At 33.1% G+C, this 72,089-nt stretch overlaps 3 protein-coding genes and 1 pseudogene across 6 annotated transcripts; all 4 read left to right on the forward strand.

Moving 5' to 3' along the window:
- The first annotated feature begins 2,190 nt into the window (after positions 1-2,190).
- Positions 2,191-9,575, forward strand: LOC118039454 (sucrose nonfermenting 4-like protein). 3 transcript variants are annotated; one of them, XM_035046154.2, is made up of 14 exons: positions 2,195-2,453; positions 2,575-2,786; positions 2,887-2,974; positions 3,484-3,651; positions 3,971-4,105; positions 4,218-4,277; positions 5,601-5,690; positions 6,163-6,297; positions 6,553-6,697; positions 6,769-6,942; positions 7,514-7,577; positions 7,657-7,726; positions 8,415-8,529; positions 9,018-9,575. In XM_035046154.2, exons 2-14 carry the CDS (start codon positions 2,680-2,682, stop codon positions 9,107-9,109), a joined length of 1,443 nt encoding a protein of 480 aa, XP_034902045.1. In that variant the 5' UTR covers positions 2,195-2,453; positions 2,575-2,679; the 3' UTR covers positions 9,110-9,575. The 3 variants fall into 3 exon arrangements, with proteins under 3 accessions (XP_034902049.1, XP_034902048.1, XP_034902045.1); XM_035046158.2 differs by lacking the exon at positions 8,415-8,529 and having other exon boundaries at positions 2,191-2,453; XM_035046157.2 differs by lacking the exon at positions 5,601-5,690 and having other exon boundaries at positions 2,194-2,453.
- A 480-nt stretch (positions 9,576-10,055) lies between these two features.
- LOC118039455 (uncharacterized) lies at positions 10,056-13,108 on the forward strand. 2 transcript variants are annotated; one of them, XR_012170500.1, is made up of 6 exons: positions 10,056-10,313; positions 10,389-10,543; positions 11,405-11,463; positions 11,557-11,649; positions 11,733-12,018; positions 12,601-13,108. XR_012170500.1 is itself a non-coding variant. In XM_035046159.1 (5 exons), the coding sequence occupies exons 1-5, from the start codon at positions 10,222-10,224 to the stop codon at positions 11,790-11,792; spliced, it is 459 nt and encodes a 152-aa protein (XP_034902050.1). In that variant the 5' UTR covers positions 10,056-10,221; the 3' UTR covers positions 11,793-12,312. The 2 variants fall into 2 exon arrangements, 1 of the variants encoding a protein (XP_034902050.1); XM_035046159.1 differs by lacking the exon at positions 12,601-13,108 and having other exon boundaries at positions 11,733-12,312.
- Positions 13,109-28,173: 15,065 nt separating this feature from the next.
- Positions 28,174-39,795, forward strand: LOC118039456 (protein ALWAYS EARLY 3). The gene is made up of 19 exons (XM_035046160.2): positions 28,174-28,616; positions 28,816-28,914; positions 29,215-29,277; positions 29,511-29,588; positions 30,197-30,371; positions 30,684-30,943; positions 31,021-31,354; positions 32,636-32,713; positions 33,838-34,058; positions 34,170-34,226; positions 35,148-35,471; positions 35,559-35,737; positions 35,845-36,127; positions 36,955-37,194; positions 37,791-37,949; positions 38,294-38,437; positions 38,530-38,748; positions 38,973-39,272; positions 39,383-39,795. The coding sequence occupies exons 1-19, from the start codon at positions 28,512-28,514 to the stop codon at positions 39,545-39,547; spliced, it is 3,483 nt and encodes a 1,160-aa protein (XP_034902051.1). The 5' UTR covers positions 28,174-28,511; the 3' UTR covers positions 39,548-39,795.
- Positions 39,796-45,308: 5,513 nt separating this feature from the next.
- LOC118039436 (carbamoyl phosphate synthase arginine-specific large chain, chloroplastic-like) lies at positions 45,309-50,490 on the forward strand (annotated as a pseudogene).
- Positions 50,491-72,089: the final 21,599 nt, after the last annotated feature.

Genomic DNA, 72,089 nt, shown 5'->3' on the forward strand with positions numbered 1-72,089 from the left:
TTATAAATTAGAATTGACATAATCTATTTTAGAAATAACATTTTAACATGACTGAAGGCCTTAAAAGGTGTTTGGTGGCAAAGTATCACTGATTGCCTGTTCATCTTTGGATATTAAGGGTGATCATTTTTAGTTTGGTTTAATTTTCACCTAAAAAAATAATCAAACCAATTTATTTATTTATTTTTAAATCAAAACCGAAACCGGTTTAAACCGACCAGTTTCGTTTTGGTTCGATTAATTGAAAGGAAAAACCAGAAAAAACCAATTTCATCTTGGCCAGGCATATTGAGCAAGTTTTTCTGAAATAATTCTCACAACATCCATGACAGTAGTCACAAAATGAGCATACTATGACAAACTAGCAACGTTGTAAATGAATATTAAAAATGAATATATAATACATCTACAGAAATCAAAAGAAAAATTAGTAATTGCTTTGAGCAATCTGATAAGTCTCTCTCTTGTTAAGATGAATATCTAAGAACACAGGCATCTAACTGTGAGTGACTATTTATGTCAGTTTGATTTAAAAAAAGGGACAAAAAGATTAAGAGATTAAGATTGAAGAGAAGGGAGGCTCCAGAGCTACTGTTTGATTATTTAATCCATGGGATCTGTTGGTTGTGCTTAAATAAAGGAACAAAAAGATTGAGAGATGAGAAATGAGGATTGAATAAGTGCAACTTCTCTGTTTGGTTTGTTCACCAGATCTACTTTGGGGGGGTATGCTTAAGCCTTAAAGAAAGGGATCTCTCCATATTAAGAGATGAGAGATGAAAATGGAGGGGCGGGGGGAAAAGGATCTCTCCAGATTAAGAGTTTAGAAAAGGGACGGGGAAAGCCAGAAAAGTAGGTATTTATAGTACCACTGATTTTTTTTTTATTTGAACCCGTTCGGTTTATTTGGGGTTTCAACATTTTAAAACCAAAACCGAACCAACTTGTTTTTTAATTTTTTTAATCGGTTTTATTTTTTTCATGATTTGGTTTTTTCGATTGTTTTTTTTTTTATTTTCTCGGTTTAATTGGTTTTTTTTAAGTTTGTGGATTTCTTCTTCTTCTTTTTCTTCTTTTTTTGTTTTTTATTTTCATTCGAAATTCATGTGTAGGATTTTGAGACTTCATGCAATCTCTGAAATGCATCTCTTTATTATAAGAAATTTGCACACAAGCCTAAAGTTTAAGCCAATATTTTGGTTTGAAAAGATAGCTTACGTGCATGTTTAACAAATCATTAACTCTAAATTACAATAGGAGGCTGATTGACCAGGATCTGAATTGGTGAAGGATCTAATTGACATAATCAATAATTTATAGGTAAAATGGTACCTTGGAGAACAATTTTCTTTTCTTTTATTTTTGAAAAAAAGACTAGCATCTAGCAAATGAATTATCCATTGCACTCATAATGTTTTAGACCCGGCCTGGAATTTGAGTTTTGATCGGATCATCGGGTCACACAGATCAATTTTTTTTTTTAAAATTAAAATGATTTTGTTTTAGTAAAAAAAAAAATTAACAAATTGTATCTAGGTTTTTAACTGGATCTTGTTAGGTCAACTGAGTTATGAGATTAACCTGAGTTTTTTTTTTTTTTTTTTCAACGCAATATTAGCTGGATTCTATATTGACATAAGATTAGATTTTAAAATTATGATTGCACCCTTTGTATGGCTCGTCCCACCAAAAACAAATGATATATAAAGGGTAAAGTTATTTTGCTACGGCACCCCCCCATTGCCAATAGCCATCAAATGGCATCAGCCGCACGTGCAAAGGATCAAAGGAAGTTGATTCATGCTCTCTGGTCAACTTAGAATTTGAGCTAGTTCGGATAAAAAAATAAAAAATAAAAAACTTGATCGACTTAAGTAATTTGGTGATTCATGATCAAAATCTCGTGACATATGATATAGTTCTTATCATGAATCGAGTTTTATATGGATTTTTTTTTATACTTCTGTTGAAATTAAATTACATTTTATGTAGTTTTTTCTTAGAAATTTAAATAATATAAACCCATTATTTTTCACAAATTCAAATAGAAATAAACTTTTTTTCTCTTTTTTATTTATTTATCATGTTTTCCACCATGTAATAATAATAACAATTATAATTTATAACACAAAATCGACATTAATAATAACAAAGTAAACATAAATCTCTATTAAAGTTGCCGTCTTTTTTTTTTTTTTTTTAATAAAAAAAACCTTCTTTTCTTTATGCATTTTATTCTAAATTACTTACCTAGGGTTTCAAAAAATTAGATTAGATCATATCGTTTCTTTCTCGATCCCCCTCCCTCTCAAAATCTCGTCTTTTTTTGGAATTTTATTGCTATCCGTTGATCTACCTCTCTAGGGTTTCTGTTAATTTGCCCCAATTTCCACTCCCATTGTGCATAGATTTCAAAATCCCTAATTCAAAGCTCCTTTATAGCTTCATTCTTGGTGACTCTCTCCTCATTAATTTTCACAATTAGGGTTATTTTCCGTACAATTGAGTTTGTTTAGATAGGTACTGAACCGGGTTGTTGCTAATTTTGTGGTGTAATTTGTTTTTGCTTTGCAGTGAATAAACTCAAGTTGGTTAAGTTGCAAATTTTGTACCTTTCATGTTTTTTTGGTGAATCTTGGTATTTATTGAAGTGGGTTGGGATTATTTTGTGATTTGAGAATGGAATCTGTGAGAGAAGCTGGTGGTGGAGTTACTGGTACAGTGTTAATGAGGTTTGTCTGGACTCATGGAGGTCGAAATGTATTTCTCAGTGGTTCTTTTAATAGGTGATTATACTCAATTTTAGACTTTATTTGTCTGAGGTTAATTGTTTTAGGGGGAACCCAATTTTTTAGACAGTGTACTGATTGCTTGGCTTTTGTGAAGATGGAGTGAACTTATACCTATGTCGCCAGTTGAAGGTTGCCCTAACGTATTTCAGGCGATTTATGATATTACACCTGGTAATCATCAGGTGCGTTGGTTTTGTTGTGGTTTGATCAATTTGAATTGTTGTACGTGTAGCTCAATTTGATCTATTTTAAGAAATGTTAAGCAATTATTGTAGGATGCCATAGTGTGGTCAAAGATATGTTCATACTTGTGACGTGCTTCTTGAGTTATTACACTCAGAGTGAGATTGCTGAAAAAAGAAAAGAAGAAAGAATAAGTCTTGGATAGCACATGACTTCTTTCGAATTTCATTAGCACCGAAATCCCCTTGAATGCTATTTAGACAGGAGGTATTTGCTGTATACAATAACTATGATTAGCTTATTTTGAAATGGAAAAAGGTCTTTTTTTTCAAAGTTTGCTTGTGGAAGTACTCTGGAATAGGTTGGATTCAAGTGATGATAGAAAGATTAAAACTTGGCTAAACAATGCTAGTATGAATATCTTCTGTGTCCTCGAACGGCTCTATGTCTGCACGGATGTATATATATAAATGGATATTGCACTTCATGTGTTTATATTTACATGCAGTACAAGTTTTGTGTTGATGGAGAATGGCGACATGATGAACTCCAACCTCACTCAACAACCGAATATGGGATAGTAAATATTGTCCAGTTTAACATGGAAGCCAATTTTAATCCAGAGATGATTCCAGGATCTAGTATGGAATTGGATAACGAGGCCTTTACCCGTTTGGTGAGATACATTCTACTTCAGTCATCATGACTGCTGGAAATTGTTTTCTGTTTCATGAATGTTATTTTGGTGATTCAGAAATTAAGATTTGTTCTCACTGACTGCCAATTATATGCACTCTAAAGATAATGGATCTGAGGCCTTTTGTGCATCATTTGAAAAATTCCAGTGTCCTTGTATGTAACAGTTGGTTTGTGTTGCTTATATTTACTTAGCAGTGTCATCGCGTCTCACCGTTCTGTAAAAAATTCTAGTTTTCACCAATATATCAACCTTTTACAAGTTAGGGAATGTAATGAGGTTTTCATTTACAATCCAGGTCAGCGTATCAGATGGCATATTGACTGGTGGAGTGCCAAGCATATCAGAGGCAGACTTACAGGTCTCTCGTCACCGGATTTCTGTATTTCTGACTACACACACTGCTTATGAGTTACTTCCCCAGTCAGGCAAGGTTTGGATCCTTAACCAATGGTCTTCATTGTCGCACTCATATTTTTTTATGTTTACTTGGATTTGAAGTGAGCAAATTTGTGTTCGCCTAATTTAGAATATGTAACTTACAGGTAGTTGCCTTGGATGTTGATTTACCAGTAAAGCAAGCCTTTCACATTTTGTTTGAACAGGTATCTAATCTGTTTTTTTATGCATTTACTTGTTGCCGGTATCTTGGACAGCTGAACTTCTAGTTACATATTCTTCTTTTTTTTGGTTATGCAACATTTAAAAGATTCTAGATAGATGATTGAAGAAAAACTGTATTCTTTGCTTTTCAGTGAATGTCTCTTTTGATTTTTGGAGAAGAGTTAAGCATGTGTTTAAAGAAAACTTGAATACTTATCAATTGCATGCCTTAGTGATGGAAGGCATAATTGACATGTTTCAGTTGTTGCTTTGATGATTCAGTTCATTCTGTAATATACCTTTTGGTTTTGAGTGTGACCATTGCTTCATCTTTTGAACTGGGTACATAATTTTTCTTGGTAGTTCCATCGAGACTTGTTTTGATAGGATATCTAACTAGATCATCATTACAATGACTTGGATCCATGAGCAGATCGATAAGGTTTTGACTATAGCACACCTTCCATGCTTATGAGTTGCGTGATAAAACCTTGCTCTTACTTATTTTACTACATCACAGAAGCCTAAAGAACCTAGCCTCAGACTCGCTCACTCCCCCCATGAGAATGATGTCATCTGCTTACTATCCGTGGTTGATTGCTTGAACATTTGGGGCTTTTTCACACTTGTTGATTGCCCTAGTCTTAGACCACAGATACTTGCTTACTTCACCACCCACAGTCCTCTCTGTCCAGTAGCATAGATATATATGTTCTCAAGCAATAGAGATCCCATTATTTATGATATTTCTAAAGGGATTTATCAACCGGAAATAACAATAGCCAAAGTTACTTGGTTTCTTTCATGTTCTCCTTGTCAAGTGGAAAGTCAGCCATATCTGGTATTGTACCCAGATTGCTGGCTTCAGAGTGTTGACTCCTGTGGTCTTCTTATGATTCCTCTTCTATAAAAACCAATTTCCCTAATTAGATCCTTCTTTGTGGGTAAGATATTGAGCACTGGAGCAGGAAAAAGACACAGCTTACTCAGCAAGATACAAATGTCAACAATTACACAAAAGTAGTGTGATTACTTCAGTTCCATAAATGAGAACTGTAAGAAGGTGTTAATTTCATACTTGTGCTGTTTTGTAATGCAATGAACTTACCAGTCGAAAAGGACAAAAGTAAATATAAAGTGGTGCTGCACAGGTACCAAAGTGAATAGTCAGTTTCAAGCTGGCTTAAGTCCTGACTGCAGGTTTAGTCTGTTCCGTGATCTGAGCTTTGTCCACTTATTATTTACAATCGCTGGTCATCATGCATATTTGCTTGTTGATGATCAAGAGCTTGGATATGTATGCCTTCTAAGTTAGCTGTTTCCAGGGAATCTCTATGGCTCCTCTTTGGGACTTCTCTAGGGGCCAGTTTGTTGGAATGCTTAGTGCCTTGGACTTCATATTGATATTGAGAGAGGTAAGCACATGTAAAAAATCAAGTCTTCTTTCAACAGTGAGTCTTCTAAACACATATATTTTTATGTCCATTGATTTTAGTGTTCAAATTTATATGCATTGGAGATGGATTAAGTTAAAAGATGCAACGACACAAGGTTCTTTTTCTTTAAGGGAAAAGTAAATAAATTGTATCCAGCTTTGTTTCCAATGTGGCATGATATCCACCTGTTTTCTTTGAAGATTAACCCCTGACATTCTGAGTTAGGTTTTGATTCGGGGGAAAGAACCCAAATGCAATTTATGGATTTTGGGATATTCATGGATATTGGGATATTCATGGATATTGGGAGAAATTTTACGTACTTTCTATGACAGGCGACAGGCTTGAAAAATTTGTGTGGATAATATACCCTTCTTGATAAGAAGTCTTTGTTGACAGAAATATACTGTTTGTATGTCTCTATAATGCTGCTGATTACTTCTACTTGCAGCTTGGAAATAATGGGTCAAATTTGACAGAGGAAGAACTTGATACACACACCATATCTGCTTGGAAAGAAGGGAAAGCATATCTGGAAAGACAAATAGATGGACATGTGTGGCCTCTACCTAGACATCTCATACATGTAAGTGATATCTCATGCATGTTTATATCTGTAGCACATATATGAACCACTAATTTGTTTTTCATCATTCATGCATGAAGTGCAAGTGTAATTATTCCCGGTGCTTCATTTTTTGGTCTGCATTTGTGTTGTACTGCTTGAAGAAAGCATTTAAGTGGTATCTTGATTTACAACCCCCCTGTCTCTCTCTCTCTCTATATATATGTGTGTGTGTGTGGCTCCTGTCCATTGATCTGGATTTTGGCTAATGTGCAGGCTGGGCCATATGACAACTTGAAAGAGGTTGCTTTGAGAATATTGCAGTATAAGGTGGCTACAGTTCCTGTTATCCACTCATCATCAGAAGACAGTTCATTTCCTCAGCTACTGCACCTTGCCTCGCTTTCTGGAATACTGAAATGTAAGGCTCTTTGGTTAGCTTGCTAAGCAGCCACACATACTTTATTACTAACCATGGATGTTAATTTCCAGGTATTTGCAGGTACTTTAGACATTGTTCTGGCACCTTGCCTATACTCCAACTACCAATTGGTGCAATACCAGTGGGTTCATGGGTTCCGAGTATTGGAGAACCTAGTGGGTGCCCCTTGGTGATGTTGAGACCAAGTGCTTCTCTTAGTTCAGCTTTAAACTTGTTAATTCAAGGTACGTTTGTAATTTCCATAAATTGCAGAAAGTTGGAAAAGAAATTATCAACAGAAATGAATCTGTGTATGTTTTGGAAGTAGAAGTTCTAATTTTGTGGCAAATATTTCTAGCAAACTACTTGAATTTTCTTTACATGTATTACACTTAAAATTTGCATGGAACTTTCGAATCATATTGATTGGATGAGGTGCATATGAGTGCCATTTGATAAAATTCTTGAATTACCAAAAAATGAAATAAAAATTGATAAGGATCTTTTATCAACTATTCATATTTCATGTTTCCTATTTTATGACTCACCTGAAATGGATCTAATCACAGGGCCCTGTGAATGGGCCACTTACTTAACCCTTATCATTGGCATGCCTAAGATTTAATTTCATATTGTTTTCACAACTGCCTAAGGTAGTTGTTATGTGGGGGCTAGTTTAAATGTTTGTACGAAACACATTGTTGCCTTTTGAGATAGTTTTCTATGGTCTCAACTACTCAAGAATATACTTCAGTTATGCATCTTGGTCTTCATGTAGTTTTAATCACTCGTATCTTTTCATCACCTCCTGTACAGCTCAAGTAAGTTCAATACCACTAGTAGATGAGAATGACTCGTTAGTAGACATATATTGTCGGAGGTAACTTGTTCTTCTTAGTTTGATGTTTTTATTTGTTCTTCTTTGATTTTGAGGTTAATTATCTGTTATCATCTAACAGTGACATAACAGCTTTGGCGAAGGACAAAATTTATACTCATATTAATCTTAATGAAATGACTATTAATCAGGTAGCTGCTCTTTCTGTCCCTCCATCTCTTCATTTCCCTTGAGCATGTTGCGTTAAGCAACTTTGTAATGGCATTAGTTTGTAGATATATATAATAGGAAAGCATTGTTGTCTATATTTTTTTCATTATTTATTTTATATAATTATGTCTATGAAAACTTCATGTTATTGTGGACACGAGGAGTCTAGGATGATATTAATACTTTTGTTTTAAGAATATTTGACACATATTTAAGGGTTTGATGATTAATTGGATCCATGGAGGCATATCATTTGGTTTCAACTTTAAAGGATAAGGAAGACAGGAGGCAGGGGTGCTGGGTCTTTCCAAAATGCTTTCTTCTTGAGATTTAAAAAACTAACTGAAAATGGATGTAATGATGGTAGTGTAAACTCCTTGATTGTTTCATTGAGGTAATATTTGGTGTGGAAATGACTACTGGCGTCAGTCTTAAAGAATACATTTAGTGGTTATCTGGTTTCACTTGGACTAAGTGAATCCTTTTTTCTTGAAGTTGCATGCTCTGGCAGGCTGGATAAAATTTATTTGAAGTTGTTTTAAATTCTTTTTTTATAGTTTTTATGTTACCCCATTGTGTCAAAATATAGTTTATGATATAGAAATCATGCTTGACATTTGCTGATCATGGTTTCCCCTTGCTACTTTTATTTATTTCAAATTTGATAAGGCTTTGCAACTGGGGCAAGATGCCTATTCTTCTCATGAGCTGAGAAGTCAAAGATGTCAGATGTGTTTGCGATCTGATACATTGCATAAAGTGATGGAGCGATTGGCAAACCCTGGTAATCTGAACCTTATCTTTTATTTAGAATGAAGATCCTGTTGAATATCTCCCAATATGACTTTGAAGTGTCTGGGTTTGTTAATTAGGTTATAAAAATGTTTTTTTTCCCCGGTATGTTAGGCATTAGGAGATCAGTTCTTTTGATTTTACTTTCCCTGTAATTACTCAAACTACAGTTCCTCTTCTTTGTCGTTGTTTCTTTCAAGCAAACCTGAGCTGCTATCCTTCATCTTTTGTTGAATAATCTATTCATCAAGTTATAGTGCTTGAAGGACTTTTATAGAACCATCAAAGCCCTTGCCAATTACACACATACAGACATGTACACACTTTGGTTACAAATGGCCGTGTTAGATATGATTGTGGGTAAAACTTTTGCTGAAACAAGGTCTCTATTATTGTTGTTTACTCTTCTAAAAGTTCATACGGCATCTTTTTGTGATATCTGTGCACCTAGTTAATGATCCTCAATCTCTGGGTTTTCAGGTGTCAGGCGTCTTGTCATTGTAGAGGCTGGCAGTAAACGTGTGGAAGGCATTGTTACATTGAGTGACATTTTCAGATTTCTACTTGGCTAGTTTGAAGCTACGGGCATTAATTGAAAGGGATTTATGGAGTGGTTTTGGACAACTCCAGACATGTTATTGCAGCATCAACAGCTCTATTGTTCCAATATTACTCCAGCACTTTCCATGGTCATATGACCCAATTATTTGAAATCTACGTTGGATTATTTGAAATTCCAGCCTCTTTGCTTCGCCGCCGTTCTAGGATTTTAGGCCAAAAAAGAAAGGGAGAGGCATGCAATTTGATAGTTTGATTCTCTCCTAATTCCCAAATTTATTCATCTCCCCCCTTCCATGTATTATGAATTACTTAGATCTGTCATTGTAGATTCCATGTATGTGAGGAGCATAGTACCTCTTATGTACTACGCTGGGAGATGGGGAGGAGTTAAATGCTTATTGTCTGCTATTGCTTCATGTAGCTCTGATTCCTGAGAAGAAAATCTGATAAAGATGGTTTTTGGTTCGTTTTGTTTCATTATTGTAGTTAAATACTGGGAAAATTAATGCAAGTCAAATGGCATTCTTGTACACAAGTAAGCTTATGGAGAACCCTTGATTGGGAATGACCTTGCCGATGCCAATCTGATAATTTTGAGATTTTCGTTCTCTTTGTGGCCTCGTACAGGCAAAATAAAATTAACACTAACAAGAATGGGTTTCTTCTAATGTGAAATGAGGCATGTTTCTCAACTTCTTTGGCTGCTTTCAATTTCATCCATGTTTTTAATGAAGATAAAGTTGAGAAATTTAAATGTAAAATTAATAAAATATAGTCATTAAATATGTAGTTTTCTCTGATATTTTTCTTTCGTTAAATTGTGAATCTCCTGGTCTCTCCTACGTTGGACTTTCCTCGTAGCTACAAATAAAGGGCACAGCTGCTTGAGAGTGAACAAGACAAGATGCTGTTGTGTTGTTAAAATGATTTTGTTTTTTCTTTTTTTGTTTTTTTTAAATAAAAATAAAAAATAAAAAACAAAAAACCGGATCAACATTTCAGATCACTAAGTTAATATGCAGGTCGGGTTAATAACTTTGACCGTGCCTTCCAAAAATTTAAAGACTCCAAAAGGGTTGAAGCTTGGAAAGAGGCAAAAGGGTTGAAGCTTGGAAAGAGGCTGATGGAAGGATTGAGTGAAGACGAAAGAAAAGCACTAAGAGGAAGCAAATTCGCACCTCTCCCTCCTCCTTCCTTTCGTTCCCAACAACCCAGGTATTCTTTTTTCTTTTTTCTATTTATTAGTATATCTAGAGTTTTGTTTATTGATTATGTATCTTATACCGTTAGGTTAGCGCATCCTGGCGGACCATTAAGGACTAATAAAGCTGCAGCCTTGGCTAAATTTCTTGAAAGAAAACTTCAAGACCCAAATGGGTTGGCTTCCATTGATCCTGATATCCTTGAATTGGCTGTCAAGAATGCCAAAGACACTGTCATGACTAGTAATAATTATTTCAACCCCCCCCCCTTTTCTGTTCTTTTAATAATTTTGTTTGTGTTGTATTCGATGAGTAGCAATGATGAAATTGTAGGTTTAGAATTATTGGGGCTAGTTGGGAAAGAACAAATTGAGATCGTGATATGGGTTTTTGTTGTTTGTATTGGATTTGATGAAATTGGGACTGACGAGATTTCAGAGATAGTTGAAATTGGGTCAGTTGGACTATTTGTGGATTTCGATATGATATGAATCTGAGGAGTCAAATGCATTTTGATCGAGATCTTAAGCTTGCCAAATATTCATGATTGAATGATTTGTCACGTAGCCGATTTATGTAGTGTAATGGGATGCTTTTGAATTGTTAGATTGTGTTATTTTTGTGCCTTTTTTTTTAAATGTATTTTTCCATATCTGAATCTTTGATTCTACGATGCTGTGGTTGGAGTTTTTCTTGAACTTTTAAAAGACTGGTTGTTATGTTGTCATGAGATGTTCTTAACATGGAAAGGAATATTTTATGGTCTGGTTGAAGTATATTCGATCTATTTCAAGTATTTTTTCCAGGAGTGCCTTGTGGTCTTAAATTCTGGAGGCCATGTAGTGGAGTGGAGAAGTTTTCCATGCTATTATCTTGTTAGTTTTTCCTTTTACACAATAATAGAAAGAGAAGGCTGGGTATTTTGTTACTTGTGGGAAAAACTTATTTTTCACTCTGCTTTCTTTAGATACGGAGGGTTATAATGTTTGCTCTTGAAATCCAGTTTAGCAGTCTGTTTTGCTTGTCTATTTGCACTCGAGATTTTATTTTCTAACACAAGACATTATTATGTGGAAGCATGGCTTATTTTCTTTGATATATCAGGTGGCACTTCAAAGTCTGGAACAATTATTCATCATGTGACTGACTTTGGCAACTCTGAGGTGCTTGGATATAGTATCCCTGTTAATTGATGTTTTGAAAGCTGCGAGTAAGCTTTTGTCAAGCACTTTCTAATTAGTTTGCAAATGTTGCAGGCGTCTTTTGAAGAAGACAAAGTAGAAAAATCTTCACCAAAGAAACGAAAGGGAAAGAACAAGAAAAAGGGGAAGAAGAACAAAAAACAGAAGGTTTGCCTTTGTTGGTTATTATCATTCACTGTTTCAATTTTTGAGTTGCAACTCTTGATTGTTGAAATTGCTTTCTCTTCTAGATAGTAGATGATAGTGAATGTGCAAATTTGAAAAAGCGCAAAAAGAAGTTGAAATTGTGATAACCATTGGGGATTTAATGCCTTGGTTGTTGGAAGAATTCAGTAGATGCTTTGAGAAGTACTCATCATGGCTGCAATATGTGTGTGTGATCAAATGACAAAAATCTTGGTTGCTGCAAATTAGGATAAGTTGCAGATCTCCCTGAATGTGCAAAGCAAGGGCTTGTTGCTACTATTTCTCATAGCAACAGTAGAGGAAAGATCTGTTACCAATTTTCGCAGTCAAGTTAGTATCTTCCTCTTTATATTCTCTTTCATTGATGTAAAAGAACTCCCTACTTGTTATTTTTTGTACCGAGCAGATCAATCTGGTGACTGTTCAAGTGTGGGACTTCGATGGTTTCCCCTCAGAGTAGCAAATTGTAAAATCTGGTCGAGGGATCTTATTTGCTTTTTACAATATTTATAGTTGCCATGGGAAAACTTTTAGTTTGGGCTACCAGTAAGCCAAGCTGAGCTAAAATTTGACATGCTTAAGCTTTGGTTCTTCTTCTTCTTTCATTTTTTCGGGTTCAATTAATTTTAGGAGCTCAAGCTCGTTTTGTGTTTGCAAAGAAGTCTGGGACATGGAACTCAATCGAGTTCAGCTCATTTAAATTTTGGTAGAGATGAACTTGGCTTAAAGTGAAAAGAGAAACTTGTCAACTATGTATCACCTATATATAGATTATAGTTTATACAGTCAAAGACCATATCTGCTAGGGTCTCAGAAACATACGAGGCATGGAGTCTTGTACTATTGCTTTGTGTTTTATATCTCAAATATGTGAACGGGAACCATAAATCTCTTCATCGACTCTTGTTCAAGGGCCATTCGTACGTTAATCTCTTCCTCCTACTCCAAACTCCACGCTCTCTCCATCAGATACCAAGGAAGATGGTGTAACCGCAGCTGCCCACGCATTCCCAAACAATCACGCGTCCATGGACCCCCTAGCTCATTGAGAGGCTGTCTCAACTCCGCATGGCTTCTTTTTTAATTCAATGTTAAGGGTATTTTTAATTTAGTTTATGTATCAATGGAGATTAAATTCTTTAATATATTATATTTAAAATAATTTAATAAATTCTTGATCGTGATATTGAATTAAAAAACAAAAGTATATTTTTAATCATAGTTATTAAACCTGGCCCTGAGGTTGATCCGGTCAAAGGGTCGGGTTCCGGGTTTCATGGGTCAACTCGGGTCAATCCGGAAAATTAAAAAAAATAATAAGTTTTAATATTTTATATGAAAAAATTAAAAAAAATTCATGTAAATATAAGTTGTATATATTGTAAATAATGAAGTTTAAAAGAATATTTTAAAAAGTTTTTAATCCTACATTAAAAAGATATTATATTAAGTTTTTAAGTCGAAGTATTTAAACTAAATTTTTTTTATTCCATATTGGAAAAAACATAATTTTTTTAGGAACAGAGTATATATACTAATGGTTTCAAATTTCACATTAAAAAAATATAGTTTTTTTTTTCTTGGGAACATAGAGTATATATACTAATGGGTTTTAAATCTCACATTCAAAAAACATAGTTTTTTTCTTGTGAACATAGAATATATATATTAATGGGTTTCAAATTTTGCATTAAAAAAATACTATGTTATCATTTTAAGTTTAAGTATTTAAACCAAAATGTTTTTTTTATCCCATATTGAAAAAACATAACTTTTTTCTTGGGAACATAGAGTATATATAATAATGGATTTCAAATCCCACATTTAAAGAAAAAAACACCGGGTTGCTCGGGTCACAGGTTGACCCGATGGGTCAACCGGGTTGGCTGGGTCGTTGCACCGGTTGGTCTTTTGATAAACCCAGATTGGCCCAGCCCTCGGGTCGACCTGTCGGGCCAGTCCGAGCTTAATAACTATGCCTTTAACCTTCACTTAGCTAGGGCATGGAAATTGAAACTACCAAGTTGAAAAACATTTATCAATGGAGTACCAGAGTCTGCGGTTTGGCCCAACGATCTGCTTTCGAGACTTGATAAGCCACAACGATCAGCAAGGCCCCTTATAAATGTGATTACCAGCGGGAATTCGAGTGCTTGGGCAACCGAATATGCGGCTAGACACAGAAAGCTCTTGTGGGAACATTTATGGGTGGATTAAAAACTGACATTTCAGATGGAAATTGAATGTTTAAGCCTCAGACCTTGAAGGAAGCCATTGGCTTAGCCCAAATGAAAGATCAATTTAACAGACAAAGGAGGTTTCTTAGACCTACACCATCAATGCGAGCTCCCCTAGCCTTTCCCACTGTTAATCGAGTCGTACCACTAGCCCCTACCAATCTTGTTCGGTGTCTCACCTTGGAGGAAATGTAATAGAGGAGAGCTTAGAACTTATGTTTTGACTATAATATCATTTTACTATAGAGCATAAATGTCAAGGGCCACGAATACTTATGTTGGAGGGTTATAATGGCAACAACACTCTTTTATGTGACAATGTCATCGAAGAGCAACCGGTCCAAGAGAATTATGAGGAAAACACTGAACTAGAAATCATGTTGCATGCGTTAACGAGATGGACCGTGCCCAAGACCATGCAAATAGTTGCTATAATCGGTTCCCACAACGTCATCGTACTCATCAACAATGGGTCAACTCACAACTTCATTAGTAAGAGGTTGGCTAACGGGCTACTAGTGGTGCCAACCAAAGCTTTCACCATGCAGATAGCTAATAGCGAGAACTTAAAGTGTCTAATGCGTTTAAAAGAGGTACGAGTGGACCTGCAAGACACTCATTCCTTTTTATTTTGTTCCTCTTATAGGGTTGGATCTAGTCTTGGGAATCTAATGGCTCGAAATGCTGGGTTCTGTGGTTTGCAACTGGAAGCAATTAATCATGGAATTTCTTTAAAAGAACCAGATCAAGTGATTGCAAAAGACTGACGATGAAGCCATTTAAGTTGCATCAGTCAAGGAACTATAAAAAAAGGCTCACCATGACCATGTCATTTTTGCAATATGCCTATAGGTAAGTGCTGCGGAGCCACATGAAAAAATGAATCCTGACATGAAGAAAATCTTGCAAGAGTTCTCATAATTATTAAAGGAGCCTATCTAGCCTTCTCAGAGAAGTTGATCACTATATTTCCCTCAAAAAAATGAACCAAACCAATCAATGTTCGTCCATGCTGTTATGCGTACTATCAAAAGGAGGAGATCGAGAAATAAGTCCACAATATGTTAAACTTCGGCCTCATTCGACCCAGTATAAACCCTTTTTCATCACCAGTACTATTAATGAAGAAGAAGGATGGAAGTTAGCATTTTTGCATGAATTATCATGCACTCAGCGCTGCCACCGTGAAGGATCGCTTTCCCATTCCCATGATTGATGATATGTTAGATGAGCTCTATGGTGCTTTATATTTCACCAAGAGATCTTATAGCTTGATACTATTAGGTACAAGTTAATTCGAGGTTGGCGAGTAAATGCTTCTAAAACTACATCTTTATTGCCAGCAAATAGTTTTCAAAGTAATACACCATAAATTAACCAACCGTTTCTATGGGCCCTACAAAATTCTAGAGAAAATCAGCTTGATTATATACAAACTCCATTTACGATCAAAGTCACATGTTCATCCCATATTTCATATATCCCTACTCAAACAGTATAACACTAACATGGAGAATGAGGTGGCGCACAACACGGAGTTGCCACCATTCACTGATGATGGGGTAGTCATAATCACACCGTGAGTTATTCTTGATCATCGCTGGATCAAACAAGGAGCCCAAATTATCGAAGAGAGTTTGGTCCATTGGAAAAATCTACCGGCAGAAAAGGTGACATGGGAACCCACCAAACAACTGATGGAGATGTTCCCAGGCGTGGACTTTGAGGACAAGGATCCACATAATAAGGGAGGTATTGATAAGCCATGACAATCAGCAAGGCCCCTTAGGCCAAATCCCAAATACCTGATATAAAGTTAGACATGAAAGATGTTCTCGCGTTGCTCATCACTAACGTCAATTTGTGCATTCAGAACCCATTGAACAACCAACAAATCTCCCTTCACTAGTTCAAAATCCTCTTCTTGTTCAGCCATTTGTACCTCATCTTCGTCTTCAGTTTCAACCTCATCTCCACTAATCAGCTCTCCATGATCCCTATGCAAAATCATCACCTTTTTATTTGGACATTCCGAAGCAATATGCCCATGTCCCAAGCATTTGAAGCACTTGATGTCCCGAGACCTCCTAGGGTGTTGAGGTTCTGTCACCTTCTCCTTTCCTTTCAAAGAATCAGAACTGGTATTCCCCTTGCTAAACTTCACTTTCCCATCTCGTTTAGGTGTGCTCCATGTTCGTGTAGGTGTAGAAACAGCCCTTCTCGCGCTTGACGTAGTTACACTAGTTCGGACACCTCCTCGTCTCTGCTGCCTCTCTACTTGGGTTGCAAGCTTTATAACTTCCTCAAGGAAGATGTACGGTTGTAACTCAACAACATTAGCTATATCCTTCCTTAACCCTCTAATAAATCTAGCTATAGTTTGCTCTTGAGGTTCCATCAATTCACATCGAATCAGTAGCAGCTCAAACTCTTTCACATACTCTTCCACACTCAAAGATCCTTGTCGTAAAGTCTGAAGTCTGATGTATAGCTCTTGTTTATAGTAATCAGGAACAAATCTCTTCTTCATCACTCTTTTCATAGTTGCCCATGTTGTAATCTCCTCCTCTCCATCCTTCTCCTCTGAATCTTTATGTTTTCCCACCATAAAAGAGCATAATCTGTAAACTCAAGTGCTGCCACCTTGCACTTCTTTTCTTCAAAATATTCATACCATTCAAACACCTTTTCAACCTTCTGAATCCACTCCAAGTATTCATCAGATGAACTACTTCCTCTAAACAATGGAATCTTAAGTTTGAGATCATTAGGAGAATTATAATTTTGCCTTCTTGGTCTGACCCTATCATCAGCCTTATCATCCCCATTTGGATCTTCATCAGCTTCTATAATATCATTTCGTGGAACCCTAAGTGCTTGCCTCGGTTGGGGTTGCAAATTATTTCTTTGCATCTTTTGCATAAGGGTATTCAACTGTTCACGAATTCTAGTCATCTCATCCCGAATCTCAGCATGAGATTGTTGTAAGCCCATAACCTGTGCTTGTTTCAAACTTAACCCTCTTGGCAAATCTTCTTTATCTCCAGCCATAGTTTAAGTCTATCAACCTCAATTCCAGCAAACCCTTTCTTTCTTGTTGTTGTTGTTGTTTTTGGCTCCTGTTTTAGATCGCAATTGATGCTCTGATACCAGATGATGTGTCGTGAATGATTTGAAAATCGGCAACAATGATTCTAACGAAAATGGATGAAGGATGGGTCTGGTTGTGTTGTCTTTCTTCTGGTATTTAGGCTGGATTGTAGTGATTTAAGGTAAATAAGATGGAGGATAGACTAGAATGATACTTTGATAAATCGATCTGGACGCCACAAAGATCAATCTAGGATTTCGACGCCACACTCTTTGTGATTGAAGAGTGATAAGTCAGGTAGGGTTCTTCACAAAACGAATTTGGAAGAACAACACTTAATTCTCTGAATTAAGTTTTTCAATCTTGGCCAAAAGTGTTTATTACATATTTTATTACTGATACATATTTATCTTTGGAACATCCCTCCAAAGTTAGGGTGAATTCAACATGACAGAAGTCAAGCCTAAAAACTAGACTTTTAATAAAGTAAGTAGACAAATTTAACTAACACATGTTTTGTTTTTACATTTCTAAAACATAAGCAGACCAAATTTAAAACAACCATAACTTTTGACACAAAAGTCCAATGCAATCATGGTTAGACAATCTATAAAGATCACGTTCTGAACTTGAATTTTACCTACATAAATCTTGCTTTCACATGCATTGGATGACTTCAAATTCAGGTTCAAATCCGTCTACTATTCTGACCATAAACAACATCAATTCCTTTACTTGCATTATCAATCCAAATACAAGTAGCTCAGCATGAAAAGAACCATTAAGGGCTTTTCCCATCTCCAAGTTCCAATTATAGGCAAATAAGCACCCTTGAACCAATTTCAAATTGATTGCTAATTTTTAACTCCGACGCAGCTTCAATCATTGCAATTTGATTCATCATGGCCCATTATAGTTGTTTTGCTCTCGCTCTTGTCATTGGATCATCTGCACCCTCTTGCATATTAGATTCAGCTTTAAGAGATGGATTATAATTCCCATGATGCACATCAGATGCATCAGGAGGGAAAACTATACATGAGGGTGCACTTGTTCTTGTGGGATTCATGTGGTCTCTAAGTGTTCTAACACGATTATTCTCATTATTCTCATTATGAAGTGATTGGTTATCTTCATCGGCCATATTTTCTGAAAATAATGAAGATACCCTACAAAGTCTACCACTTAATGTATGTGACCAAACACTCATGCACGTGCAAAAAAAGAATAAAAGGAAGAAGAAAACAAAACAAAAGGAAACAAAATAAAAGAAACAAAGTTAGATACAAGAAAAGTGAAAAGAGAATAAAATAAATACTATAATTTGTACAAGATTTTATCTCCCCGGCAACGGCGCTAAAAACTTGTCACGACCAAAAGATTGATGTCTTCTCTCAAGTGTAAGAGTGTCGAAGTAATAAATAACCCGACAAGATCAGGGTCGAACCACATGGAGGTTAATTGTATAAATTATAGACATCAATAATACAATAACAACAGTAGTAGTAGTAGAGGTTAATTGTATAAATTATAGACATCAATAAAATACAATAAAGTAGTAGTAAGTAGTATGTAGAACTTTGAGATGGAAGATTAATGTAATGATTAAACAATGATAAAAACAAATGTCAAGGTTAGAGAATTCACTAATGGTATTTTAAACAAGTATAGTATAAACTCTTATTATTCAATTGGAAATCACACAAAAAGAAGGTTCCAATCAGATGATTTGTCATTAATAACTCATTATAAATTGTTAACATGATCATATTAATTATCTTATTTAAGTAACACCAAACTTTTAAATATTGTTAGGAATTCATAATGCTAACTTATGTTAACAACAAATCAAGTTCCTTTCATAGCACAGGTGTAGGTTATACTATACGATTGGGCTATGAGAGCGCCAAGCATTTGTTGTATCAAGTGTTATACAACATAAATCTAGATTAACCATTTAACAAGCAAGGTATTAAGAATTAGTAAGATAAAAAGATAAGACATGTTAATATTAAACATTAAGGTCCATGTAGTGTTTACACTATACTTATTCTTACACTATTAGTGTAACCTTTTCACCTTGACATAATAAACTTAGCTAAACATAATGAAGAAGAGAAATATAAATAAACAAGATAAGAACATAAATAAGATACAAGTTAATTGAGTAAAGGAAATGAAATGAAAAGCATAAACAAGATATTAATGAAAGCAAAACTTAAGAATTACAAAAAATATAAAGAGAGAGAGCAAGAGCAAGTTCTTGATCTGAACAACCAAGCTCCTAAATCCATGGCAAATTCCTCCTTTTATAGGCCAAAATTTGAAACTATTGATTTGATGACTAATTGTTAAGTGGGTGACCAACTCTTGACTTGGTGAAAATCCTTATCTTCTTATATGAACAAAACATCATTGCTAACATTAGAATTGGAACTAACTATACTCATGAAAGTTATAGGAAATTGTTTTATCTTTCCAGGAAAAAAAATTGAGGTCATTTGGACTTCTAGACCTCGATATATGGGTTGAACACTGAACAATGTCTAGGTTGCAGGACATATTCAGACTTCTCCATTATTGCTATTATTTGGACTTGAAAACGGTCTTTTTAAATCTTAAACTCCACATGAAAGTTGTAGGCCTATGTCTTATCGAATCTGCCCAAAAAATTGAGGTCATTTGGACATCTAGAACTCGAGATATGACCTAATTACCGAACAGTGTTCAAGTTTGGACTGCACCAACATCTTTTTTCTAAGTTTGGATCTCTCTTTGTCCTTTCAATTTCAGTACTTAAACTCATCAATCAATCATTTCATTTATGTGATAGTCCTACATTTAAGATGAACATTTATCATAAATTAAAGGTATCTTATATTATTAGGTATGTTATTATAAAACATGCTTTAGTTAAGGAGTTATTGATACTTCAAGTGCAACATGATAATATAAAACCTTGATAAAAATGCGCTTTTAAGTACTAATCAGCTGCCAATTCAGAAATCGGTAGCAAAAACTATATCGATGTTGATTCAAAAATTAGTAGCCAAAAACTATGTCACTATCGATTCTAAAATCGGCAATGAAAAACTATGTCACTGTTGATTCAGAAATCAACAGCGATGGTGGAGTCATTTATGGCTTTACTGTTTTTTTATTGGATGTTTACATTCTCCCTTCCTAATATAAATTTTTTCCTTGAAATTAGAGGCACTCTTATTGATAGTGCCTCTAGATTCTCATAGCAAATATCACAGTAACCGACTCCAAGTTGTGTATTTGGTAATTCTCTATATAAGTCTTTAACTATCTTGACACATACGCAATCACTTCCTTATGTTACATCAATCACTCCCAAGTCATATGGAAACCACCTACCTGTTCCTCCTGTGGGGTGTCCTTACCTGGTCAAAGGTCTAATCTCGGTCGCATCGCCTAACACATCAATGGTCATAAATCAACACATCTACATTCTGAAATCACATGACTCATTACCATACATATTTCAAGAGTCCACATGTTCACATTTAAGTGTTCCACATATACATAATCACACATTGCAATCATTTTAGTCATTAGACAAATTCAGATACGTAAATCTATTACAGAAATTAGTTAGCAAAAACTGGTTTGCTAGTGACGCAGATTCACCAGCGAAATGATTCGTTGATGTGCTGGAATGTAGAATTGGTAGCAAAACGAGTACGTTGGGGACACAGATTCATCAATGAAATGATTCGTTGGAACATAGAATCATCAGCGAAACTGGTTCGTTGGTGACGCATATTTGTTTGCGAATTGATTCTTTGGAACACAGTCAGTGAAACTGGTTTGCTGGTGATGCCATAATTCAGCATCGAAAACTGAGTCGCTGCTAACACCACAATTCGACAATGAAAACTGATTCACTGCAAACAACATAATTTGGCAGCAAAACCAATTCAATGTAGACACCCCAATTTGGCAGCAAAAATTGATTCGTTGCTGACAACACAATTTGACAGTGAAACTGATTCGCTGTAGACAACACAATTCGACAGCAAAAACTGATTCGCTGCAGACAACACAATTCGGCATGAAAATCCACATGTGTTTTGGTTACAGCACACAATTTGTTATTAGAATCCAGCAGAATCACGCAATTTCAAACATGGACATTTACATGCATTTCAGTTACAACACACAGTTTGTTATTTGGATCTAGGAAAATCACACAATTTCAAGCATGAACATCCACATGCATTTTATCACACAATACATTTTGTCCACCCTTCAACTATGGTCGTCACTTTACCAAGTTTTATCCATTCAATTAATATTTCATAATCAATTTTGTCCCTTTAGCTATGGTCAACCCTTTAGAAAACTTTACAACCATAGATAAGTTGGTAGGAGAAAACACCACTTGACAAAAGAATGGGTAAGAAACAAGTGTAAAAATTGGGAAGAAAAGAGAATGGAGGGGGGCAAGCTGCATACAAGAGAAAAAATGGCTGAAATTTTTCAATCAATTGAGGAGCGAAATTCAAATTATCATCAAGTAAGGAGTCCTAAACAAAATCTTATGAATTAATCTTAAATTTGGTTTGAACTATACAAATTTCTTGAATTCAAAATTAGGGTTCTTGAACACAATTTGGGGAAAATGCAAATTTTTTTAGAATTGGATCAATTAAAGTGTTATAGGTTACCTTCAATGTGAAATGACGCAAGAACAACAAAGAAAAATCAATGGGTTAAAGATACAAGGTGGTCGACCATTATGTAAATAAATGAGAAGGGTAAAACTTATGATTTTCTTTGTCAAATTACTTGAGATGTGTTGTTATGAGGTGAAAAATAACTAGGAAAAAGAAATTATCACATGGAGAGGAGAAGGAACACTTAGTTTCCTTTGGGCCAAGTTTGGCCAAGACAAGTTTAGAAAGGGAAGGAGGAGTTTTCAAAATTTTCATATAATGATAATGAATGAGTTAGGTGTAATGAAAAGTTCACTAACAAAGAGACCAAGTAATTTTATGATATGAGAACATGTAAATCGGTTTCGTAAGTTAGGTAGGGTGAAAAGGAGTTCTTAGATCATATGTATGTCCTAAGGCGTGTTTGAGGGACAATTACAAGATGAAGGAAATCATGGAAGTATAATAACGTGCATATTCTTGAAGCGATCCTGGATCACCTTATAAAAAATTATTAAATTAGCGTAAACGGCCTTAGGAGATCATAATGAGAAAGGTTACCTTGTATATGGCATGGGTAGGGTTGTAACGAAGGAGCAAAGGGGGACTGGAGATAATTGCAGATACATTTCACCCATTGAAGAAAACTAGATAGATTCATCATCTTGATTCTTGAAAGGATTCGAGCCTGAAGACGATAGAATTCGAGAAAGGCTTCTTCTTAGAAGTTGTAGTCTGAGATGTTATCTTTCCAACAAGTCTAACCTCGTTTAATTTGGAGCTCTAGAGCTCAAGATATATGTAAAAATCTAAAAGGAGGTTGACATGACCAAAATATTGATGTTTTCTTCCAAGTGCAGGAGTGTCGAAGTAATAAATAACTTGACAAGACCAAGTTCGAACCACAAAGAGATTAACTATAGAAATTATAAATAATATATATATATATATATATAATAAAATAAAGAGTTTATGAGAATTTTATGGGATATCGATGTAAGGATTAAACAATGATAAAACAATTGTCAAGGTTAGAGGATTCACTAATAGTATTAGAAATAAGTATAGTATAAACTCTTTTTATTAATCAATTAGAAACCACACACAAAGAAGGTTCCAATTGGATGATTTATCATTAATAGTTCATTATAATTTTTTAACATGATCATATTAATTATCTTATTTAAATAACATCATACTTTTAAATATTGTCAGGAATTCATAATGCTAACTTATGTTAACAACAAATCAAGTTCCTTTCTAGCACATGTGTAAATTATACCATACGGTTAGCTATGAAAGTGTCAAGCATTTCTTGTACCAAGTGTTATACAACACAAATCTAAATTAATCATTTAACAAGCAAGGTATTAAGAATTAGTAAGATAAAAAGATAAGACATGTTAATAACAAACTTTCTTGGATATAAACATTGAAGTCCATGTTGAGTTTATATTATACCTATTCTAACATTATTAGTGAAACCTTTTCATCTTCACATAATAAACTTAGCTAAACATTATGAAGAAGAGAAACATAAATAAACAACATAAGAACATAAGTATAGTAAAGAAAATGAAAAGCATAAACAAGAGATTAAGAAAAATATAACATGAAATAAAACTTAAACATTACAAAAATATAAAGAAAGAAATAAAGAGCATGATCTTGATCTAAACAACCAAGATGCTTAAATGCATGGCAAATGCCTCCTTTTATAGGCTAAAATTTGGAACTATTGATTTGATTAATAATTGTTGAGTGGGTGGCCACATCTTAACTTGGTGACAATACTTATCTTCTTGTCTGAATAAAATGTCATTACTAACATCAGAATTTGAACCAACTTTACTCATGAAAGTTCTAGGAAATTATCTTAGCTTTCTAAAAAAAAAATATTGAGGTCATTTGGACTTCTAGAACTTGAGATATGGGCTGAACACTGAACAGTGTCTGGGCTTTAGGACAGATTCGGACTTCTCTATTGTTGCTATAATTTGGACTTGAAAATGGCCTTTTTAAATCTTGGACTCCACATGAAAGTTTTAGACCTATGCCTTATCTTTCCATCCATATAAAGCAAACCTAAATCCGAGATCTACAGCTCCAGATATGACCCAATTACCAAATAGTGTTCCAGTTTGGACTGAACTAACATCTCTTTTCTAAGTTTGGCCCTCTCTTTATCCTTTTAATTTCAGTACTTAAACTCATCAATCAATCATTTTATTTATATGATAGGCCTGTATTTAAGATGAATATTTACCGTAAATTAAAGGTATCTTATATTATTAGATATGTTATTATAAAACATGCTTTAGTTAAGGAGTTATTGATACTTCAAATGCAAAATAATGATATAAAACCTTGATAAAAATATACTTTTAAGTACTAATCAAAGTTCAAGCTGCCACCCCTGCTGGCAAATTTAGCAAAATTGACAAAATAGGGAAATTCACCCATATCAAGGGCAGTAACTAGTTTCCTTTCTTTCAGAAATTTATAACGTCATACCTTAACATTCGTAAGGAAATAAACCATACTCGGAATGCAATCTTGTGATTGTCCATTAAGATTTGATAATGAACTGTAATCTTAAGTGGTGTATTGAGAACGTAAACATAAGAGAAACAATTTTAAAAGAAGAGTAAACGTTGTCGTTAGTGTTATTTTGCAAAATGTGATTTGAATATGGGGTAAACGGTTGTACTTGTGGATTCAGGAGAAACTGCAAGAGGAGTACAATAACAACAAGGGAGCGTTAATTGAGCTTCTGGCAAGTAGGTATTCTATACTAATACCATCTCTAAATAATGGTGATTTTAGTAGTTTGTTTTAGGTTGTGTTTGTTTCCCAGAACGTGGTTTCTGGAAAATCACTTTCCAAACTTTCCTGTATTTGTTTGTCATTAGAAAAGTTGGTCAACGGAAAACACTTTCCGGTCAACAAAAAACACTATCTAGTGAAAGAAAAATTTGGCTTGGTTTTCAGAAAAATGTTTTCCTTTTATTTTGGGCGAAAAACACTTTCCGGAAGTTGTGAAAAATTTAGAAATGTCATATTATTTGTTGATTATATCAAATTTGATCCTCAAACTTTTGATTACTATACATATATTTTGTTTTGAATATTTGTTTTTCAATTTCATCCCTTAGAATTTAATTTTTATATTAACTTTGGTCCTCATTTTTATAATTGCTATTTGATTTTCCCTTATCATTTTTTAATTAAAGTTTTTTATCTATCAAATTTGGTCAACATTCTTTTGATTGCTACTTATTTTATTTGAAATACTTTATGAAATGTTAATTATTATTATTTTAATTTCTTCATCTTCCAATTTTTTTATTTTTTAGATTTGATCTCTATTATTTTGATTATTATTTATTTTATTTGAGATAATTTATGAAATTATATTTTTTACAATTTTATTCTCATTCAACTTTTTAATTTGTAAGATTTGTTCCTCGTTATTTTAATAAATTTGAAAAAAAATAAAATATTAATAAGTTATTTTCTAGCTCATTTTCCATGACATAACCAAACACTGGAAAGTGTTTTCCAACTTATTTTCCATTACACTACCAAACATCGAAAAATACTTTCTCGGAATTCACTTTTCCCGGAATTCACTTTTTAAAAGGAAACTACTTTCCAGCAAACAAACGGAGCCTTAAATTTTGCATCTTTTGCCTATAAAAGAGATTGATGAGAGAAAAAATAAAATAGAATGAATGAGAAATGAAAAACAAATTTGAGTTATGAATCTAATCGGGGATGATGAATGGTGGTAATGAATTTCACGAATAACCACTACTTGGATTTGATTAGCCAGTCCCAGATATGGGAGGCTAATAATGTTAGTAAGGTTTGCCAACATCTGCATGACCATTACACAGGATGAGAAATTTTGAACTTTATTAACTGTTTGGATTGAGAATAGTTAATGATATCGACGAGTGACGTTGATATTGGAAAATTCATGAAACTTGATTAGCTTTCATGAGGTGAAAGCTAATAATGTCAAGGATCCTTGACATCGGTATTTCCGAGGATACTCCAAGGTGGTATGGAACATTGATTGACTATTTTGGTTTAGAAATAGTGAATGACATCACCATGTTACTTTGATGTCGACATTCTCAAGGATTTGATTTAGTCGACCTGAGAATGGACGACTAAAGGCATTGATGAGTGTCATTAGTGTCGGCAATAACCTTCCTAGGTTTGGGAAAAAGCAGTATTGTTGGTATCCTTTATGAAAAGGAAAAGGGGAGATACATTTGTGAATATTTATAAAATGAAGATGTTGAATGCTTTCGGGAATGATGATTAGGGATGTATTGATGGAAAGTTAAATGAGAATTTTCAAAGAAGTATGATGACATACTGTTGAATATATGTTTAATTATATGTGCATGTATTATATGATTTTTCCTTCTCAACTATATTTACCCTTACTATATTATTTTAAAAACTATGAAATTACAGGTCCTTTCCACCCACACCAGGAGTGGCATTTAGTTCCTTTAGTTCCCTTTTATATGGATCAAGAATCTAAGAAAACATCCATGTATTTTTTTTAGTAATCATGTAACTTAGATTGTAATAGTATTCTCTTTATATTAGATGTTGTACTATTTTATGTGTTAAAATCATGATGTTTGCATGTCCTCTTTACTTGTTAAATTATGCATGTTTAAATATGAAAGAAAATGAGTAGATGGGATGCTATATATATATTCATGAATGAATCGTTGAATTGAACATCAATGTGATTGTGATGCATTTGAGAAATGAGTATAAGATGAATACAAGATGATTTATCGATAACTTGGGATCTTCTAATATGAGAAAAACTGCTAAAATTTCATTAGAAATTTCAGATATTCCTATATAAGTTTGAGAAAAAAAATTATCCCATGTTTCTTTTTTTTCCTTTACATGAATGATATAATAATTTCACTGAGATTTTACATTATCAATATTTAGCTTTCAATTACACAAAATATGAATATGCGCTCTTGATTTACTTTAATAATCATAAAATATATTTTTCTTTAAATAAAAATAATAATTTCAATTAAAAATATTATGGGGACTAAGATAAATAAGAGATATATTTATAAATAAAATTTATCTTGATAAAAAAATAGAACAACTGTATTTTTAGTTTTAGTGACAATGCAGCATAATGTGACTATACAAATTAGTTTTATGATTATTATTATTATTATTATTATTCTAAAGTGCAATACAAAGTTACAAACAACATTACTTTGAAGAAATGTTGGTATCCATAAATATATGAAAATTTTAAATGGAATCTTACAATTGAGCTTTTAAATCTTTAAAAACAATTAATTGAGAATTTACACATAATTGAGTAGGGATCAAAAGGTAGATTCATTTTATAAATTTTTCCTAACTTTTATATCCAACTATATTTATTTCAAATTCAGTTTTTCTCAATCTTTTATATTCGTTTTCATCAAAGGCATACCTTTATTGAAAATATAAATGATATGTTTTATAATCAATTTTTATTAATTCTAGTATATTAATCATGAAAAAAAAAAAATTTCACATTTATTAAACAAAATCAATCAAAATAAACTTAGAAAAAAAATCAAAAAGATTATTTAACATATACATATACATATTATTAATAAATATAATAAAAAAAATTGTATATAAATTCAGATATAATGTTTAATTGGATCACATGATATTATCTTCATTCTTGTATTCAAATATATCATGTATTTTTTATTAGTCTTTATTTTTGTTATATTTTTTTTAATTAACCTGGATGTTTGGGTTAGTTTGCGTATATCTCGACTAATTTCACTTGTCTTGTAGTTAAAAACCATATAAGTTTCTAGTAGCATTGAGATTTGTGGGACTCGAACTTGTAATCTATAAAAAGTAAATTTAGAGTTTGACCAGTTAAATTACACTCCTCAAGGTCTTTATACTTTATTTTTATAATGTGATATAATGTGAGTTAATACACACCATAATTTTATATCAATCATATTAAAAACTTTATTTTGATAAAGTTATAATTTATAGTTTTTTTTAAATATATTTTTTCGACCCACAACTATAAAAACAAAAAAAAAAATAACATTATATATATATATATATATATTTTTTTAAAAAAAAAAAAAAAAAAATTACTATTTTAACAAACTACGAACTACCCTGTAGGTAGGATTGTTATTTTTAAACTTAATATTTTATTATATGCCCCAAATAAATTAAACTGTTGTTGATCCAAAACAATAACATACTTAACATTTTCTATTGTCGTTTTAAATAACATTTTATACATATAATATGTATAATATATAGTTTTTATTACCAATTATTAAAAGTGAAAAATAAAAAAAAATAACACAAAGCAAAAATCTAAAAAAATTATTAGTAAAAACTAAAAAGAGTATGTTTATTTTTTAAAGTTTCGCGGTTATAACCCCCGATTTCTCCATCTCCCAATTATCACCTCCACCACCACAATACCATTGAAAAATCTCCGTCGTCTCCAAATCGCTTCTTGGCTGCCGCCTGATCGATCGATTTCCGCTCTTCGTTCTCTCTCTTCACTGAGTGAACAATCACATTACGATGAACTCACCATCGAATCTGCCAGTTCATCAAATTTCAGTCTCTCCTTCACTTAATTTCGCCAAATTTCAACCTCTCTCTCTAAATTCTCCTCCGCAATTTCTCTAAAATCGGAAGCGAAATTGAGAATCGCGAGTCGGACTCTCTGTTTTTAGGTAATTGAAGGAACTGTAGGAGTCACTGATGGCCCCGTCCAGAAAGAGAAGTGTAAATAAGCGGTATTCAAACGTTAATGAAGTCACATCTACCAAAAATGCAGCAGTTATTATTAACAAAAGCAAGCCGCGGGTCAGTTTCTCGAATTTTCATTTTCTTTTTGTTTGAATTTTAGAGGATTTGAATTATTGCCGTTATTATGGTGTTTTTGTTAGTGGATTATCTTGTTAATAGATTAGTTAATTAAGTGATGTTATAAATTAACGTGCTTGATTTGGATTACTGAGCATAGAGTTATTTATTTATTTAATTTAATTTAATTTACGTGCAGAAGAGGAAGTTATCTGAAATGTTAGGGCCACAATGGGGTAAGGAAGAGCTAGAAAGGTTCTATAAGGCGTATCGGAAACATGGAAAGGATTGGGAGAAGGTTAGTTAGTACATAGCAGTACCTTCCTGTCAACTGTTCCTCAACTTTGTTTCGCTTTTTGTTCTTTTTACTAGATTTAGGTTGCAAGAGTTAAATATGGTGGTGTTAATTAAGATTTTTTCTTTGTTTGGTCTGTATGATATGGAAAGAAATTTACTCGAGGTTTTAAGTAAGTTTTATGGGAACAGGTGATTTGATGTATTGCAATTGGGAACAAGGCGACTTTTGTTGATATTGATCATTGCATTATCACCTTACCATGTTCTTTTTTTCTTTTTTCTCTTTTTCATGTGGTTATAGGTAGCAGCTGCGGTGCGGAACCGATCTGTGGAAATGGTAGAAGCCCTTTATACTATGAATAAGGTAAGTGTTGAATTAAATACCGGACAATTATTTGATCTTGATTTGAAAACCTTCTACCTTTTTACAATAGGAGATTTGTCTGTTGAATTTCATCTTGTTACATTGATGTGATACTTTTTTAACCTTTTTATAAAATAATTTTCTGCATATTATGTGACTGAATGGAGAGGTAGTTATATTATGCATGACTTTTGTTTGTTGAAGTTGGTCATATATATGTTCTGTTTTTTCAGGCTTACTTATCTCTTCCAAAGGGCTTTGCTTCTGCTGCTGGGCTAATTGCAATGATGACTGATCACTACTCTAATCTGGTAAGATTGGGAAGGTTTTTGTAGAACTCCCCATGGATATTAATTCTATAATGTTTTTTAGAATTACTCAAAATTGGTTGGTGATTCTACCCTAAGTTCTGGGAGAGCTAAACTGGTGATTGGAAGCCTGTCTAGGTTGTTGCAATTCATGAGCTTTATAACACGACGGTGATTCTGCTCCTCCTCTATCTAGCTTGTTGCAACTCATGAGCTTTATAACACGACAGTGATTCTGCTTCTCCTCTATCTAGCTTGTTGCAATTCATGAGCTTTATAACATGACAGTGATTCTGCTCCTCCTCTATCTGTTTCTTTAAATGTTCTGATTCTTCTCACTGGTCCATTGCTTGGCCAAAATAAGCTAGTACCACTAGTTAAGTGAGGCAAATTATTGATGGTTAGACAATAAATGTAAAATAATGAGTTTAATAGAGGTCAAAGTAGTAAGGGAGGATTTATTTAGTCTCAACCATATAATTTAGCTGATTCATACTAAGAATGCTTTTAATTTTTTCCTTTGGGTATTGGTGACTGTTCAATGAGGTAAATTTTTTTCTACTTGTGCTATTTTTATCTATCATGATTTGAACTCTGATGCTCATGGACAGGGAGAGAGTGACAGTGAGATAGAAAGCAATGGGGGCACAGGAACCTCTCGAAAATCTCAGAAGCGTGCACGGGTAACCAAAGGATCTGATGCACCACCAGTTCCAGATCTTCTACAATCCCAGCCAGCTGCATCAAATTATGGCTGCTTGTCATTGTTAAAGAAGAGACGGACTGGTACAAAAAAATCCTCCCTGCAGGCCTCATGTCTTTGCATGCATGCATGCATATAGTAGTAGATTACCATATATGTATACACTGCTCTTTCTTTTCTTTTTCTGGGGTGATACTTATGAAATTGTATTTTTATTTTCATGCTTGAAATTGGTGCATATTTTACGTGTTTCTTTTCTATGCATTTTGGTTTATTCTCTTGTGTGCCTGCTCATGCACTACTTCTTCCCGAGACACACATGCAAGGACAAAAACCTTCCATTATGAAAATGTTATTTAGGATTCTTTTTGTCCATTTCTTTGGATTTCTTTTAGGAAGCAAGCCTTGGGCTGTTGGGAAGAGGACTCCTCGTGTCCCTGTTACATATTCCTTTGATAAATTCAGTGAGGAGAAGTATGTTTCCCCAATTCGGCAAGGTTTGAAAGTAAAGGCTGATGCTGTTGATGATGATGTTGCTCATGAGATAGCATTGGTCTTGACTGAGGCTTCACAAAGAGGCGGTTCTCCCCAAGTGTCCCAAACTCCAAAAAGAAAAACAAAGATGCCCTCACATGCTCAGCATGATGAACAAATGGTATTTCATTTATTTGGTGGCCTCTATTATTTCTTCTGATTGGTATAAAATTTGTTTATTAATCAATTGTGGTTCAGCATGCTGAATCAAAGATGATGAGTGCCAAGCTTCATGGTGGTGAAATGGAAGAGGTGGGTTGTGAATTAAGCTTAGGCAGCACAGAAGCTGATGTTGTGGATTATGTAAAAGATGAAAGCTTTTGGAAGGCGAAGAGATATTATGGAAGGAGGCCACCAGCAGAAGATTTAGACGATAATTTGGATGATGTGAGAGAAGCTTGCAGTGGGACAGAGGAAGGGCAGAAACTGGATGCTGTCGAAGAATTATTTGAAATGGAGGTTGCAGATACAAAACTTGTGAGGTCCTCCAAGGGTTCAAGAAAAAGAAGTAAGAAGGTTCTGTTTGGAGAAGGTATGGCAGTGATTTCATCTAAACCAAGTTCCCCTGTCCTCTATCTGTTCTTCTGTCACTCTTTCATGTCTAGGAATCCTTTAATTTGCTTGAAAGTGGCATTTCTGGCAGTTTTCAGTCTTTCCTTTCTTTGATATCTCATGGTTGTGCAAATTAGCTGTTTATTCATTAGTTTCCATTAACATCAGTTGCATTACTTTTTGTAGTCTTTTGCTAATATTATTTGGAAGATTTTAATCTGCAATAACATATTCTCGTCATTGCTTGTAATCGCATTTTTTCTGAAGTATAGTTTTAATATTCTGGAAGCTATTGGAAATGTATCTAAGCACTCCTTTTGGCTGTAATATGATATGGATTCAAGCTAGAGATGGTACCAAAGAAAGATGGAACTTGCTAAATTTATCATTTTGTGTTCTCTCTTATTGAAAGCAATATCTTGTCTTAAGCTGATAATGAATCTCAAGGCATCCAGTCTCAAATCTTGCATGCTTTAAGAAACTTTTGACCATCTGCTTAAAGAAGCTAGTATGATTCTATTTCAATCATGGAATTTTCTGGTTTACTTTAGCAGATATCTGTAGAAGATTGTGATTGCTTCTAACTATAACTGTCTTTGGCCAACCAAGTTTTGCATCCATTACTACTGGAAAAAAAAAAAGTGATTGTTGCATCCATCCACTGCAGAAAAATAGGGGAAAGAAAAAATCTCAGGCTTTAATTGCTTTTCTATAGAAGTCAATGAGATGTTCTGCAGTTCCATTTCATTTTTCCTTGTTACTTGTATAATACCCCACTCTAATTGGATTTGATACCGACTTAATGGGGCCATTACTATTTTTCTGCGGATTATAGAAAAAGTTTCATCAATTTTTTAAGCTGAGTTGTTATGCTTGGCATGAGATTTCCATCCTGTACTGGGGCAGACTTAATGTTTAACTGGGAATGCAAAACTGAATCATGGCCATTAAATTGAATTCGTATAAAACTTGTCATTTCAGTCTTTTGCATATAATAAATGACTTCTTAATGAGGATTGGAACACCTAAAATTCTGAGTGGTATCATATGTTCAGAATAATAGGAAACCCTGAAGGAAATATAAATATTAAACAGTGGAAATCCTTGCGTTGGTCAACCTGTCTCTATTCTAGGCCATTGCTTAAATTTGTGATGATTTGTTTTTCTTTTTCTACTTTGATTGAGCTTCAATGTTGAATTACCACTCTCTCTGTTGAATCTTGTTATATCTGACATCATTTTTCTTGTTTTTTCTGTGTAGTTGAAGATGCTGACTTCGATGCCTTAGAAGCACTGGCTGATTTGTCCTTGAGGTTGCCAGAAACACCTGTTGACACTGGTAGGATACAATTATGTTTTGCATAAACTATTTTAGTGAGCCTGACTGTGAAACAGTTGCCCCCTCTTCTTCCTGGGCTGCTCCTTTTATTTTCTAATTTTTTTTAAGGTGCATATTCTTCATTACACATTAAACTTGGATGCATTTTGAAGTTAGTTTGACGTTGATTTGTGAAATTATTACATACTGACGTATTGAAGGATAGCTAATGCTATTTTGTTGAAGTTATAATGAACAAGGACAAGGAATTTAATTGGATGATCTTATCCCTATTGTTGAGTTACAACTTTAATAGCCGAGAATAACTTATCCCTATTGTTGAGTTACAACTTTAATAGCCCAGAATGATATTAGTTTTCAGATTTCTGTGAAAATTTATGGGTGATGTTTTCGTATAATCTCAAAACAATAGTCACAACACTTTCACAAACAACATTGATTTATCATCTAATGTCGGGATAAATTACTGGCTTAGTCCTGCATTAGATACCCAATTTGGACCTATAATAAAGCCAGTATTTCCACTGATATGTAAGCTTGTATGCTGACACAGCAGCTAATGGCACAATCAGAAACTAAACATGTTTGCCATTGATTTCTACGTTTTTATTCAAATGTACAAATGTCTTTTAGGGGTACTTTTTTTATGATTTATGATGTTTAATTCATCAGAAACAAATGAACAATCTTCAGACAACTTTTTGGTGATTTTAACAATGTTATTTCGCTTAGATATTTAATTTTCTATGGATTTCATTTTTCCTTTCTTCCTTGCTGGAATTAGTAAATGCAAGGCTGGCAACCATATGAACATGGTTTTCATGATCATGGATTAAATCTTTTACTCATTAGAAGTCAACCATTCAAACTTGCCACTTTCTTCTCTCGCATTCATGTGGGATCCTCTTGTAGTAACTCATTTAGCTCCTCATGAATGTGAGAGGGGGAGTGTTATACCACATGTAATGAAAATCTCCTTGACAGTATTAACAAAAACAAATATTCGTACAATTCTTAAGCTCTTTGAAATCTTTCTTTATTTTTGTTGTTGAGTGTACAGGATTACATTCTATGTTGTATTTCTGTTGTGGAATTCTTAATCTAATTTTTTTTGTTTCCTTCAGGATCTTCTGTGTATGTTGAGGAAGAAAAGACCGGAATTGTTGCCAAGTCTAAACTGAAAGGGAATCCTTCTTCTCCTGGTGTAAAACCTATCTCCTTCAAGACAACCAAACAGGGAAAGGTTTTCACTCATAATGCTTCTTCTATTCCAGAAGAAAAAGATGCAGCCCATCAGTTTGGTCCTGTGATGCGGAAAAGGAGACAAAAACACTTGCCATCTAAAGTAAGGATTTATGTAACCATAGCTGATGCTGTTTTTCTTGTTTTTCTTTCCTTGCTAGATTCTTATACTTTATGAGTTTATTCTGACCAGTCTGCAAGCTTCTTATTGCAGATTTCAGAAAATGAAGAGCAAGCTGATTCTTATCTAGGTGAATCTCAAAAGGTTGAGGTGTGTAGTTCTTTTCCATCTTAATCAGCAAATCTTTCAGTTATTTCAAAGCTTCATTCAACAGATTACAATCTTTTGGAAATAACATTATGCATTTGGCACCTGGTTTAGTGTCTAACATATTGTTCTTGCCACAAAATTCAGCCTATATGTAGAGGATGTGTATTTTGCAATTTATGAATCTGTAACCTGCACTCAGTTCTGAACTTCTATCTTGATATATATTATTACAATTGTACTATAATTATATGGATTATTCTCATTGACAATATTGTTATAACTGTTACTGCTGCCAGATTGTTATTTATGATTGTTTCAGTAAGTGGAGGCACAGCATGTGTGTCTCAACTTAGGGACCTTTACTCTGTTAGGTCCTACTGAAACTCTTTGTGGAACAAGGAGAGGACTGAGAATTGCATTTTACACACTTATCTTCTTACTTGCTAACCTGCCTTTATGTGGGTAAGAAATCCATTGGATTAGATAATCATCAGCTTTTCGAAAAATCCTCTGATAGTGGTTGTTGATGATTAATTTTCTGCTCTTTACCTGGGCTCTAATTTTTTGCAATGGGTAGTTGGAAAAGTGGATACTGGTTCTTGGTTGTTTATAAGCTCCCTATAGTTATTGTTATATTCATGCTGTATCTCAAAGCAATCATATGTTTATAATGCATCTTGTAGTATCTTTTTGGCAACTTTTAAGTTGTAAGGGCAGCACTTCTCTTTTTCTTTATTTTCATGTATTTGGATTACAAATATCATTCATCTCTAGTTGTGTCATCCACTTTTATATTAGTTGCATTTTTTATCTTTTATCTGTCTAAGTTCCTGATGAAAGCTCACTCTCGATGTGAACTTTCATTTCTAGACCCTATCTTTTATCTGTCTAAGTTCCTTATATCTCTGTGCTTGATTATAGGTTACAACAGATGATAATAACCTTATGAGTAAGGGAAAACGCTCTCAGTATGCTGCGCACTCAAAACAAGGGAAATTGATGAAATCTGCAGAACGTACTTCTTCAAGTAATAATCATGGAAGAGAATTGAATAATTCTGCTCCAACTACCATACAGGTTTTATCTGCCAGCCAATTCAACTTGCCTACTAAAGTGAGGAGTAGCCGTAAACTAAACACTCCAAAGATGTTGGTTGAGAGAGATTCCAAGTCTTCAGAGAATATTGTCAATAGCCAATCTAATACTCTCATTCCTTCATTCCAGGATAGAGTACTTGGTCTCAAGGTTAGATATGTGCCAATTTCTTACATTTCCATGAAATTTTCCTGAACCTCTGGTTATCTTTGTCATAAGTATATTCAATTATTGCAGGGAAAGCTTTCTAATTGCCTTTCCCGGTATCTAGTGCGGAGATGGTGTGTTTTTGAGTGGTTCTATAGTGCAATAGATTATCCATGGTTTTCTAAAAGGGAGTTTGTTGAATACCTGGAGCATGTTCGATTGGGTCATATCCCAAGACTAACTCGTGTTGAATGGGGTGTCATTCGGAGGTCTGTGGCTTCCAATTTTATCTCTGCACTTGCATTCGATTCTTTTCTTTGACATATACTTGAAGTCTTAGCTAGAGAATTTGATTTGCACCATCTCATCAATGCAGTTCCCTTGGTAAACCACGAAGATTTTCAGAGCAATTCTTGAAGGAAGAGAAAGAGAAGCTTAACCATTATCGGGAATCTGTTAGAGAACACTATGCTGAACTTCGTACTGGTACTAGGGAAGGACTACCAACTGATTTAGCTCGACCTCTATCAGTCGGTCAACGCATTATCGCGCTTCATCCAAGGACAAGTGAGATTCATGATGGAAGTATATTAACTGTTGATCATAGTCGGTGTCATGTTCAGTTTGACCGACCTGAACTAGGGGTTGAATTTGTCATGGTAAGTCATTTGTCTTTATTGAATTGTTTTATGAAATTAAGACATTTTCATTTGGTGATTGACTTTCTACGTGCTTGGACTTTATAGTTTGTTGAATTTACACCTGGAGATCTAAATTATGGTTGATTTTGTCTTGCAGTTACGGTGAATATGATTTAAATATAAATATAAATAACTAACTGTGATAGTATGCAGTTATGGTGAATATGATCTAAATATAAATAACTAACCGTGATAGTATGCAAACTAAGGATGTTGAATCTATTTTACCAATGTTAAAAGCGCTTCTTTCTTTCTCACAATTTATAAACTAAAGAAACTAATTGAAAAATTCATAAAAATTAGGCAAGCCAAACGATCACTAAAAACTGTTTTCTTCCACTGTATCTTAGTTTGCAAGGAGTGAACTCACCATCACCAGTGAACAGCACCGACTGCATATAAGTTTTAAACACTTCTACCCGACAGCCTATTATACTTGAAACATCACCTTCACATGACATTGACTTAGATACCTGAATATGAAGGTGGTTATGTTTATTCTGGATGCATAAAATTGTTCCAGTAAGGAGGTGTTTCTCCTAGAGAATGTTAGACCAACAAATGTAGCAACTTTCCTTTCTGCTTCTGTCTCAAACAAAAAATATTTGACTTTAGAACATGCTGCAAATATCTTATATCCCTTATCTTCACTTTTTTCTTAGAGCTAATAGTCCAGTTTATCTTATTTTAAGCTCTTCAATCAGCATATTTATCCTGTTTTTCTTTCATGATGGTATATTGCTCTTCGTTTCAAGTACCTTGATGTGATGCCTTTTTTACTGCAGGATGTTGATTGCATGCCTTTGAATCCATTGGAAAATATGCCTGCATCTATGATAGGGCACAATATTGCATTGAATAGATACATGAAAAACTTAAATGAGCTCAAAATCAGTGGGCAACCAGCAGAGAAGAAGATGGAAGGATTCAAATTTTCTCCATGTGAGAACCTGGAGGGTAACAGTGCTCTTCCACATACTTCCCTGTCGACTTATCACTGTAGTGTTTTATTACAGCAGCCAATGGTGAGAATTCCTTGTACTTTAAGTTCAACATTCATTTTTTTTTCCTGCTGAAAAATGGAGAGGATCCTTTTTCATTTAAACTGCAGTGTGGTTTTTCATTGGTTCTATAATTCATGAAGGGTGCAATTCTTTACTGAGACTAGCCGCCTCTTGGTTTCTCTGTCAAATTCCTGAGTACTTGCCTAAGAGTAATTGGTGTGGGGTTATGTTGATAATTCTATTCACTCATTAACTTATGCTTTGGGGTTTAAATGTTTAACTAAGCCTCTCAGATGGATGCTCTAATGGTATTTGTGTCAGATGCCAAAACACATTTGCAATCTAATAGCACTTTATAGGGAGATTTTATGTTTCAAGTATATTAATGACCCTAGTTCTCAAAGTACAAATTTTTACCATCTTACTCAATATTCTTTTGGTAATGGATGAACTAAATAGTCACCATTAAATTTTTAATTGGACCGGACTTTATTGAAGTTTTGCTATATCAACTTGTGAACAACTCCACAGCGTTACAGTTGCATTCATGTTGCCAAGCATTTCATGTAAGTGTTCTATCATTATTCATTGATCTAAGAAGAAATTGCCTTTACCAGGGAGGTTTGGGAGGTTCTAATTCACAAGTCAACAATGGAGGTGTAACTGTTAATACCCAGCAAGCAACAAATGCCCAGCCTTTATTTTGTGCACAGATCCAAGCTAAGGAAGCCGATATCCATGCTCTTTCTGAATTAACTCGAGCTCTTGACAAAAAGGTTATATTTGTATGGCTAATTATGCTTAAACTTTGGATGTTTCCACTTTGATATGTTTCACAGGTTTTCTCAAGCAAGGAGGCATCACCTGTGATGATCTCTTATATTTATGTGCTCTCAGCTTCATATTTAGTGTTATGTACCATTATTTGTTTAATAACTTCATTGTTTATTTACTTTGAGTACTATTTAAATTAGTTTTGCATCACTTAATGCTTAATGTAGAAATTTTATTAATTATGTTTCACATGGTATTTGCTTTTGTTAATTAACTGGAAACCTTTTGGATGATTCTGGTGACACTGGTGTTTGAAAAAGAAGCTGATGGATATTTAAATGTGCAGGAGGCTGTGGTGTCTGAGTTGAAGCACATGAATGATGAGGTGTTTGAAAGCCAAAAACATGGCAAAAACTCTCTCAAGGATTCAGAAGCTTTTAAGAAGCACTATGCTGCAGTACTTCTACAGTTAAATGAAGTCAACGAGCAGGTATGAGCAATCCATGGACAATTTTCAGATTCAATTACTTCCCTTTATCATGCACCAGCACCAATTTCTGATTTGATTACTTCTTCATGAAGGTTTCTTCTGCTCTCTCTTTCTTGAGGCAACGTAACACATATCAAGGGAACATCCAACATGTGTTGTCAAAGTCCATACCCAATATAGACGAGCCAGCTTGCCATGGCAGCTCCTTTGATTCTTCTGCAGATGATACTCAGGAATCTGGATCTCATGTGGTGGAAATTGTAGAAAGTTCAAGAACAAAAGCCCAGACAATGGTTGATGCAGCTATGCAGGTATAAGAAACAATTCTTCTGCAACTATCAGCAAATTTTGCTATTTTATAGACCAATATTAATCTTCTACCATTTTAACTTCTCTGTGTAAGTGGACCACATTGTCAGAACTCTATCCTCTCCGTTTTCTTGAAGAAAAATTAGGGCTATTAGCACAACCTTTGATGGTGAGCGCATTGTGGTAAAATGTTTATACTGCCTTTTTCTGACTGTAACTATTTCAGGCAATGTCATCCTTAAAGATGGAAGGAAGCAGCATTGAGAGTATTGAGGATGCTATAGATTTTGTAAATAATAAACTTTTAGCAGATGATTTAAGTGTGCCAGCCATCAGATCTCCTGTCCCTGCAAGTTCAGTTCAGGACAGTCCGGCTTCTCAGGATCAATTGAGTTCCTGTGCAGCAAATCCAGGGGCAATCAACCATGCACCTGATGCAAAGTGGAACAATTTGTCCAACGAAAATGAAGTACAAATCCCTTCAGAACTTATTTCACACTGTGTAGCTACTTTACTAATGATTCAGGTAAGCATTAAGGCATGCAATATACTTTGCTTTTTTCCGTTCAAGATATATTGTCTTTTCCATTGATTGTTGAGAACAATCCCTAATTGTCTTGAGCAAACAAATTGCAGAAATGTACAGAACGACAATTTCCACCGAGTCATGTTGCCCAGGTACTGGATTCTGCCGTTATAAGTCTGAAGCCGTGTTGTTCAGTTAACCTTCCCATTTATGCAGAGATACAGAAATTCATGGGGATAATTAAGAATCAGATATTAGCACTGATACCTACGTAGCTCAAAACAATCTTCTTTTTTACTTGTAGAATGTACAATATATCTGTGTAAAATCTGTGCCTGAATGGGATAGCCAGAAATTAAATTCCCTAGATTTCCAAACAGAAATCGAATTCAGTGCCTAAAAACTCAGTGATTCTTTGTGCACTATGAGTTCAATGCACGGAACTGCTACTAGGCTTAGTTTGGCAATGGTGTTGGTTTTGTTGTGACGGTGGCTATTATTTCTACTCTTTGTTGTGGTCGTAGTTGGTGCTGCTTTTGATATGTGTTTGGTAAAAGTTAATGTTACAAAATTAGATTTTAATCAAAATTAATGAAATGTTATAGAACAGAAATTAACATGTTTTTGTTATTTTCAAGCATTTGTCTTTTTATTAAGTTTAAGAAAGAAGGCACGTGCATTATTTTTTCTACCTTGAAATTTATTTATTTAGTCCTGGAATGTATATCAAGATTTAATAGGATAAAAAAAATCAATAATCCACGAAGAAATAATATTTGTACTTCCATTCTTTTAAAACAAGGCACATCACGCCACAAATGAAATAATAGATGAATAAAAAATTTGAAATGTTTTTTATTCAAGTCATTGTTTCGAGGACAATCTTGAAATTGTATCAATATACTCTTTGGTATCGTGCTATGAGTAAAAGTACTCCGTCCACTGTATCCCACCGTATTGCGATTATTGCTTTTATGTTTAATGCTTCCCATACTACGCTTACTTGGACTTCTCATCGGCACAATCCAAAGTTATTAAATCTGAACTGTTCATTAATTTGTACAGGGCTTGGATTACTTGTTGATGGTTTCATATGAGTTGATTAGATAAGTTCTAAGTGGAATATTTATTTTTTAAAAAAAAATATTTAAGATTTAAAAAAAAAATTAAATTGAATTTTGATTGAGTCAAAATTTAATTGTCATTTATCAGGTTAATTAAATTTTATACATGTTTAATTTTTTACTCTGTTCAATTTAAGACCACCAAATATACTGAGTTAATAAATCACCGTATCGAGATTTAATAACATTACCATAATAAAAACTCAAGAGCCCCCGACTATGTAATTCAAACTGGCAAATAAACAACAAAAGTTAAAAAGGGAGTGATATTTACCTTTCTATCTACTATATGCTCAAACTTGTATTTATTTTTGTATTTTAAAAATGCTTTTGAAAAAAATTAATTTTTATTTTATTTTTTTCTTTGTTTCAAATTAATATTTTTTGATGTTTTTAAATCATTTTGATATGCTGATGTAAAAATCATTTTTAAAAAAATAAAAAAGCTATTTTTTTTGATGTATTTTCGAGTAAAAAACACTTTGAAAAGTAACAACAGCAGCAACCATACTCTCAAACACCCAGCTACTATTATATTTCTTTGCACTACTATCAATTCTATATTATATTATTGGTATTTTACTTTATAAGAGTAGATTGGGCTAGAGGGTGCTCCATGTAACAACTATAGTAATTAATCAATAACCACAAAAATAAAATAAAATTGGGGGTGAGTATCATGCTCTTACCCATGTCTCGAGCATAATTTCAAAAATCATCTATTATATATTCATCAACTGGTCACATTAATGAAAAAAATAAAGATTTATTAGTTATAACTATCTTATCAAAAGAAAAGCTATTAGGAATTTAATTAGTTTAAGAGAGATAAATGTGATTTGTCTTCAAGAATCTTGAATAGGAACAATTGTTTAGTGATTTATTTCTTCCATTTAAGATCAAAATAGTGTTATACACAAACTAACCAAAAAAGAGATGAAATTTTAGAATGCAAAAGGAGTCTATATGCTACAAGATTTTAAAAACAAAGAATGGATCAACATAAGTGATTAGAAGATAAAAAAGAGTCTGTATGATACAAGATCATTAAATTAAGGAATGTCATAGTTTGGAATAGAAATTTAGTAGTAGTTACCTTTAAATTCCCTATTTAAAGGAGTATACAAGGTATGAGAACAAACATATAAATAAAAAACAACGAAAATTGCTCTGCAATTCAACTAGGTTCACAAGGTCTTCAAAACATATCCATCAAGTAAGTTGATAACCTTGTAGGTTGACACATTCAGTAGGTTTATAACCAGTAGGCTTGTAATTGTAAGCTTATAACCTATAGGCAATAACTTTCATACCTAAGAAAATCCAAAAAGAACTAAAAGAATATATTCTATTAAGAATCTTCATCGTATAGTTGTGTTCAGGAACAACTCTATGATTATAAATTCTATTTCCAATAAACTTATTTGTTCTTGAACTTCGGTTATCTTTAATACTTCCATTGAGTGATTAAGACGTAATACTCAATTTTAAAACTTAAACTTCTTTTAGTTCAGGTAGACACATAAAAATCCTGAAACAATTGATGACCATAATTGATGTGTCATATTTGTTTCTTTGCAATTATGAAACCAAAAATATCAAAATTACTAGAAAACTTAAAAGAAAAGGAAGAGTTAGTAGATGTCTTTATTGGAGAAGGAAATAAAAAATCAATTCTTCAAGGAATAGGGGTAAAAAAGGAAGAAGAAAAAATAAAGATTCATGAGTGCAGAAGAGAGATACATAATCTTTGAACTTAGGTTAGAAGAAACTAATAAAATACATGAAGAAAAGTATAAGTTAAGTTACAAAGAGATTGAAGAAAAACATAGCTTAAAGTGAAATGATTGATGATCATTATAATGAAATTATGATAATGAATGAGAGATCATCTTATGCTATTTTAGAGTCAAATGTCAAAGAAAAACAAAATGTTGAGAAAAGTTTAGAGCATAAAGTAGGTAAATTACAAAATTTAAGGAAAGAATCATAAAAGATTTAATCAAAGCTGTAGAGGATGTCAATTAAAGATCAGATGCTAAAATAAAAAAGGGAAATGATGAAGTAATTTGTTACTTTAATCATATCATGATAGAAACCATAAATAGAATCTCTAAACAAGTGACAGTGGAAGTAAGAAGTCATTTAGATGAAAAAATAGAAAAGGAATCAAACTTTACGAAAACTAATTTTAAACAAAATGGAAAAGAATCAAGATGACTAAAATAATACAGTATAAGGAATAACTCTTCATTTAAACCAAGAGTGAATCAATGAAAGCCTTTAACAATAGAGAAAGTTGGAAGTAGTTCAAAGACCAAAATTATTAATTTTAAGGATTCATTGCAAGATGATATAAGTGAAAAAGTAAATCCCAAATGGCTTAGAAAAAATGAATGGTTTTCAAATTAGAGTTGATCTAGAATATATTGTAGGAGTAATGAAACAATTTATATACTAAAGATTCAACAAATTTATAGGCCAATAAATAAAAGTCTCTATCCAGAATGCATTGATAGAATGCATCCTTACCTTAATAACTTTAAGTTTTTAGACTTCACATTATTTGGTGGTCAAGAAACAATATCTGCAATTGAATATATTGCGAGATTTATTTATCAAAGCAAGGAAGTAGCTAATTATGATTTATTAAAGTTAGATTATTTCTAAATTTATTAACTGAAAATGCTACTTGCCATCAAATTTAGTTCATAATTGGAATGAAATGCAAACTATATTCCAAGCTTATTTTTTTAGAACAAAACCATAGTTTGTTTGAGCTATTTTAGTGAACTTAACACAATACACTAGAGAAACTATAAAACAATACCTAGACATATTTATGAAAGCTAGGGGGAAATGTTGGGCTAAAATTTTAGTGAATGAATTTATAATGATTGCCCAATAAGGTTTGAAATTTAGATTCAAGAAAGAAAATTGAAGGAATGAAATTTAAAGACATATACAAATTATAAGTATTAGCTTCAAGATATGAAAACTTGTTGAAGGAAGAGAAGAAAAAGAGAATCTTAATTTATGGGATCTATTGTCAAGAAACAATGGATATAGATGTAGCAGAATTTGTATAAAAAAACCCTGTAAATTGTGAAGTACTGACTAAAAAATACCAAAGCTTTAAAGTCTTTAAAATCAAATGAGAAAATACATTATTTATTTGATATAAATTAAGTTGATGATATTTTTGATTGGTTACTAGTTAATAAGAGAATTAAATTAAAAGGAAAATATAAAATAAAAATTTATGAAGAGTTAAGAGGCAAGTTTATTGGAAATGACATGAAATAATTAGTCACTCAACTAAAAATCATGTGATATATAGAAATGTGATTAAAGATTTGTTAGAGCAAAACATATTAGATTTCCTGATAAAAGTGAGACAATGAGAGTTGATAAAAATATTTTTCCTTTAATAAATGTATTATCTATAAACATGATAACTATTGTTAATGGTAATAGTGTTGTCTTTTAAGGAGATTACTTCTACAACTATCACAATAAATGAGTGATTTGATTCACCAGTGGTAAACCAAGTTTTAAATTTTTTGTGGTTAACAAATTCCAAGATATAAAAAAAGTTGTGTAGATAATATTTGACTATTAGTCATTTCATAAATAAATGTGCTAATTTTAGAAGATTTGTGAGAGGAAGAGTAATGAGAGCGGTTATAAAGCCTAATAATGAGCAAATAAAAGCTCCATTATTAACAAATTTAAGTGAAATGATAAGGTCTAGACTAATTCAAAGGAAATCAACAGCCTATAAACAAACTTTGGATAATAACTTTTTGTTAGAAATGCCAAATATCACCAAACATGTACATTTGAAGCCATTATATCTTCATGCAAAGGTTGAAGAAGTAGATGTTGGAAGAGTTTTTGTTAATAATGGAGCTGTTATTAATAACTTACCTTTATGCATGTAGGATGTGATTAAATCAATGAATAACTTAATTTCAACCAAAGTAGTATCAAGTGGATTTGCTGGTGAGATCTTGCAAGTGAAAGGAATGGTTACTACTAGCTTAAAGGTTGGTTCATTGATCATAAATACAATATTTTTCATTGATGATGCAATTCTGAGCCATAATGTTTTATTAGAAAGAGATTGGATCCATGTAAATAATTGCATACCATCAAATCTATATAAGATATTGTTATTTTAAAGTGGAAATAAACTTAAAGTTGTGTGTGCAAATGAAAAACCATTTATTGCTTGTGCAAATCATCTAGAAACACATTTTTATTTTGGTAAATGGAGCATGATTAGAGTTAAAACTAATGTGGCTCAATCTGAATTTTCTGTTAAGGTTGATGAAACTGAGGATGAGATTTGTGATATCTTAACAAGGTTTTTGTTAACTGAAGATCTTAGAAGGAATCTTTTTTAATTAATAAAAAAATAATAATTTAAAGAGCTAATGGTCCAAACTACTATTTTAATATTGCTAATTTACTAGACAATCTAGACTCTAAAAAAAAAAAAAAAAAAAAAAAAATCCAAAGTTCATAGAAGAACATTGGATTCAAGTCAACGACTTGAGACAAAATAAAATAAAATTGAGTGTAATCTAATATAAAAATTATGTCAAGATGTAAAAAAAATAAAATTAAAGGAGCTTTAAATAAAAAGAAAATTTGAAATTAAAAAAATTAAATTATGTTAGAAAAAAATAATAGCCCACAAGTTTGGAATCTATTAGAATTATTAGTCGAATTATTATATAAGATTTTGTAAATTAAAATTTCTAGCACTGTAAATTTATAAAATAAACTTATATTTTACAATAAATTTGACTAATACAAAATTAACTTCTTTAATAGTTTTTATTTATTTATTTCTCGTCAAATTGATATTGATACTTAATGCGTTTGTTTGCGAGTTGATATTTAAGGGATAAAGATCTTATTCTAATAGTGTTAATGTATTGTGATAAATTTTTATTATATCACACTTTTATTTTGGAATTTGTTGTGAGTTGTGAGACTACGATAGGGATGCGCGCAAGTTGCCGAACTTGACTGGGATTTGGAACAATTGAAGTAAAACCTCCGAGTTCCAGATCCAGATTGCAGTCATGCCATTTATGCAGATATGAAAAATGATACCAATGTTGATGAAATCCACGAACTGAGTTTCGTTGATAAATGGTTCCTCACTCAGCATAAGGAGGTGGTGGATGCGGAACAATATCTTATGGCTAGGAGTTTGTCTCATCTGACAAAGGATGGCTTCAGTGAGGTCAAAAAGCATGGTTTCAGTGACAAGCAGATAGCATTTGCTACTAAATCAACAGAGAAGGAAGTCCGATCAAAACGGAATTCTTTTGGAGGTACTCCGTCATATAAAAGGGTTGATGCTTGTGCTGCAGAGTTCGAGACCAATACTCCCTACATGTACTCCTCCTATGATTCAGAGTGTGAATCAGCTCCCACCAAAAGGAAGAAGGTCTTGATTTTAGATGGAGGACCCAACCGTATAGATCAGTGAATTGAGTTTGATTACTGTTGTTGCCATGCATCTTTCTCCCTCCAGGTATGTGTTTATAATTTTTGTATTATTTATGTTCCCCTGTCTGCCCAGGCAATTTCTCCAAAATACTATGTTATTTATGCATATTGGAATATCCTACCCTGCCATTTTGTTGATGTTTTGAGATCCACTATGCATCATAACTTTTAAATCTTTTTCTTGTTTATTAATTTTTTTGTTTGATAAATCATTGATCATGGTTATCAAGGCTGTGCTATTAATAACAGCACTCTTTTCAATCAAAATTAACTTGTAAAATGTTGATCCTGTCTCGTATATTCACTTTGAAAGCAGATCTTGGATTGGTGTTGAAAGTAACTAGTAATATATTGTACCACCTACTTTTCTGTAATTGCTTGTATGCTTTGAAAATTTAGAAATGTCTATGTTTTTGGTGTTTTTTGAGTTGGAATTTATTGCAGCATGAAGAAGAGCATAAACAAAGGTGAAATGAATCAAACACTACGTAAATTCAAGCAAATATCTGTATCCAGCCTTTTGTGGTTAGAAATATAGAATTGCAGTCATCTAAACGTGCTGAATCTGTATAAGGCTGTGCTCTGATTCAGTTTAGCGATAAAATTTCATTTATTCAATAAGTAGCCTAATAGGTTTTCTTAGTTGTGTAGTTAAATAACATGTTGGAACAAATGTAAAGGAATCTGCTTTTGGATGGCTTTGCTACTCAGAGATGGTTACCACTTTAGTACATTTTTTAACGGGGTAGCCTTTCTGCTTTACAGAGTGCAGGATATGAGACATTTATGTTGAATTGAAATCCTGAGACTGTGTCCACAGATTATGACACAAGTGATTGTCTCTACTTTGAACCCTCGACAGAAGAAGAAATTCTGAATGTTATTGAATTGGAAAGACCTGATGGGATCATTGTACAGTTTGGTGGTCAAACACCCCTGAAGCTGGCCCTGCCCATCCAGCAGTATCTGGACAAGCATAAGCCTCTCAGTGTTTACACATATGGTGCACATCATCACCTGATTCTATTGATGCTGCTGAGGACAGAGGGAGGTTCAATGCAATTCTAAAAGAGTTAAACATTGAACAACCAAAAGGAGGCATTGCTAAGAGTGAGGCCGATGCTTTAGCCATTGCGGCAGACATAGGTTTCCCAGTTGTTGTCTGTCAATCTTATGTCTCAGGTGGCTGGGCAATGGAGATAGTATATAGTGATGACAATGTATCTCGAAAATGCTGTTGAAGTTGATCCCTTTGTTGATAGATAAATATTTATCTGATGCTGTTGAGATTGATGTGGACACACTTGCAGACTCACACAATAATGTGGTTATTGGAGGGGTAATGGAGCACATTGAGCAGGCTGGGGTCCATTCTGGCGACTCAGCTTGCATTCTTCCCTCACAAACTATCTCATCTTCCTGCTTGAACACAATTAGGTCATGGACTAAAAAGTTGGCAAAGAGTCTGAATGTTTGTGGTCTCATGAACTGCCAATACACAATCACAGTGGACGTGGAAGTTTTTCTGCTTGAGGCAAATCCTTGTGCATCTCGTATGGTTCCATTTGTCTCCAAGGCAATTGGCCATCCACTAGCTCAGTATGCTGCTCGTGTTATGTCTGGAAAGTCACTTAATGAGATACTTTTCACAAAAGAGGTAATCCCAGCACATGTTGCAGTTAAAGAAGCGATTTTTCCATTTTTTGAAGTTCCCAGGCTGTGATGTACTGTTAGGGCATCAGATGAGGAGTACCACTGAGGTAATGGGTATTGATTTTCTGGTTGCCATTGCATTTGCCAAGGCTCAAATTGCTGCTGGGCTGAAGCTACCACTCTCTGGCACTGTGTTCCTTAGCCTAAATGACTTGACAAAATCCCATCGAGAAAGGCTGGCAAAGGCCTTTCTAGGACTCAGGTTCAGGATTGTTTCAACTTCTGGAACAGCTCACTTTCTGGAATTGAAAGGTATCTCAGTGGACAGAGTGCTGAAGATGCACGAGGGACAGCCACATGCTGGCGATCTTGCTAATGGGCATATTCAATTGATGGTAATTACTAGCTCTGGCGATTCACTTGATCAAATTGATGGCCAGCAATTGAGGATGGCACTTGCTTATAGAGTTCCTATAATAACAACAGTTTCTGGTGCTTTGGCAACTTCAACTGCAATAGAGAAATTAAAATCTTGCACTATTGAAGTGAGGGCCCTTCAGGACTTTTTTAATGTTGACGTAGATAATAGTAAAAATTTGCTGTCAGCATCTTCTTCTCTATGATTGAGGGGGAAATTCCAGTAAGTGATCCAGTCTAGTATGTTTATTTTGTTATCTGTTAAATGTGGTTTGTTGTTACTATTGTTTGGGGTAGATTTTCTATTCAGTTATATTTTATTATCAATGTTTAGCTGCCCATCCGTTTCATTTCCATGAGCTGATTAATACTAACCTGGGAATGTGTAGTAGGGACACGAATTTATCTATAGTTTGAAACATGACCCTGCCAGAAACTTAGTTGAGGCATGTCAAATGAATCTGTTGCCAGACACTTAATTCAGGGATAGCAAATTAATAATTTGTTTTAGTGTCTGCATGGTCAGCACAATTTGAATAATCTTTGCCTTCTTCACCCTTACCCTCTCTAAAGACATGTTTGAGTGAGTCAAACATGTAATAAATTTCCATGTTTAATCTGTTGGTTTGTGTTCACAGAATGAGCAAGAGCGTCATTAGTTATGTTATCATGAAGGAGCATGTTATTAGTTTCCGTTTCTTGTGAAGGAAAATAGCTATGCTGCTATGTATGGGAAAATGATTGGTCTTTTATAACTTGAAAGGGCAAAATACTAGTGAGAAAATAGAGGTTTTTTAATTTTTAATTTGAAATGTAGTGAGCTTTGAGGTTATAGTAATAGTGTCTTTTTCAGAGGCTGAAGTAAGTCTCCTCTGTAATTTATACTTTCTATGTGCTGCTAGAAACCTATCTATCCTAGACAAATTTTAAGGTTAATTAAATTAGGACCACTTATATTTTCCAAAACGCTTTTGTGAATGTCAATATATGCATGTGTGCGTGTGTGCAAACATTTTCTTCTCTGTTTTTGGTATGTTTTGTTGATTTCCCCCCTTACTGAAAGCAGGTTAAAAAAATCTGTTGAACTTTATTGTCACTCTTTTACAGCAGATGTTGATATACAGGGAGATGCCCAAGTGCATGTGTATGCCATCACTTGATCCTTGCGTTCATCTAGCCGTTATTTTCATACGCTGTATGATGATGGTGATGGAAAAGGATAGGAGATTTGAAGGTCAAGGGGAAGGATGGACTCAACGCCTCCTGTGGGTATGAGAGGGACCCTTGATTGACAAGATCAGAGGAAAGGCATGCAGTCTGAAATGGCGTCTGGCTTCTTGTTAGATTTTGCTTTGTTTGATGAGTTTGCCTAACGATGGCCATCTAGTTTTGTTTATCGTCAGTTAGCAGCGATTATCAGCAGACAGGTTATTTGTGCTGATTGGCTGCTTATAGTTTTACATTGTGATGCTCTCGTGTTTGCTGAATTTAACTTCAAAATTTAAAATTAATGGGCATGATTATAGTACGTTAAAGATGGCAGACTTGGCTACATTATTGAATCTAATCTGTTTGGTTATTGAAGTTATTTACACAACAGTAGCAGCAGCAGCCCTTCTTTCATAATGCATCCAGCCATCCTCTATTCATTCCTCCTTGTTTCCTAGGTTAATATATATATATAGAGGGCACTTTTCATGCATTAGATTAGACCTCTTCACATGGCAACACCTTATGAAGCATGTTTAGTCAGATGCATGTATGAAGGAGCCTTACATTGCCCAGGCAGGCATCTCCCATCAAACAACTTCCATGTTTACTGTTTTATGTGTAGAGACTTTCAGAGCTAAAAGATGATACCAGAGTTGTTACAAATCACAGAACCAGCGAGACATGCAAGGGGATCTTTCAGCTGGAGCTTCATTTATTGCCAACACCAGACATGAAAATTCAAATAAAATCCCAGCAACTCTTGCTAGATGGACATAACTTTCTCTATGCTTCTTTTATTACAAATATGTAGTGCCACAGTTTTCGAATTTCTGTTCCTTTCCATGGAGAACTCTTTTAAGTATTTGCAAGTTGTCGAAAATTCATTGGTGATGTGTAATTCAAGTCACCATCCAGCAGGTGCTTCGCTGTAATTAAGTAAGCAGATTCTGTAAGATGGAATGGATCCCAGAAAACTTTCTTTGTTCTGTCAGAGCAAACTTGAGAAATAGTTGAGCATGGGATAATGCCACCATGGGCTCCAACAACAGAGCAGCACGCATTTTCTGCATCTTCAAACCCTGGGAAACAAAAAAGTGCATGAAACCGGAGGCTGAAATGCAAAGGAAATATACATTGCTGTTAAACAAATTGATGACGCACCATATGACATGTAGTTCTGAACGATATCTAGGAAGACAGCATAAATGTCTGCATAAACATGTATTGATCCTGAGAGATTTTTAGTCAGCTCTTCAAGCATCGGTTTAAGTTTTTTATTAAAACTCTGAGCTCTCTGATTTGCAGCAGAAACACAACCGTCTTTCACTCCATACTCATCCCTTGTATAAGGGATGCATCCATAAGGTGCACAATTTCCCACCACGAGCTTTCTAGCACCCAGTTTATAGAGTATCTGCAGGGAAAAGCTACGTCAGTACCAGTCCTGGAGATGGTCGATTCAACCATTGAAGTTAAAAAGTAATTTGACAGAGAACGATGATTTTACTGTAAGCTGTGATCTTAAACTTGAAATGATGGTGTCGAGTACTGCGCCGCTATCCACAACGTTGGAGTTGTCCCTAATGTCATTGGTGCCGATAATAAGAACATAAATAGCCTCTCTAAGCAACTTCTTGGCAGCTTGGATTCCAATGTTCGATGTGATGTCTTTCCTTGTTTTCTCGAAGTAACTGATTTGATTCTCAAGGCTAATGCGATCTCCCTGTAAATGACATGCAGGTTTCATCATCTTTTTCTTCAGAAAACCTTTGCTTGTTTGATCAAAGTCTATAATTTCTGGGATCGTTTCCATGTTTATTTCCAATCATGCTTGAAAACAAATTTTGAAAAACTGATGGAAATTCAGTTTCTGCAGAGCCAAATGTATTCTACGTCTGAAATAAATACTTACAAATGACTCTCCGGTTGCTTTCAAAATTCCAGAACCTGAAGAGGCATAGTTGACGCCATTCAGAAGGACGTCTCCAACAGTCGTCGGAGCAAGGTATGGAGGAGGGAAGATTTTGAGGCCCAATTCCTGTCCTGTCAAGACAAAACAGGAAAATCAGCTTAATGAACGTACGTACCTCAACCTCAAAAGAAGACAATGAACAGAAAGACAAGGCTTGCCTATTATGTCAGGAACTAATCTAGCATTTGAATATCGTCCAGAAGGAACCCTATATCCATTGCCAAAATCAATCCCATTGGGGAACAATGGCGTTGCAAAAGTTTTGATGTAAAAGTTGTTCCCAACATCGACCAATGAATCTCCAAAAATAAAAAAAGCGGGAACATCTTTTGCTGAGCTCAGACCTAGCAGAAGACATACCACAGAGGTTTGGGATACAATTCCCATAATGATGAATCTCTGTCTGTCTAATGCAAAGCTCATTTCTACAATCAATCTGACAAAACTGGATAAAAAAATGCTATGCACTTATAGTTCAAGATTGATCACGAACAGGATTAATAGTACAATGAAGAAGTATTAATAGTCGTATCTTGTAGGATGGCTTTGGCGGCTCGAGGTTAAGTTTGAAAATGGGATAGAAATAAAGGCAGATTTTAATTAGCCCGAGCTAGCAGAGTTTCATGCACATAGTTGTTAAAAATATTTTTTTTTTTTACATGATATGAAAAATATAATATAAACTTATATTGTAAAATTATAAGTAATTTTTTTAACTAATTAAATATTGATAATTCTAACCTAAAAATTAAATTACATTAAAATATGATAAAATAAGTCAATAATATTATAATTAATGAGTGAACTAAATAAAATGAGAGAGATAAATAATATGAATTAATAAATTAATGACAAGAAAAAATAAAAAGTTTCTGAACAAAATTTCTCAATATAGGGGAATCACTGAAAGGTAGGAAGCACACATAAACTTAGTGACAACTTAGTTGTTTCCATCACAATAAGTCATATAGACCCTTTATAGTTGTAAGCTAAATGAGTTTAAATTAGTAATTAACTAACATAAATTTAATAGTAAAATAAACCCCTAAACAATGTCTAAAGCGTTAGAAAAAAATTTAAATTAAAAATAATTATTTAAAATTAAATAAATAAATAAAATAGAATAATAAAAAGTCTTCATGTTAAAATTCCTCCATGTAACCTGAACCTCTAATTTTTGCATATTCTTGGTAGATTTGAGTCTTGATTTCAAACATGTCGTTTTTCCTCGTTTAGATGAATTATTTATCCTATAAACTATGGTTGCAAAGTTTCAGAAGTCTAATTTTTATCCCAACTTTAATTGAAGCAAAATTCCACTAGTAGCTCTAGATATGTTCCAAACAATACACAAATATCTTGTTTGACATATTTGACAATATTAGTTTACTAACTTTAACCCTCTAAAATATTATGTTTCTTAACTCCATTTGACCTGAAAATTTACCACAATATATTTATATAAATATAATATTTCGTTTTATCCAATATATAGTTGAATGATATGTTCAATGTAACATCCCCCGATCCAGGATAAAGCAACAATTTCATGTTAACTGATAAATAAAGTAATTAATTAATATATATATATATATAATATACACATGTACATGGTGTTCATATTAAGATTTATCGAAATTTTCACTAAAATTTCAGTAGAGTCTCTTCTATATCAGGAGGTCCCAAGTTATCAACATACAACCTGTTTACACTTCTAATATCCCGTATCTCCTAACTCAATTCAACCCAATCATCCCGGGTCTCAATCCCATGAAACATCATCATTTATGTCAACTACAATATTTATGATATACATTGAACAACAATTATCATTATGGATGGATAAAAGATATAAACATGCATACATGGAACATGGTTATACAAACTCTAGAATTAAATTCATCTATTCAAGTTTAAATATCAATTATACAAATTAAGTTATATAAAATTTGTAATATTATAAAATACAAGGGTATACTCCTTAGAACCTAGATTACAAAAAGTAAACATAAGTTAGGATCTACTCTATCGTGCATGCGATGGTCCTGAAACAAAATACATATTATTGAAACATGAATATCACAATAATATAGCCACACAAATATCTAGCGATTTAAAAAAGAAAACATGCATTCATATTTTATTCACTTCTCCCTCTCGGCTTTCATTGGAAACTCATTCTCCTTCAACTACTAAAAACCGTTTCCTCTTCAATTATCAACCTCCATTCAAGATTTTATAAGATCAACCACGATTATTTCTGCTTAATACATTACCGATACTAATTTAAGGTGATCTTCTTATCCAAGATCCTAACATACACTAAATATATGCTAGCTAATACATGTTGATCCCCTTACCCGGGATCCTAACATACACTAAATGTATGTTAGTCCATGCCCCATATCACACGTATCATATTTTCTTTGTCAGCGATAATTTCATCACTTGACAATTCACACAACATCCTTCCACCTTGAATACTATTAAAAAATATCGACATCATCACACAAAATTTCCTCCTTTTCTATAATATCCAACATTCAGTAATTCACATATCACATCTATAACATATTAAATCATGGAATTTAATTAGAAAGTATAGGTGCAAATCACCTACCCACAGTAGAAGCTCTACTCGTACTCCCTTACTGCTGTTGTTGCACCACACAGGTGATCCTTCCTGAAATCACAGGCTCATCTCATAAATTTTTCTCATTCAAGGATATATTATAATAATCATATCAACAGCTAATAAGTCTTTCTTTCAATCATTTTTTTCTTTATATTTTATGTTTTTCTCATTGCACCCATTACTGTTGTCATGCTTTATTTAACCATAGTTATCATTCATTTCTTTATATTTGAATTGTTACTGTTTAAATCTCGAACTATTATTGTCCAACTGTTACCGTCCAACTGTTATTGTCTTGAACCATTACTGTCTAGATATTGAATTATTACTATCTAACCGTTACTATCTTGAACCGTTATTGTCTAGACATTGGACTGATACTGTCCAACCGTTACTGTCTAGACATTGAATTGTTACTGTCCAACCATTACTGTCTGAACTCTCCTCATATTTTTAACTGTATCCAAAGTTTTAGAACTCCGTTTCAAGCGAGATTGGTATCGTTGGAAAGATAAGATACGAGGCTATGAGCTCTCTGAAGGAAGGAGAACCCAGTTCTGCCTTAAAGATAGTGAAAATTGCTCATCAATTAATCAGTCCTACTGCCCTTCAGAGTTAGTCATGACTTAGTCTCGGTTAGTGACCCATAATTGGAGTTCTACAACTCCAAATTGAGCAAGACCAATTTTCTTTGTTAGCTATCATCCAAAACTAGAATTTCTACGAAGGAACCTCATAATTCCCTCATCCTTCTACCCGAAATCTCATTGAAAGTTAGGAGACAAGCCTGTCCAGATTCGTCACCCCCTTCCATTCACACATAACATTCAAAAACTATATTTTTTGGGTAATTTATCATGGTTTCATGCAACCAAATCACATACCACACATAAATTAACTTAATTTTAACAACTGATACTTTTTCCCCAATTCAAGTCTAAGAACCCTAATTTATATTTCAACATCAAAGCATCCATGCATAATCAAATTTGAAATGAATTATAAGATGATGTTTAGAACACCTCACTCGGTAAGAATTAAGGTTTCGATCTTCAACCAATTGAAGATTTTTGACTCCCTCCTTTCTTTTTTCTAATGACAATCGGCCTTCCTCCTACTCTTCTTGTTTAAATTTTCTTGTTAATCCTTTGCCCACAAGTGTTTATTCCATCTATAAACCCTTAATTTTGGATGAGTTCTTGAAATTTTGGTGTTTCTCTCTTGATTTTGCAATAATGGATACAAAAACTCCCTCTTTTCTTTCCTTTTGGGTTGCTGCAGATTTTTGGTAAGGAGAGGAGTATTTATACTCTATAATTTCTCTTATTTGTAGTTAGGCCCCATTTCCTTTAATTTATAATGTCTCGAAATATTTCACATAGAAATTTATATCTCAAAAACTTCTGAATTTCTATTTTTTTATTTAACCCTATGCATGAATTTCTTCATTTTATTTCCATTTAGTTAGTTTGCAATTTATGCAACCTTATTTTTCCAGGGTTTACATTCAATCTTGCAAAACTAGTTAGTAGACATTTTAAGGTCAAATTTAGACTTGACTTGTTTCATATCACAAATTTAGTAAACTCGTAAAACCAGACTAAGTTTATCGATTTTACTGATTTTGCACAAGTTAAGTTCGATTTTACTGATTTCAAGTTTTTAGTCCGATTAAGCATATTAGATATATGTTTACTTGTAAAATTATAAGATTCTAAGAGTTAACTCGTGATTTTAACAACAATGTTGATGCATTCTTGGTAAATTCTTTCAATTTTAGGGTGGCTCAAGCTCGACTTGTGTTTATAACTAGCCTAAGCTTGAGGCTTGAGCTCAACTTGTTAAATTTGCTAGGCTCAAGCTTGGCTAAGACTTATCCCAAACTTGACTCCTTTAAGATGCTAAATCTCTCAAAAGCTAGACTTAGACTTTGATATTTATAATTGATATGGGGGCTTTTCTTTGCTATAATAATGTTTATTATATATATATATATATTTTTATTTCTTAAGATTTTTTTAGGTTTTGAGTAATTCATGAAAGTTGAAGATGTAATTTGATAAAACGAGCATAATTTTTAATTTGACCATAAAATCAGGCAGAAATTTTGATAAGTTTTTTTTTTAAAAGCTTGTTTTTTTATTGTGTTAAAATTTCATAATGATATAAAAAAAAAAACTTCAAATAAAGCTTAGAATTTACTATGTGAGATTATTTTATTTACTTGTATTTTGATTTTCTTTCTTGTTTAGATTAGTACTTTTAATTCAATTACTGTTCTACTAACTAAATATCTAATTTTATTAGTTAGATAAGTTTTAATTAATAATTTTTTTTTATAAAAATTTTAGGTTTAAAAATGGAATAAAGTGAGATGTCTAGTTTATGTTTGTTAGAACATTCAAATTATTTAAAATTTTAATAAAATATCAAAGATTTTCTTTATTCCTTTGTAGTGTTTAAGATTGTAATCTTAGGGTTTGAAAACCTTAGTTTTAATCCATATTATACGCATCTTAGACAAATTTTTATTTTTTGAATAAAAAAATTAAATGCAATCACGACAATGAAATGTAGACAATATTTATGAAATTTTGATGATAGAGTCATTTCTCAATTTTTTTTCAAGATGAAAACTAAGAAAAGCTTGGCATTGGATCTAAAATCCGAGGTAAGTGATTAGTATTTAAAAGTGCATTATTATCAAGGTTTTTTATCATTATTTTGCACTTGAAATATCAATAACTCCTTAACTAAAGCATGTTTTATAATAACATATCTAGTAATATAAGATACTTTTAATTTATGGTAAATGTTCATTTTAAATGCAGGCCTATCACATAAATGAAATGATTGATTGACGAGTTTAAGTACTAAAATTGAAAGAACAAAGAGAGGGCAAAACTTAGAAAATAGATGATGGTTCAGTCCAAATTGGTACAATGTTCGGTAATTGGGTCATATCTAGAGTTGTAGATCTCGGATTTAGGTTTGCTTTATATGGATGGAAAGATGAGACATAGGCCTATAACTTTCATGAGGAGTCCAATAAAAATGCCATTTTCAAGTCTAAATTATAGCAACAACGGAGAAGTTTGAATCTGTCCTACAGCCCAGATACTATTCAATGTTCAGCCCATATCTCGAGTTCTAGAAGTCCAAATGACCTCAATGTTTTTTCCTGGAAAGATAAGACAATTTCCTATAACTTTCATGTGTACAGTTGGTTCCAATTCTGATGTTAGCAATAATGTTTTGTTCAGACAAGAAGATAAGAATTTTCACCGAGTCAAGAGTTGGCCACCCACTCAACAATTAGTCATCAAATCAATAGTTTCAAATTTTTACCTATAAAAGGAGGCATTTGCCATGCATTTAGGCATCTTGGTTGTTCAGATTAAGATCATGTTCTTTATTTGTTTCTTTATATTTTTGTAATGTTTAAGTTTTATTTCATGTTATATTTTCCTTAATCTCTTGTTTATGTTTTTCATTTCCTTTACTATACTTATGCTCTTATGTTGGTTATTTATGTTTCTCTTCTTCATTATGTTTAGCTAAGTTTATTATGTCAAGGTGAAAATGTTTCACTAATGGTGTTACAATAGGTATAATATAAACTCAACATGGACTTCAATGTTTATATCCAAGAAAGTTTGTTATTAAAATGTCTTATCTTTTTATCTTACTAATTCTTAATACCTTGCTTGTTAAATGGTTAATCTAGATTTGTATTGTATAATACTTGGTACAACAAATGCTTGGCACTTTCATAGCCAACTGTATGGTATAACCTACACATGTGCTATGAAAGGAACTTGATTTGTTGTTAACATAAGTTAGCATCATGAATTCTTGACAATATTTAAAAGTGTGGTGTTACTAAAATAAGATAATTAATATGATTATGTTAAAAATTTATAATGAACTATTAAGGATAAATCATCCAATTGGAACCTTTCTTTGTGTGTGGTTTCCAGTTGATTAATGGATCCTTTAACCTTGGCAATTATTTTATCCTTGTTTAATCTTCACATTAATCTTACATCTCAAAGTCCTCTTTATATCATCATCATCATCATCATCATTTATAATTTATATAGTTAACCTCCTTGTGGTTCGACTCCGGTATTGCCGGGTTATTTATTACGTCGACACTCCTGCATTTGGGATAAGACATCAACTTTTGATCGTGTCAGTAAGTGACTTATTTACACATCTAGATGTCATCATAATGAGTTTAATTTATTCTCAAGTCAGGAATTTCTTCTACAAGTTCTTTTTAATGCCCACTTCTCTACTTTTAATTTGTGAGGTTGATATTAGTCCTTTCATGTCAATTTTAGTGCCTTATTTGTTTGCTAGAAAATTAATTTCTGTTTTTTGAAAATGATTTTATGAAAATTAATTTATGTTTCTTTATATAACACAATTTATATGATTTAAAATGTATAATTATTGTATAATATTACATGTTTTGTATTGGAATATATTTTCTAGTAATACTATCTAAATTAAAGTATTATATGATTATTGTATAATATACTTTTATATTGTATATTAATATATCCTAATATTATTTCCTATATAAATATAGTAGTAATTTATCATTTTCTAATAATATTATATGTTGGTCCTTGATTTCCATTACTTTTTTATGATTCAATCTCCACATTCCTAACTTTTGGTATATAAGCCCTTGATTCCTTTTAAATTTGTTTTGATAATTTATTTTTTAGTTATTTTTTTTAGATCTATATATATGATTGATATGCTTTATGCATCAAATTTTTTTATGATTTGAAAGATAAATGCTCAAGATAACAAAAATATTTATAAAACAACCTGTTTGATTAAAAAAATAATAAGCATCGCTTTTTATCTAACCATTGGATTGATCTTAAATGTTTTTAGAAGATGCTACAAGCCTAGTTCTATATTGAGTTAAATGAAAATAACTAGTTAGATCAGGAAAGCTTTCAAATTATTCTTAGAAGATGTTGTTTTTGTTAGTTTTATTAAAATAAAATATAAAAAAACATCCTTTATTTTGATCCAAATCGCGATCACTTGTTATAGTTTTAAAAATTAGCATTTACATCCCATGTCAAAAAAAGATTTAAAATATGACAAACTAACCATAATACTCTCATATATATTAAATTAGATACCCCAAAAACTCTAATTCCTCCTCTCTCATTAAACCCTAACTGTCGATCTAGTATATGTGCCTAATAATCACACACTACCACTTTTCTATTTCAATCCGTTAATTCTAGCTGAGGGGAAAATAGTAGGAGGTGGCAACAAACTAGTTCTATTAATTTTATGTCTCATCAGGGTATTGCTTGGCTTGATTTGCAACCAAGGCTAAGTGTTGTGTTTCTTTATTTCGATAACCTAGGACTATTCACCAAAGAGTAGTTAAGTGAGATAGCTACTAGGTTGGAAAAAACTAGTTAAAGATTATTATGAGTAGTTTATAATCCCCTACTAATAATCTTATTATATCCATTAAAGCACAAAGAGTTCCTAATTTGAATTCTTTATTTCCTAATGGTTTCTTAAAACATACTAAAAAAAATAGACTAGTTGTGAAATTATAGACAACACAACTAGAAATTTTTAATCACAGTTTAATAATTGGATTTGTGACACATTGTGGGTGGAATTCTATACTTAAAGTAGTGTGTGTTGGTATGCCAATGATGGCTTAGCCATTATATGTAGGGCAAAGGCTAAATAAGAGTTTGGGGAATAGATTTTTTTTTTTTTACCCTGTAGCCTTTTCCTCTTCTCCTCGACACAAGATTTTTCTTTGGCTTTCTTTGAATCCTTTTCAGATTATATTTTTTTCTTTAACTCAATTGGGGCATACACATCAATCATAAGGACATTAGACTTTTAGGACAAAAAGTTAAGGTCAGAATCCAATAAGTTTAGAGGGCTTGAGGAATTAAGAACTGCTATGAATGACAATAAAAAAGAAAGAGATGTTGGGGCTTATTGGTTTTGTTCAAACTCTTCATAATTAAAGAGAATGACTATAATTGAATTATTAAATAATAATGCAATAAAAAAATCTAATAGTTTTTATTTCTTTATGACTATAATTGAATTATTAAATAATAATGCAATAAATAAATATTTTTATGTGAATGATCTTATGAAAGGAACTTCGGTATATATAGAGGCATTCTTATGAAGTTCCAATATGATTTCAAAACAAAATTCATTTTTAGAACTCAAAATTCTACACTTAAAGTAGTGTGTTCAATTTATCAATGAATAAGTATTTATCAATTGTATACCTATTTAAGCTATTATGATCCTTTTTTTCTTAATTCAAATATTGGTAGAATAATATTTAATAAATAAAATGGGTCAGGGTTCTTGTCTTTTGCCCTTTTCAATAATTTTACCTTTCTATGTTTCTTTATTCCTAATCTAGGTAGCTCTTGTTATGTTATTTGGTATCTAATTAGTACTTAAAAGTGCATTTTTATCAAGGTTTTATATCATTATTTTGCACTTGAAGTATCAATAACTCCTTAACTAGAGTATGTTTTATAATAACATATCTAATAATATAAGATATCTTTAATTTATAGTAAATATTTATCATAAATGCAGGCGTATCACATAAATCAAGGGATTGATTGATGAGTTTAAATACCGAAATTTAAAAGACAAAGAGAGGGCCGAACTTATAAAAGAGATGTTGGTTCAGTCTAAACTAGAACATTGTTCGGTCATTGGGTCATATCTGGAGCTGTAGATCTTGGATTTAGGTATGCTCTATATGGATGGAAAGTTAAGACATAGGCCTAAAACTTTCATGGGAGTCCAAGAATTAAAAATGCCATCTTCAAAAGAGATGGAAACATAACATGCATTCATTGAAAAGCAAGAGACAATCAACACTCAACTTGCTCAAAACATGACAGGTTTTAAAGATGCTTTTGCAAAATTCACATCTGCTCTTAATTTTCAAGAGAAAGGTAAATTTTCATCTCAACCATAACAAAATCCAAATGGGCAATACAATGCAAATGCAAATAGTTCCGGAAGCCAACATATAGATCAAGTCAAATCAGTCATCACTCTTTGTAGTGGTAAGGTTATTGAAAAATCCACTCTTGAACCTTGTGAAAAAGATGATGAGTCAATATTTGAGGGTAAGGAAGAGGTTGAATCTGAACATTGCAACCAAATGACTGATTCCCCATCAGCACTTTTATTTTCTCATGCCATGACCAAACAAGAAGAAATTGAGGATGAAAAAGGCACCGAACATGTTGTCTCGGATCATTTGTCAAAATTAACAATATAATTGACATCTGACATCACACCAATCAATGATTACTTTCCTGATGAATCTTTACTTTTTCTTAGTTCAATGCCTTGGTTTGCTAAAAATATCAATTTTCTTGCTTTAGGATTTTTGCCAGCTCATTTGGATAACAAAAAAAAAAAAAAAAGTTTTTGAGTGACGTATAAAACTTTTATTGGGATAACCCTTACTTATTTAAATATTGTCCTGATCAAACATTTCAAATATGCATTCCTGACAATGAGGTAAGTAATGTCATTAAATTTTGTCACTCTGAGACATGTGGGGATCATTTCTCGTCAAAAAAGACGACTACATAAATCTTACAAAGTGCATTTTACTAGTCCACCATATTCAAGGACTCACAAGCACTCTGCAAAACCTATGAAAATTGTCAAAAGGTGGGATTTATTTCAAAACATAAAAAGTCTTTAGATAATCTTCTATTAACTTTTAAGTCTTATCATAGTGGAGATGTGCATTGTGCAATTCATGATTTATGACCCCATTTTCATTAAAAAAAAAAAAAAACATGCTCATTATAGTCTTGGGAATCTAACTAAAAAAAGACCCTAAAAAAATTGGATGGAAAGCCTATCCCCAACCCATAGAGGGCGTTTAAGTCGTTCTTGGACGTAAAATCAAGGGAAGATGTGAGCCATAATCATAACTACCAGTATATACACATGTTTTTTTTTTTAATAAAAAAAAAAAGGGAAGAAAGAGAGAGACTCCAAATGGCTTCTATATAGGTGATATGATTGCATTTTTTTTTTCTCATCTATAAAACCTTCTTCTTCTTCCCTTCATTTCTACACAACCCATACATTTTATAAACATAGATAAGTCTTGAAAGGGTAGGATCCTCAGCTCTTAAAATAAAAAAATATTTGTGTTTTTTGTGGATCCAGTCTTGGGAAAGAAAAATAGTTTATAGAATCTGCAAATCATCTTGGTCATATACTAGTTGAGAGAAAGATTCATTTATTATATGGGGGAGGCAACCTTGGATTAATGGGGAGTGTGTCAACAGTTGCATTCTTAAGAGGCAGTCAAGTTTTAGGGGTCGTCCCCAAAGCTTTAGCAAAATGGAACATCATTGGAAAAACAATTGTAGAAGAACTATAGGTCTCTACAATGTCTGATTGAATGAATACAATGTTTAAACACACTGATGCCTTCATTGCCTTACCGAGTGGTCTGGGCACATTAGAAGAGATCGTTCATATTTTCTCTTGAGCCCAACTGCACATTCACCATAAACCTATAAGTTTGCTAAATGTTAATGGTTTCTATGATAATTTGTTGTCTTTTCTTGATCAAGCTGTGGAACATGAATTTCTAACATCTTCGGTACGACAAATCATAATCTCTGCTACTACTGCTGAACAATTGATTGACCAACTACAATCTTTCATCCTTGTAATTGATCCCTCTATGAGTCGCATAAATTGGTCAACTAAGGAAAGCCATAAAAAGCTTAGACTGGATTTGAGCCTTTGTTTTGTGAAACCTTGTGTCTTTTGGTTTTATTAATAGCTTATTATTTTGTTTTGTTATTTCTTATATTTGTTTAAGTGTGTTTCAGGTTTGTCAGTGTTCATTGTTTCAAGTGATATCTTTTATACTCTATCTTTCTTCCTTAGAACATTGAGGACAATGTCTTGTTTTGGTTAGGGGGAGAGGGTAGTAGTTGACATTAAAAAAAAAAAACTAACCAACTAACTACTTTTGTTTTTAATAAAATCATTTGACAAAACTGTTATTACTAGGATGACATAGTAAGAGAGAATTTTATTGAATTTTGAGACGCATCTTAGTAAATATTTTTCAATGGTTATTTGCAATATTCATAAAAAGGTCTATCACATATTTCTCTTGAAATATTCAGGTTTACAAACTCTTGCATTAGTATCAATTGATTCTACTCATATACTTATTAAACAAGTATTCATAAACCTTCATTTTCACACACACATACTTTAACATATGATTGTGGGTTGCACATTGGATCATTACAATATTTATGTTCTTTTGTTAAAGGTAACAACTAAGGGAAAATGATAGTACATAATTTGCAAAAAAAAAAAAAAAATTGATGATAATAAAAATATAGATAAATTTGGTTTCATAGCCTCCCCAACATAAGTAATTAAGCCCAAAGGGGGTTTTAACACCTAATATCCTAAAATCAATTGACTTAGGAGCTATTGGCCCAATGCTTGTTACATGGGTTAAGGAGAAAAGCTTAAAGAAATCAAACATTGCACTATCTACATATCAGTATCTATATCCTGAGTTACTAAGCTCGAAGGCATGTCTCAACACTTAATGCTCCTTACCAACTAATCTGGGAGTCATTAACTTAAAGCTCGTTACATGAGTTAAAGATGTATTGTTTTTTTAAGTTATATGTATATATATTAAAAAAAAATCACAACCCAAAGAAGTTAACCTTAAACATTAGAACAAAATTTTGTTTTCTTCTAAGTAAAGCCCTATAACTATATGTTGATTTATTGAGCACATAAGAAAGGTTTATCATTATCTTGTTTAAGAAGTTTGAAGTAGATGTATAAATTTAATGAGAGTTTGTTTATTTGGATAGATTAATCGAAGTTGAATGATGAATGCCTTTCTTTGTGGGACTTGCAAATTATTTTTCTATTTTAAAGCTTTGATTACTAGGGACTAGTAATAAGCTGGTTGAGGGGTGTGATTAGTACTTAAAAGTGCATTTTTATCAAGGTTTTATATCATCATTTTGCACTTGAAGTATCAATAACTCCTTAGCTAGAGCATGTTTTATAATAACATATCTAATAATATAAGATACCTTTAATTTATGGTAAATGTTCATCTTAAATGTAGCGTATCACATAAATCAAGGGATTCATTGATGAGTTTAACTACCAAAATTTAAAAGACAAAGAGAGGGCCGAACTTAGAAAAGAGATACTGGTTCAGTCCAAACTGGAACGCTGTTTAGCCATTAGGTCATATCTGGAGCTATAAATCTTGGATTTAGGTCTGATCTATATGGATGAAAAGCTAAGATATAGGCCTAAAACTTTCATGGGAGTTCAAGATTTAAAAAGGTCGTTTTCAAGTCCAAATTATAGCAACACGTAGAAGTCTGAATCTATCCTGCAACCCAGATACTGTTCAGTGTTCAACCCATATCTCGAGTTCTAGAAGTCCAAATGACCTCAATGTTTTTTTTGTTGGAAAGTTGAGACAATTTCCCAGAACTTTCATAAGTTAATTCTTTTCAAATTCTGACGTTATCAATGTCATTTTTTTTCAAACAAGAAGATAAGGATTGTCACCAAGTCAAGATGTGGCCACCCACTCAACAATTAGTCATCAAATCATTAGTTCCAAATTTTGGCCTATAAAAGGAGGCATTTGCCATGCATTTAGGCATCTTGTTGTTCAGATCAAGATCATGCTCTATATTTTTCTAATGTTTTATTTCATGTTACATTTTTTTAATCTCTTTTTTTATGCTTTTTATTTCCTTTATTATACTTATGTCCTAATGTTGTTTATTTATGTTTCTCTTCTTCATTATGTTTAGCTAAGCTTATTATGTCAAGGTGAAAAGGTTTCACTAATGGTGTTACAATAGGTATAATATAAACTTAACATGAACTTCAATGTTTATAACAATGGAAGTTTGTTATTAACATGTCTTATCTTTTTATCTTCTTAATTCTTAATATCTTGCTTGTTAAATGGTTAATTTAGATTTGTGTAGTATAACACTTAGTACAACAAATGCTTGGCACTTTGATAGCCAACCGTATGATATAACCTCCACCTGTGCTATGAAAGGAACTTGATTTGTTGTTAACATAAGTTAACATCATGAATTCTTGATAATATTTAAAAGTATGGCGTTACTAAAATAAGATAATTAATATGATCATATTAAAAATTTATAATGAACTATTAAGGATAAATCATTCGATTGGAACCTTCTTTGTGTGTGGTTTCCAGTTAATTAATAAAAAAGAGTTTATACTATACTTATTTTTTTTTTGATCAAATGTTAGAAATATATAGATCAAAAAGTTAGACTATCTGAAAACCAGAAAGCCAATAAAACAACTGTACAAAACAAACCAGGGGGAACAGGCTCCCAACTGGCACAAAGAAACCCAAAAGAAAATAAAAGCCAAGCCAACAGTTATTACAAGAATAACAACAAAACAACAAAGCAAGCCAAGAACCTATCAAGCCAAACACAAAAGCCATTAAAATACAACAGCCATCAAAGAGAAGTGAAGCAAATCGTGAACCATGCAGCAGAAGAAGGAGAAGCCGAGGACACGCCGACAGAAGAAGCCAGCAAGGCAACAAACCCATAAACTGGACTCCACGAGAAAGCCGAAATCCAATGCAACAGGAAACAAATAAGGCAACGTGGCATCATACCCAAAAGCCACGGGAACAACAGCTGCTATATGGGACATGCAACCAACGCAACTGAGAAACCAAATATAGAAAAGCAGGGGACATGCAGCACTGTAGATTAGTGGAGGGCCCGGCATAAAGCATGCAAGAAATTAATGACCCCAAAGAGCCATGCAAAGCAACACAGAGAGCAAGAAATCTCATATGCACAACACCGGGCACCTTAAGATACCAGACAATCACCCTATAGCCAATTGGAGGTGATCCTTTTCATGAAAATGGAACACCATGTAAAACAGAATTTGAAATCTCCTGAACATGACATCAACCTCCCTAGATTTATCATCAAAGACCCGATTATTTCTTTCTTCCCAGATAAGATACACAGAGATACCCAAGGAGACTCTGCGCATGCGAGCCACAAGATTGGACCTCTTAGGGAATAACCCACGAAGAGCACTATTGATGGATAACATCCGTCTACCAATTCGAAGCCAATCTTTTATCCTTCCCCACAGCCTGCCCGTCCAGTTACAAGCAAAAAACACATGGGCATGGGTCTCAGCTTCACACCTACAGAAGGCACAAGAGGGGTCAGACGGAATGAACCACAACCTGTCCCGAGTTTTGAGTTTTCCCAAAGCCGCCAACCATAATATAAAGCTGTATTTTGGAAGGGACCACTGCTCCCAGACAACCCGATCCCATGAGACAATTGATCCAACCGGCCTGAAGAAATCATATGCATGAGCAAGAAAAGGACCAGCTGAAGTAGACCAGGCTCGCATCAAGGATACACACTCTTCCTCTGATCCCCCACAATGTTGAGAGATAGTATCCCGAATATTAATGATGGATCCTCTAATACTATTTTTAATATTATTAGTGGATCCTCTAACCTTGACAGTTGCTTTTATCTTTAATTAATCCTCACATTAATCTTACATCTCAAAGTCCTCTTTAACTTATTATTATTATTATTATTATTTTGTAATTTATATAGTTAACCTCCCTGTGGTTCGACCCCAATCTTACCTGGTTATTTATTACTTCAACACTCCTGCACTTGGGATAAGACATCAACTCTTTGATCGTGTCAGTATCAAAGGCCAATATTTTTTTTATGGTTGTTGTTATGTCATTATTAAATATCTATAACTAGAAGAGGTTATAAAATAGGTTATTTCAAGTAGATAAGGTTCATTCTCAAGAATGAAATGATCATGAACTAGTGATTGAGGACTTGTAAAGATTGCTTGCTGAATTAACATGTCATTTGGTGGATCGAGATTTGAAGAATTATAAAGAGAGTGATCATGGATCCATAAATAGTTTTAAGAATTTACTTTGAAGGCATGAGTAGAGAAGGTAGCTGATTAGTACTTAAAAGTACATTTTTATCAAGGTTTTATGTCATCATTTTGCACTTGAAGTATCAATAACTCCTTAACTAGAGCATGTTTCATAATAACAAGTATAATAATATAAGATAACTTTAATTTATGGTAAATGTTCATTTTAAATGCAAGTCTATCACATAAATCAAAGGATTGATCGATAAGTTTAACTACTGAAATTAAGAAGACAAAGAGGGCTAAGCTTAGAAAAGAAATGCTGGTTGAATTCAAATTGGAACACCATTCGATTATTGGATCATAACTGGAGCTGTAGAACTTGGAATTAGATTTGGTTTATATGGATAGAAAGCTAAGACATAAGCCGAAAACTTTCATAAAGAGTCCAAAATTCAAAAGAATCGTTGTCAAGTTCAAATTATAGCAATAACAGAGAAATCAGAATCTGTCATATAGCCCAGACATTGTTTAATATTCAGCCCATATCTTGAGTTCTAGAAGTCCAAATGACCTCATTTTTGTTTTGTTGGAAAGCGGAGATAATTTTTCAGAACTTTCATGAAGACTATCTGTTCGAATTCTGATGTTAGCAATAACGTTTTTTTGTAGACAAGAAGATAAGGATTGTTACCAAGTCAAGAGGTGGCCACCCACTCAACAAGTAGTCATCAAATCAATAGTTCTGAATTTTGGTCTATAAAAGGAGGCATTTGCCATGCATTAGGAATATTGGTGTTAAGATCAAGATCACTCTCTCTCTTTGTATTTTGTAACATTCAAGTTTTATTTTATGTTATATTAATCTCTTGTTTATGCTTTTCATTTCCTTTACTATAATTAGTTAACTTATATCAAGTTTATGTTATTATATTGTTTATTTATGTTTTGCTTCTTTATTATGTTTAGCTAAGTTAATTTTATCAAGGTGAAAATGGTACACTAATGATGTAAGAATAAATATACTATAAACTCAATATGGACTTTAATGTTTGATATTAATATGTTTTGTATTTGTTATCTTACTCACTCTTAATGTCTTGCTTGTTAAATGGTTAATCTAGATTTGTGTTGTACAACCCTTGGTACAATAAATACTTGACACTTTCATAGCCTACTACTATATGGTATAACCAACACTTGTGCTATTAAAGGAACTTGATTTGTTGTTAACATAAGTTACACCATGAATACCTGACCACATTTACAAGTATTGGCATTACTCAAATAAGATAATTAATATAATTATGTTAATAATTTATAATCCGATTGGAACCAATAATCAATAATCAACCTTAATTGTCTCCTTAATAAGCCACAGGTCAAGTTGATAGTTCATGGTCTAAAATTCAATGTTAATGGTGTGGTGAGCAAGGGCATCATACTAGTAAGTGTTGTAAGCTCAAGATTCACATGGAAAACATTTCTTGATAAAAAAAAGTGCCTAAAAATAAGAGTGAAACCACTAAAGAACTTGTTTATGATGATTCACTACTAGAAAATTGACTAAAACCAATGAACTTACCGACAGACTTTTTCTGTCGGGAATTTACAATGATATTTACCAACAGATGTAAATCCCTCGGTAATTATATCGGTGTTTACCGACAAACTTGTTTCATCAGTAACTACCAACAGAATTACCGAGGGACTATTTAGAATTTTGGGAAAAAAAAATAGGTCAATGATATGGAAGTTTTGCAGGCAATTTTACTGACAAGATTACTGAGGGATTCAAACCGAGATCTCCATACAGTGACGTGACCTTCACTGACATAATAACCGATGGAATTACTGATGGAATATTTGCATATGTGATTCCATCGGTAAAAGTTAATATATCACCATATTGCCAACCCTCCTCTCCCCTCCCCTATTTCACCTTCTTCTTCCCCCACGCCCCAGCTGCAAACACTCACCACCCCTAAACTACCCCCCTCTTCTTAACATAAGTCATTCTTGTTTAACTTTTGCAGTCACAACATTAATGTTCTGGTTTATTGTGGATTTTGTTATTTTTTATGAGTAAATCTATCTTTTTTTAATTTTATTATTAGTTAATGTTATTTTTAGTATATGTATTTTTGTTAGTGTATGTACATGTTTTATTAATTTTTTCTCGAACAAACTTGTAGTATGAATGTATAATTTTGTACTTGTTATGGTTTGTTTTAGATTTTATAAAATTGTATTTGTTTGTAAATTGTTAAAACTTATGTTGAATTATGAAATTAGATGTGTTGTGATAAAATAAATAATAGTTTATTTAACGGGTCCATTTTAATTTTTATCAATGTTATTGCGATGTTGTAATTTTCGTAAATTTATATGTATAAATTTGTATGAATGTTGATAATGGATAATGAATATTTAAGATAAGTTTTAATTAGTTTGTTGGATAATCTCGAGTTAATACAATATTTTTGCAAATTTATTTACTTAACATAGTTAATTAATACATGTTGTCATCATTATTTTATAGAGATTCGATAGAAATCATGGATAATCATTCATGGATGTATCGAGATTCGCCACAAGGATTGCGAAGGATGAATTATTGTCATGGGTTTTAGGGTTTTATTAATTTTGCAACATCTATTCAGAGAAATTTTAGTGTAGGCGGTATCAAGTGTTTATGCAGGAAGTGTAAAAATAAAAAGTATATGCATCCAAATATTGTAATGATGCATCTTCTTCACAAGGGGTTTATAGAGGATTACCTATGTTGATATGCACACGGAGAACTATTTGTTCGTAATGAGAGCATGAAATAATGGTTGGGTCAACTTCTAATGCTAGTTACATGCATGGTGTTGTAAATGACAATAATAATCCTTACAAGAATATGGTTATGAATGCAATGAGAATGAATCAAGGTAATACCAGTTAATGTCTAATTGTAGAAGAAAAACCTAATATAGATGTGTCCAAGTTTTTTGATCTATTGAAAGATTGTGATGAACCATTATGGGATGGCTACACAAATCTTAGTAAAGTATCGGTCATTGCACAAGTGGGCCAATTATGACATAATTATCGAATAGGTGAGAAGTATTTTACTTGAAGAGATTAGGCTGAAAGAGAACTTCTATGCTACTAAGTCAATGATGGAATCTCTTGGTTTAGGATATCAGAAAATTAACATGTGCCCTAACTTTTGCATGCTGTACTACCTTGAAAATGCTGAGCTAACTGAGTGCATGACATGTGGGCATTCCCGTTACAGACCCAGAACTGGTACAGGAAAGACTCTCATGGCATATAAAAAAATTAGATACTTTCCAATCACACATAGACTACAGAGGTTATTCATGTCACCAAGGACTACTGAACACATGACATGTCACCAATCATATGATGCGATTGATGGAGTGATGGTGTATCCTTTTGATGGTGAAGCATGGAAACACTTTAATAGTGTGTATCCTTACTTTTTAGCTAAATCAAGGAAAATGTGTCTTGGGTTGTATACAGGTGGATTTAACCTATTCAGGTCATTTGTTGCTCCTTATTCTTATTGGCCGGTCATACTCACTGTTTACAACTTGCCACCGGGGATGTGTATGAGGTCGGAGTTCACTTTTTTATCTACAGTGATACCCAGTCTAAGTAGTTCGAGCCAGAATATAGATGTTTGTCTTCGATCGTTGATTGATGATTTGATGCAATTGTGGTCCTCTAGAGCTTTGACTAATGATATATCGAGAAAACAAAATTTTCTTATAAGGGCGGCTTTGATGTGGACTCTCAATGCTTTTTCAGCTTATGGAATGTTTTATGGTTAGAGCACGCACAAAAAACTAGCATATCCATACTGTATGGAAAACAGCAAGGCATTTATGCTAACAAACGGAGGTAAAGCTTTTTTTTTACTACCACCGTCATTTCTTGCCAATGAATCACAGGTACAAAAAGAATGGAAATGATTTATTTGTTGGCAAAATTGAAGATGTTGCACCCCCGTGTCTTTCTAGTGAAGAATTACATGATGTTGTATCGGAGTACGGTGACATTATGTTTGGTTTCCAATCTGGTAAGTAGAAGCTTCGTGGTTTTGGTTTGACCCATAACTGGGTAAAGCGAAGCATTTTCTAGGAGCTTTCTTATTGGAAAACAAATCTTCTCTGCCATAACCTTGACATTATACATATAGAAAAATGTGTTTGAGAACATTTTCAACACTGTCTTAGATGTGAAGGGGAAGACGAAGGACAACATAAAGGTTAGAATGGATATAGCATTGTTCTGTAACCGTAAAAATATGGAGTTAGTTTTTGATGGATCATAGTTCGTAAAAACCAGAGCAAACTTTGTGTTAGAGAAAAATGCACAATAACTAGTCTACCAATGACTTAAGAGTTTGCATTTTCTCGAAGGACATGCCTCAAACATATCAAGGTTGGTTAATCTAGAGAAATGCAGATTGTATAGAATAAAGAGTCATGATTATCATGTGTTTATGCAAACACTCATTCCATTAGCTTATCATGATTGATTGCCAAAAGGGTATATGAGATACACTCACGGAGATTAGTCATTTTTTTAGTGATATATGCTTCAGCAAGTTACAGACAAATCACATTGAGCGACTTGAAATGAATATCATCAAGACAATATGCAAACTTGAGATGACATTCCCTCTATCATTTTTTGACTCGATAGAGCATTTACCCATACATTTACCGTATGAGGTAAAAGTTAGAGGATCAATCTAGTATAGATGGATGTATCCATTTGAGAGGTTAAATATTACAGTTGTAATGTAATTCATAAATTATTTTCATTGTTTTGATTAATTTAAAATATTTGTTTAATTCCATGCAGGTATTTTTTCAATCTTAAGAAAAAGGTTAAGAATAAGAACGCATGTTGAGGCTTCGATATGTGAGACCTATATTGTTAAGTAGATCTCAAAATTATCCCGTACTATTTCAAACCTCATTTGAGAATGAGAATCAACTACATTCCACAACATGATGGTGGTGGTGAAGTGCCTTCTAGTTGGAACTTGTCAATATTCTCCAATCCTGGACAACCAACACCTAAAAATGTTGTAAATTGAAGATATTTGTTTGAGCTAAAGTTCAGACAAGCGTACAATTATGTTTTATTTAATTATGATGAATTGAGACCTTTTATTCAGTAAGTATAAGTACTACTTAAACTTTGTT

Source organism: Populus alba, chromosome 8, assembly GCF_005239225.2.
Source record: "Populus alba chromosome 8, ASM523922v2, whole genome shotgun sequence".
Taxonomy (NCBI): Eukaryota; Viridiplantae; Streptophyta; class Magnoliopsida; order Malpighiales; family Salicaceae; genus Populus; species Populus alba.

Excerpts from the sequence above, each read along its gene's own strand:
- LOC118039454 (XM_035046154.2), top strand. The coding sequence starts at position 2,680 with ATGGAATCTGTGAGAGAAGCTGGTGGTGGAGTTACTGGTACAGTGTTA. Across the intron at positions 7,578-7,656 it reads GTAGACATATATTGTCGGAG|TGACATAACAGCTTTGGCGA; the intron begins GTAACTTGTTCT and ends ATCATCTAACAG. Across the intron at positions 8,530-9,017 it reads GGAGCGATTGGCAAACCCTG|GTGTCAGGCGTCTTGTCATT; the intron begins GTAATCTGAACC and ends CTGGGTTTTCAG.
- LOC118039455 (XM_035046159.1), top strand. The coding sequence starts at position 10,222 with ATGGAAGGATTGAGTGAAGACGAAAGAAAAGCACTAAGAGGAAGCAAA. Across the intron at positions 10,314-10,388 it reads TTTCGTTCCCAACAACCCAG|GTTAGCGCATCCTGGCGGAC; the intron begins GTATTCTTTTTT and ends TTATACCGTTAG. Across the intron at positions 11,464-11,556 it reads CTGACTTTGGCAACTCTGAG|GCGTCTTTTGAAGAAGACAA; the intron begins GTGCTTGGATAT and ends CAAATGTTGCAG.
- LOC118039456 (XM_035046160.2), top strand. The coding sequence starts at position 28,512 with ATGGCCCCGTCCAGAAAGAGAAGTGTAAATAAGCGGTATTCAAACGTT. Across the intron at positions 35,738-35,844 it reads GAATGGGGTGTCATTCGGAG|TTCCCTTGGTAAACCACGAA; the intron begins GTCTGTGGCTTC and ends TCATCAATGCAG. Across the intron at positions 37,950-38,293 it reads CTCGAGCTCTTGACAAAAAG|GAGGCTGTGGTGTCTGAGTT; the intron begins GTTATATTTGTA and ends TTAAATGTGCAG.